Genomic DNA, 72,089 nt, shown 5'->3' with positions numbered 1-72,089 from the left:
ACTTGCGTTAAGCACGCCCATTTTGAGCAAGCGTGTCAGTACAAGAAGATTGATGAATTGTCCCATGTGTGGCCAAAAAATCAGTGAATTCACCTAGAGAATATTCCCCGCCCAAATCAGAGCGAAGGATTTTGATTTATGTGAAAAATTGGGTTTGAACCATAGCGTGGAAAGTGCGATAAACTGTGAAAAAATTAGATTTGTGTGTCAACAAATAGACCCATGTAAACCTGCTAAAATCATCAACAAATGAGACATAATACTAAGAACCACCTTTTGAAATGGAGAAGTAGAAACATAAGTACTTTTATTGAAAGGTAACGTAGACATTTTGACAAACTTACAACTGCTGCATTCTGAAATATCATTAACAAAAATGTTTCCCAAACATCCAAACTTAAGCAAAAGTTTTAAACGTTCACTAGATAAATGACCTAAACTAAAAGACTGCTGATCTAGAATGCCAAAGGTAAAAGTTTTAAACATCAAGACTGCTGATCTAAACTAAAAGAAGACATGGTAGTGGAAGTAGACTCGAAGGGAACATGCAAAGTCTCCAAAATATAAAGATCTCCAACCCTACACCCGGTCCCAATCTGCGTCTTTGACGTCCAATCCTGCACAACACCGCCAGAAGAGGAAAATAGAACATCAAACCCAGAGTCAGACAATTGACTAATTGAAAGAAGACTAAGAGATAATTGAAGAACATAAAACACATTTGGGATAAATATTAAAGAGGATGAGGTGAGAAGAATATAGCCAATAAAAGCAACATGCATGGGGATCCATTTGCAGTAGAAATACTAATATGAGAGTAAAGACAAGTTCAGAGTATGAGAAGAACCAGAATCATTGGTGAGACACACTGACTTAGTAAAGACAAGTTAAGAGCATGAGAAGAACCAGAATCATAAATCCATGTGGTAGGAACTAAGAAGGATACCCGTGGTATAAGAACCAGGCAAATCTGATTGAGTAGTAGCTAGAGCAGAAGCTTGTGAATGACCTCCCCGAGTTGCAGCCACAAATGTACGATACTCCTGATCTCGATCAAATAAACGAAATGGTGGAGTCCCCTCACTAGAAGGAGCTGCGAGAGCAGCAAGAGAGCGAGGATGCTGCTACGGGAGTTGAGATGAAGAGGCTTGCATTAGAGAAGGATTACATCCTTTCATCTGTTAAAGATTAGGGCATGCATTGTTCCAATGGCCCTTCTAATAGCAAAAGCTACACTCATCCATAGCATGTAAACTGGAGATGGAATTGGGAACTTAGAAGACTAAAGTTATTTTCTCATAGAATAAATTGACGTGAGATAGTTATACAACACACTAGACTAATTATACTATGGTCTTAGAGAATGAACTAGTTACACAATAGAATGACTAATAACCTAATTACAAATAAACCATAATCTAACACTCCCCCTCTAGTTGGTGCGAAGATATCAATCAAGCCCAACTTGAACACAATGGGGTGGAAACTCTTGCGACCAAGTCCTTTCGTGAATATATCAGCTAATTATCTTCGGATCTCACAAAAGGCATACATATCAAACCCTCGCTCAATTTCTCCTTGATGAAGTGCTTGTCAATCTCTGTATGCTTCGTTCTGTCATGTTGAACAGGATTATGAGCAATGTTTATAGCACCTTTGTTGTCACAGTAGAGTTTCATAGGACCATTATCAGAAATTCCCAAATCACGTAGCACTGTTTAGAGCCATAAGAGCTCACAAACTCCATGTGCCATAGCTCTATACTTAGCTTCTACACTAGACCTGACAACCACTGATTGTTTTTTACTTTGCCAAGTAATCAAATTGCCCCCAAGGAAAGTACAGTAGCCAGAAGTAGAGCGTTTATCATCCACAGAACCAGCCCAGTCAGCATCAGTGAATGCCTCCAACCGCCGATGACTATGATTAGAAAATAGAATTCCTCTCCCTGGAGCAGACTTGAGATACCTCAAGATACGGTAAACTACATCCAGATGTGAAGTAGGAGGATCATGCATAAATTGACTAACAACACCTACTACATAAGTAACATTCGGTCGGGTGTGCGCTAAGTATATCAGTCGACCCACAAGTCGCTGATACCTCTCCTTATCAGTGCGCTCCCCCACATCTCCACTAAGATGATGATTCGTCTCAATAGGAGAATCTGGAGGTCTACAGCCTAACATACCTGTTTCTTCCAAAAGATCAAATATATACTTCCATTGGGAGATAAAAATACCTCTATCAGACCTTGCCATTTCCATTCTAAGAAAATATAGTGGTCCCAAATCCTTAATCTCAAATTCTTGAGCCTGGACTTCAGATTGAGAATCTCATCCCCATCGTTGCCTGTCATTATCATATCATCAACGTAAACAATAAGGACAACAATCTTACCAGCACCTCCTTTGATGAACATAGTATGATCTGCATGGCTCTGTTTGTAACCAAATCTCAACATAACCTTTGAAAATTTGCCAAACCACGCTCGAGGTGATTGCTTCAACCCATAAAGAGCTTTCTTCAATCTACACACCTTTCCCTCAGTCTTTGAGGAAGAAAAACCCGGTGGTATATCCATATACACCTCCTCCTCTAACTCACCATGCAGGAATGCATTTTTCACATCAAACTGGTGAAGAGGCCAATTCAAATTTGCAGCACACGAAATCAGAGCCCGCACAGTGTTCATCTTTGCTACTGGAGCAAACGTCTTTTTGTAGTCAATGCCATAGGTTTGAGTAAAACCCTTGGCTACAAGTCTCGCCTTGTATCTCTCAACTGTACCATAAGCATTTTGCTTAACAGTGAAAACCCACTTGCATCCCACTAATCTTTTTCCTCCTGGAAGTGATACCAGCTCCCAAGTGCCATTCTTTGTCAAAGCTGTCATCTCTTCTACCATAGCTCATTTCCACTTAGGTACCATGAGTGCATCCTGCCAATTCTGTGGAATAGATATAGAAGAAAGAGACGAAACAAAGGCATGGTACGAAGGAGATAAACGATCATAAGATGCAAACTGGGAGACAGAATGCTGAGTACATGCCCTAACACCTTTCCGAAGAGCAATAGGAAGATTATCAGAATCAATAACAGGAGGTTCAATGGGAGAAGATTCATTACCAGATGAGTTAGTGGAAGGGTCCAGAACTGTAGCAAGCAATTGTGATCGACAAGGTGGCATCACATAGGGGGACCTTCCATTTTTCCGTCTAGTTCTCGTGTAAACCTTCACATTAGACCCTTGCAGCCGTTGTGGTGGTTCCTCAATGTCATCACCAATGTCACGTGTTGCTCTTTCGGCAGATACTGGTTCTTCTCCAGATTTTTCTTTCTCCTCCTCACCATGATTATAAAATGTAATCTCTTCCTCCCTCATCTCTTCTTGCCTATACTCCCCCTGAAGAGATGAAGTGATGGGAGAATAAAAAGACTCTGTTTCCCAAAATGTGACATCCATAGAGACAAGAAACTTCCTAAAGTGAGGGTTAAAACACTTATAGCCCTTCTGGGTAGGAGAGTACCCAATGAAAACACATTTATGGGCTTTAGGACCCAACTTTCCACCATAGGGGTGAGGGGCATGAACAAAACACACATAACCAAAGACTCTCGGAGGAAGAGTTGTGACGCGAAAACTACCAGGGAGACACTCAATTGGTGTTTTGAAGTGGAGAACACTGGATAGCATGCAATTGATAAGGTAGGTTGCGGTCAAAATCGCTTCTCCCCATAAATATTTGGGAACATTCATGGTGAATAAAAGAGAGTGAGCAACCTCAGCAAGATGACGATTTTTGCGTTCAGCAACTCCATTTTGTTGTGGAGTGTCAACACAAGTCGTTTGAAAAAGGATATGCCATTTTCATCCAAAAAAGCTCGAAAATTCCTATCGAGATACTCAGTGCCATTGTCACTACGGAGAATTTTGATATTTGCATCAAATTGGATGCGCACTATTGCATGAAAAGATTTAAAACAAGAAAAGACTTCACTTTTTGACTTAAGTAAATACACCCAAGTAACATGAGAATAACAGTCTATAAAAGTGATAAACTACTGATAACCCTTAAGAGAGGTAACAGGGGAAGAACCCCAAACATCAGAATAAATAACCATAAAAGGGGAAGCATTCCGTTTATTAATAGGTGCATAAAAAGAACGTTTATGTTTCCCAAGCTCACATGCTTCAAAAAAAAAACTGACTCCGATAACAATGCTTAATTAATTGAGGAAAAAGTTTCTCTAAAATCCCAAAAGAGGGATGACCTAATCTACGGTGCCACTAATGTAACATAGAAAGAGTTGAACTCGTATCTATTTGCTGAGCTAGACCACATGACATGGGTGAATGAGAGGGAGGAGCTGCAGACTCCAAAAATAGAGGCCACCGTGTGCTTTACCACTGCCAATCACCTTCCCCTTATCCAGTTCCTGAAAAACACAATGAGTAGGAAAAAATGTCATAGGATAATTTGCGGAACGAGTAAAACTACTAACAGACAGAAGATTAGTGGCAAAATTTCAAATATGTAGAACTGAAGAGAGGGGAATAGAGAGAGATAATCGAACGGAACTTTTTCCTGAAATAGCAGAAAAAGCCCCATCTGCTATTCTGATCTTATCCTTACTAGAACAAGTAGAGTAAGAATCAAACACAGAGGAACAACCTGTCATATGGTCTCTGAAGCACCCGAATCTATAATCCAAGAAATAGCATGAGAGGCAGTAAGTGCACTAGTTAAGATACCTGTGTGAGCAAGATAGATGGAAGCAGAAGTTATAGTAGATGGAGAATCAGCTCGAGCCATTAGGCACCTGAGAGCTTGCATCTCCCCCTGAGAAAAGTGTCTAGCAAAAGCCTTTTGTTTATCCTCCGACATTTCAATAGAAGAATAGCAATTCCAAATAAGCAATACCTGATCAAATCAGCAGCAAACAAGTGTAACCCAACCTAAAAACATAGATTCAAACACCCAAAACCAGATTGAAGCCTCTTACCAACTGTTTTGACTGCAGATACAATTTGGAACAGCAAAACGAGCTCGGTTGTGGCTGAATCAAATGGAAAACAGCTAAAAAAGCACTGTTGGGTGCCGGAATGGTTGAAAGAGATATGGGTCAGCACAACCGATGTCAGAAAAGGACTCACTGGAGTCAAGTCAGTAACAACGACGGCAGAAAGAGAATCGTCGGAGTCAGAAAAGGACTTGCCAGAGGCTGGGTAGTGTCCGGCGATGGTCGACGTGGCTGGGTGATGTCGGGCGAAGGCAACCCAGTCCAAACCAGAGTAAACAGACTTGACCCAGTTTAATCCGAGAGCAAATAGTGGTCGTCGGATGTCGTACGGTGGTCGCCGGAGATTGGCAATGGTCGAGGATGACCGGCGAGTGGCCTACGTACGTTGGTGGGGCTGTTAGAAGTCCAACAGTGGTGTATCGTTGCTACACTGAGAGAAACTAGGGGAACTAGGTCAAGTGGGTCTTCGTTGTAGACATGGCCGTGAGTGATCAACCACGGCAAGGCTGATCGATGACAAAGGAAAAGAGCCCTAGGTATCGTGGAGCTCTGATACCATGTAAACTGGAGATGGAATTGGGAACCCAGAAAACTAAGGTTATTTTTTCATACAATAAACTGATTACAACGTGAGATAGTTATACAACACACTAGACTAATTACACTATGGTCCTAGAGAATGAACTAGTTACACAATAGAACGACTAATAACCTAATTACAAATAAACCCATAATCTAACAAACTCGAGGCTTAGGCTTGCCTGTAACCTGAATGTGCGAAGGTGTAGAGGGCAAGAGTGGTGCTGAATGCGAAATAGGCGGAGCAGGTGGAGTGGCAAATACAGACTGAGAAGATGATGTAATAGATCCCACCTGGAATCAAGTTTCCTCAGCTATAAGTTCACGAACTCCACCATTAACTGAAGGTAAGGGATAACGATGGAGAATAGCCCCACGAAGGGGCTCAAACTGTCCACGGAGAGCCATGAGAAACTGGACAAGGCGCTGTCTCTCACGGTACTCGACACAAGAAGGAAGTGACTGAATTCGGCGGGTTCCATTTGAGCTAATTGATCCCAATACTGTGTCATCTGATTGTAAAACTCCTGAATAGATTTATCCTGCTGTGTGGCATGCCGAATGGACATCTCAAGTTCATACTGCTTTGCAAAGTTTGACTCAAGGTACAAATCCCGCAAGTACTCCCAAACGTCATTAGCCGTCTCATACTTGGAGAAGTTCAAACCAATGCTTGGTTTGACAGAATTATGAAACCACGTAAGCACTTTTGCTGTTTCCAGTTCCCATTAGGCAATAGCATCTGCATAGCCTTTCGATTGGGGATCAGGCTTTACTGTAGACCCAGTAACATAGCCCCACATACCCTTGCTAATTTTAACTACAAAGTTCTTCATAACACTCGCCCAATAGGAATAGTTACTCCTATTCAAACGAACACTAATTACTCTGTCTTCCGCCATAATAGAACAATAATATAAACCTACCCACAAAAACTCACTTTGGCACCAAATCAGAGAGTAACAGAGAACAAATCAGTTCTAACAGAGCTGCAACAGTCTCGAATAACAGTAAAACTAAATAAACGTAGTCCAAAATTACCTCAGATGATGATGATAAACAGTGTAGAATCAGAGAGATAGGGTTCTGAAAAGCCTTAGAATATTCTGACCCAGTTCCAATCGAGTGTAAACAGCCCTTACCCAGTCCAAACAAGTGCAACCAGATCTGACCCAGTCCTATCCGAGTGCAAACAGTGGTCGCCAGAGGTCAGAAAGGTATTCCGGCGGTCGGCGAGTGGTTGTTGGTGGTCTACGAGTGGTCAGAGATGACTGTCGGTGGTCGTCTGGTGTTGTAGGATGTTGTAGGTGCAGTAGGGTAGTTGTCGATGCAAACGGGTATCAACTGGAGAAGAGGATGCGTATCCGAGAGAAGAGAGAGGGAAAGATGCGATTGGAGATTACTGGAGGGGAAGATGTGATTAACTATTATCTAGGAAGTAGAAGACTTCCAAACGCTTTCGAGCTCTGCTTTTAGTTTCAAAGAAGCATGAAGGCGTCGCCAAATGTTTAATTGATTCAAAACTCAAATGAGCGATAACCTACGGGAGATGAATAAAGTGATAAATTCTTGAACTGGTTGGCTATTTACCCCTAGTCTTCGCAGATTAGTTCTATAAGGATGAGACTGAAATAGATTGTTCTTTGCAAGAAAGTGAAAGCCATGAATTTTTGCACTTAATAAAATATCAATTGTATGCATGAATGTTTTTGTGGCTATACACTCTTGTTATCACTTATCAGTCTTATTCTTTGGTGTTTTATGTATCTCCGCTAATCACAGTTGCTGACATTTATGTTGACTTGTAGGGTCAGAAGTCTTTGGCATTGGATACTGCAATCGGGATGTGGCAGTTGCTTTTTGCAGAAAAGCAGTGGCCATTGGTGGATCACTGGTGTCAGTTCTTGCAGGTAGTTTAATGAAACTTTTTTCCATTAAGTAGAGAGCTTAATTGCAAATACCATGTTATACTTTTCATAATTTGCGAGAAAGTTGGGCAATAGTGGCCAGTGTATTATAGAAACTTGCTATTTGTTTTCAGTTCCCCAACTATATAATGGTATTGGGGTCATAAAAAGTATTGATCTTGTGCACATTTTCCATCCATGAACTTCATGAAGGGTCGGGTTGTTGGGGAAGTTTGAGTAGGGAAAGGTTTCAGTTTTCCTCTCTCAAGTCGAGTTTTCTTTCTTCAGAAAACTGGCAAAGACAAGCTCCCCTTGATGTCCAAGTGTTGTGGGTGTTACCAATTGGGGCCTCACTAAGATTACAAAAGCAAGATATGTGCTGGATAATCTTAAAGGAAAGCCTTTCAATATATGGGAAATTAGCTACAGTTGAGTTGGAGAAGTTACGAATACTGGAGAAGCTAAAATATCTGTGAGGTGCAGAAGGTAACTGATTCCGTAGCCAAACATCAACAGATCCGCTCCTACATGAATTTTGACTCCCTTTGCCAGCGCAGTGAGGTGAAACCTGAATCACTGAGGCATCGCCACATGCTAGCATTGCCACAGCCTCAGGCCAAGGTACCTGGGGCTATCTCCAGGAAATGCTCAAGCACATTCGGGTCTCCCTTTTTCACATGATCTGCAACTTATTCTGTCTCAGAGAAAGAGAGATATCCCAGAAGATAACTTCAGGCTGTGACAAGACATATCATGGGCATGTAGTCTGTACCCTCTTGCCCACGTGCTAGAGCAGAGCGTCATTAGGCATCATAATCTTTATATTGAGTTCTCTAGCTCTGCTAACCGAATTTGACAGTTTGTCAGCCAAAAGAGGATGGCAACTTGTTCGTGTCCCGACCTCCATGACTCGATTACCCTATAAATAGGACGTATTCCTCAATTGCATGCAAAATGTTTTTCATCACTGCTGTTGGTTTTCTTTAAGTTCTTATTCTGCATACAGGACTACTCCAAGACTACGTATGCTCTCAGCTAGCCCGTCTCTGGTGATCAGCCATCATTAGACACTTCTATGCTTCCCCAACCAGCCTTCTTCTTGACACCCTCACCACAAGGATGCTTGTGACTATGCAGTTTGTACTTGATTATACTTGCCACCTTTTTACGTATATTTACAGATGCTAATAAGGTAATTAGGATATTGATAATAGTGGAAAACAGATGATGCATTGGTCAGCATTTCTTTCTGTTTGATGGTGGCTTACTCCATATTTTCTTGGTTGGTAGGGAACTTGTCATGATTTCGTGTTTGATTTTGTGTGGTATTAGGTTTGCTAACATGGTCACGTGGAGGTGCTAAAGTTTGGTTTAAAAATTTTAACTCCTTAGATACAGCACTCATTTATTTTTCTGTATTAGTGTTTAACCTATATGTCATGTTTTGTATTTTGTTGGAACTCAATCCAGGCCCGGCATAACAAAGCAATCTCTAGGGACACCTGGTCTCAACTACTGGAATTTGCAAGGGTAAGAAGCAATAACTTGCATGGCCAAACCTGATGTACACTTCAATGAATGTGGTGGCTTTTCTTATTGTTTTCATCTGCTCACATTCACAGGCTGTTGGATAATTTCCCTCCCTAGGTCACTGCCTCCATCCTGGTGCTCTTACATAGATTCATAAGTGACATGAAAAGAGTGCCTTGGGCACGCGCGTTTTTTGTTATGCATCTCTTATTTTTTTCCTGATCAGAATCTAATGTGTGATTATGTACGAGTACATAATGTTCTTTTTTATAATTAAGAATCATTATAAGCACCTTAATTTTTTTTTAACCATGGGTGGACTAGGTCAAGCAGACACAATCTCGGTGATGACACTAGGTCACTGCCTCCATCCTGGCGCTCTTACATAGATTCATAAGTGGCAAGAAAAGAGTGCCTTGGGCACGCATGTTTTTTTTTATGCATCTCTTATTTTTTTCCTGATCAGAATCTAATGTGTGATTATGTACAAGTACATAATGTTCTTTTTTATAATTAAGAATCATTGTAAGCACCTTAATTTTTTTTTAACCATGGGTGGACTAGGTCAAGTAGACACAATCACAGTGATGACACTAATAACTATGATGTTGACTGCTTTTACAGATGGTGGACCCAACACTATCAAACTATGATGCAGAAGGTGCTTGGCCATACCTCATTGACGAATTTGTTGAATACTTGAACGAGAATGGCATCATTCGAAAAGGTCAGCTGAATGATTGGAGCCAGAAGTACTGAGGGATTGGCTGTGGTGATGTATGTTATAGAATGTATGTGTGAGTATGATCCAGTAGTAGTTTGCCGCAGCCCCACGATTTGACTCCTCTCTTCTTCTTTAGGAAACACAAAAGAGGGACAACTTGAAATTTAGATCCTATGGTACTTTCTGTTGGCTGTTGGTATTTTATGTGTTCGGTGATGGGATTGTGATATGGTAAATGAGTTCGCTGATAAAATAAATGCCTGGCACATTGTTGAGCTTAACATTCCTTTTACATTCTTCACATTTTCATTTGAACGTTTTTCTTACTGCCAATTGGGTGAATGATGGCTAACACAGGTCTACCTACTTACCATGTCTCATCTGTTGAATATGCTTCAGATTTTCTTCACTTTTAGTTTGTGCAGGTGCAGCTAGGAGCTGACTGTTACTTGTGACCGGACAACATGTAGTAATATTCCTTGGTTCTTTTATTGACTAATAATATTCCGAAAATTAGTGACTAATCCTAATGCTATAATCAGCCAAAATTTGAAATAAAAATCTATATTATAAAATAGAGCGGTCTTTTGTCTACTCATACAAATATGAGCACCTTTCCAGCCGTCGGATCATACTTTCTATTAACTTTGTAGCCATCAGATCGAATGAATATAAAATGTCGACTCATACAAACAAAGCACCCTCTACAACCGTTCGATCATACTTCCTATTAACTTTGTACCCATCGGATCGAATGAATATTTCCTAATATAAAATTAGTGACTAATTATGGTAATCTATAACTAATGATATTCCGGAAAGGCATGATTGTATAATCCTAATGCTAATTGTATAATCAGCAAATTTTCAGGAAAGGCATGATTGTTTAATCAGTCAAAATTGTATAATCATAATCCTAATGCTATAATCCGGAAATTAAATCAATCATGTCTTTTTTTTTATTAACTAATCATAATCCTAATCTCAACTCTTTCTTTTATTGACTAATAATATTCTGGAAATTAGTGACTAATCCTAATGCTATAATCAGCCAAAATTTGAAATAAAAATCTATATTATAAAACAGAGCGGTCTTCCACCAAAATTGTGCAAAAATACACTTGCAAGGGAGCGGCGTTAACAAAAAATAGAGTGGCAAAAAATCATTTCCCTTTAAATTTTATTACTACCTAAATACGAGTAAGTTTTAATTTAAATTTTATTGACCAAATAAATTCCATAATTGATTCCATGATTTGGGCATCTAGATTATAAAAAGAGTACGTAATAAGGAAATTTTGATATGATCATCTATAATACAATTCATGACCGTGTGGGAACCACATAAATTCACTCCATAAATTTTAATCATTAATTTTTTCCTACATACACGAATTTTTGGTAATGATGGTTTTACATTCCACATTTTAATCCCCATGACTTGCAGGATTTCCAAACTGAAAACGAAAGCATTCCGTGATTTTTGGTGATTACGATTCGGTGATTTCCCCAAGCATTCTGTGATTAGGATTTCATGATTTTTGGTAAACGATTTTTTGGTAATTAGGAAGAGCTTATTAATTACTGTGATTACCTTATTACCGAAAAGGAATCCTTTGTTTCCGTGATTACCTTTTCACCTTGAAAAAAAATTGGAAGAGCTTATAAAGAAAACTCTTTACTAACAAATCTCCAAAAATTAAAAGATCTCCTTTATGCATTAAGTTGTTTACACTTTCTATGGTTTTTCCTTTGTTTATAGAGTTACAAATAATTTTCTTTTTATTTTCTTTTTATTTTCTTTTTGCAGATTCATAGGAGTGATGGCATGTAATACGAAATTTTCAAGTGAATTTTTCTGCAAATACTCCGATTTGTAGGAGGGACGGTGTTGTAAGTATTACCAATATTCCAATTCTTATATTTTTTTTGAAGTTTAATTTGTAAGTATTAATTTTGTTCCCTTTTTATCGACGTATATCTTCGTCTCCATATTACTTATCCTCCTCCTATCCCTTTTGTTTCAAACATTTCTCCCCATCCTTTCAATCGATGAATGGTTCGTGGCTATAGATTGATGCTGTGAAAGGGTCAGCGGTAAACCTTAGAAACTGAAACTGTACGTAGTCCACTAAGTTCAGGGTATGGATTATTTCAATTCCTAACATTTTATTTTTTCCTTAATGCAAGTCATTTAACTTATGGGTTTACCGATAAATCATGGTATAGGATATTCCATTAGAATGTAACTTATGGGTTTACCATGTTTCAAGGTCATCATCTTCCCTTTCTCCATGTTTTCTGTAACACTTTTTTTTTCCTTACTGTAGAGGAGGTTTCATCAAGTGAGAATGTAAGCAAGCTCTGGTTTCATTGGGCCAAGAAAAAAAAAGTAAGCTCCGGTAGCGAAATTGCTTTAATTTTCTGTTCGATATGCATTTTTCGCCCATAATTGGTAGGATCTTATCTCAATAATAGAACATTCTTTTTACTTTGGAAAAAGTTTTGGGATATATGTGAAGTAGGCAACCCCTTTGTATCATGGAAAAAACTTAAAAAGTACTCATTGATTATTTGGGTTATCAAATATATTGTAGTACATGCTTTTGATGCTGATGAAGATTGCTCTTTTCTCATTTTTTTGACAGGTAGGGTATTCCTAAGAGAGTTTGATTCAAAGTAATAAGCAAAAAGCCCTATGTGTCAGTTTTGTTTGCTTGGGTTTATTAGTAGCAAAAATCCTATTTGTTTGGTTTGATGTGTACAATTTGATGGGCCCGGCAGATTAGAGACTACCGACGAGTGATAGTTTGAGTTTGTTTCCAACATAGTTTTAATGTCATTGTCATTTGTGTTCTAACTCAAAGTTTGTAGCATTTTTTTTTGTTTTTATCATCTACTATTAATTGTTGTAAGAGTTGGCAACTACATAGATATTTAAACAAATTTTTGCCTGGTCAGAATTGTTTTACCATAGTTTTATGGTTTTGAATGGTGGCTCATGAAGCTTCTTTAGATTTTTATCAATTGCTCAAGAACCTCTCAAAGCACCAAAAGATCTACTTGGTCATTACCAAGTATAAATAGTTTTTTTTTTTTTAACCTTTATGAAACTTATTGTCAAGGAGGACTAGGGAGGAATGAGGTTGAATTTGTTGGATTGGACAAGTGCGTATGATGGTTCCCCTTTATTGAACAGGTCGGCCTATTTTGATAAGGCACATGCAATTAATTAGCCAAAATGAATTAATACATTTACGTTTGCTTTTGGTACATGCATGCACAAGGCTTTCAAAGACTGGGGATGAAGTGAAGCTATAAAAAAAAATGCTCTGGGTGTCCTCCTGGAAGCTTTCATTGGGAATGAAGATGAAGATGATTTTTATATACCAGTAGGTTTGATTGTTTTATTCTTATTACTCCTCTTTGTTTCATTAGTTGTTGGGCGAATGCTAAAAGTGTGGTGGTACCATGCTCCCTTGATTGAATGTTATGGTTGGGTTATTTGGGTTAATGAAAATACATACATTTGGTATACATTTGCATTTATACATTTTTTTTATCTCCACATGGATCTTTTTGTCTTCTATTTATATGATCAATGTGTGCTTCTTCACATGGATCTTTTTGTTTCTGAGGGTGGTGGCCACCACCCTCAAACTAATATTATTGATAGGGTGATAAACAATTGAACTTTGTGATGATGTGGGATTCTATTTTATTTGAAATTTGAATGCTTCCACATTGAGTTAAATGGAGATCTATAAACTCACCTTCCATTTCTATATGTCATACTAGCTCAATTAATTTTATTATAGCTCCACGCTGCACATGGTGTTTGATTACTGAAGGTTGTTTTCATCACGTGAAATTCATGGTTATTATGCGGTAGCTCCGAAAAGACTTCTAGCAAATGTGAAATCGGGAAGTTCAGAATAGTGGCAAACTCGCTGTTACATTGTGTCATGCCTTTAGGCACGGGTTCATTCAGGCTTGGGGGGAAATGGGGCGCAAAACAATACTTTATTTCAGAAATGATGTGGCGTTCTATAAATGCTTAGGTTATTATTTTTTGCGTAGTTGGATTCGTTGGGTAAGAGTTGGTATATTGCACGCACGGTACAAGATTTCGTGTTGATGTGGCGTCGTGCTTTAGATAGCGTTTATTTGTGTATGCACGGATTGTTGTGTAGTTCGAATTTTGCTAATGGGGTCTTGGCCTTCAAAAGGTCAGAGGGACAAAACTGAATAATTTGTTGAATACCAAATTCGAGCCGTGCCTGAAGGCACGGGCATGCACTAGTGCTACATACATTACCTCATTCCACTGCACCATCTACTACATTTTTTGTGAGATCTACTCTGGGTCCCACAAAAATATGCAAAAAAATATCCATAAATTTTGAAATAATATTTTTTATAGGGCCCAATAAAAAATCAGTTCCAACGAATGTAGGGAAGTATTTTTTCTAGATTCGTAGCAGCGAAACTGTTCAACTGTGCAGTTTCGTCCCTATGAATTCAGAAATAATACTTACCGATATCTATTAGAGTTGATTTTTTACAAGGCCCCATAAAATAATATTATAAAACTTATGAGCATTTTTTTGTATTATTTGTGGGACTCGAAGTGAGCCCCACAAAAGATATAGTGGCTAGTGTAGTGGAATGAGGTAGTGTGCGTAGCATCTCTTAAAAAAAACCGTACTCACAATGGCAAATTTAAGATAAGTCCAAATCATGATTCTACTCCGTTCGTCCATTTATTAAAATCTAGTATTTAATTTCATGTTATTTCTTTAATAAGTATTCATTTTGTAAAGTTAGTGGAGAAAAATATGTACTTTTTTCATTTTGTTCCTAAAAATAGATTCTTCCATATTACTCTATCCGTCCCGATTTGTTTATCTCCTATTTGACTTATACATGTCTCAAATTGCCTGTTCAATTTCAAAAAGCTCAAATAATGTAGATTTTCAAATCAAAAGATTAGATTTGATTTCCTTAATAAGTTGGAAATCCGAGACTGAACAAACAAATCGGTACGGATGGAGTATAAAATAGAGCGATTTCCATTAAAAATGTCTAAGTATATAAATGAGAGCAACCTCTACAACCGTTAGATCACTTTCTGTTAACTTTGTAGCCATCAGATTATCCATTTTTTAAAAGATACAGAGAATATTCTTTTAGTAAATTCATACCTTTCTATCCTCACTTTTTAGGCAATCTACACAGTTCTTTAAATAAAATGATAACTAACGCTTTGTGATGATTACAATTATCGCGCAGAGCAGTTGGATATAACGGATAATTTATTTAAGCTGAGATAATGTTACATTCTTATGTGCCTTTAGATAAAAGGAAGGTAAAAATTTATGTGAAAAGTATAATGATAATGCATCCTTAATAAGTTTAGTTTGAATTACGAAACTAAACACTTAAAAAATGAACGGAGAAAGTACAATTTTACAAGCACCATGAACCTATTGAACTTCTTCCAATAATGATGACCCCATTGCCATTAGCTAATCAATTTCCCGACTTCTTAAACAACTTTAAAAAGTAGTAAAAGTTTGTAGAACTTATTATAGTTAAACATAGATAGTGGTGAAGTATGACGGGACATTACTCGCGACAGACATGATGAATACCATATCTGCATTTTACACACATGCACGAAAAAAATACGAAGATACATTACGCCTTATTATGGGGAGGAGGGAGTAGGCTAGGCTTCTTTCGGGCCGGTCCTGCCTAGGTGGGTAATGATCCATTAAGTCCTACCTATTAATTCCAAAAAAAGTTTGTGGCCCAACAAGTCCTGTACATTAATTTCCTTTCAAAAACACCCTCCAGGCGCATTAAATGCGCAACTTGTCGCGCACAATAATTCTCTCCCTCTAGGCGCATTAAGGACCCGATTGGATGCCGTATGTGTTTTGGGTGTATTATTTATGAAGGGGTGATAAGATAGTAAGCGGTATTTAGTTAAGAAGAGATGACCCACATTGATGCGATATTTATAGAGGGTGTATTAAAAAGGAGACAGTTTGGATGATGTATTAGCGAAGGGTGATAAAATAATACTTGGTTTAGATGGAGGATAAATTGAGTGTATAAAAAAGGGTGTATGGTGTAAAAAGCTGTCAAATGACTCTTTTGCTCTTGCACAGTATTACAATAGATAATTCATTAGATTAAATATATTATTACAAAATCCAATAAAATTAAGTACTTTATAACAATTAAGCAATAATAATTTAGTTTACTAATAATTTAATTATTTTAATAATTTAAAAAATAAATACATTTTGTGTTTTTAAATTGTTTTATTATCTATTTTATTTATTGAATATTTAGTTTTGTACACAACAAAATAGGGGTAAAAAAAGACAAATAAAAAGGGTCAGATTTTAGTTTTGTACAAAAAAAATACAAATTAAAATAGGAGTACAATACTAAACCTACCGACCACCCTCCCCCCCTCTCTCTCAGTGACTACAAAACCCACCCACTTTCCCCATGGACGATCGACAAATTTCGAACGAGCAGATCCACACTGACAACGGGCAAATTTCGAATGGCAACGGTACTTCTCTCTCTCTACTGTAAATGATAACTCCGGTCATAATTTTTTTGCTCTCTCTATTTTCCATTTTTTCCGTTCTATGCATGCACGAAGAGGAGATGAAGAGGGGGGATTAGGGAGGGCAGAAATGGCAATATTTCACCTGTATTGCTCCGGATTAGTTATGGCTATCTCTGGAGGTAGCCATAAATTAGTACCCTCTGGCCTGTGTTAATGAAGAATGAGAGAAATGAATACAGGAGCCCTTAATCTTGCCAAACGGTGGAGTAAGAAACCAATACACCCGGATTGCGAAATACACTCGATGGATACAACATCCAATCGGGCCCTAAGTGTGCAATTTGTCACGCACTAGTTTTCCCCCCCGGTAAATCACATGCATTCAAAGTAATTCCAAGCGCATTAAAATGTCCCACACTCTCTCTCATGCATTTTAATACTAAAACTTAAGAATGTTGATTTTGTCATTCTTTTTTTTGTTAACGCTACTTTCTTGCAAGTATATTTTTGTACATAACCCCTAGGGCATCCTGTGAAAGTGCCTAAACCTCGGGGTTCCCTATAAAAATGCCTAAACTCCTAGGATACCCTATGAAAGTGCCTAAACCGCTAAAATCCTATAATAGGAAAGTGCACCCTAAAACTCTTATGAAAAGTGCCTAAACTTAAACCTTATGGCTCTATGAAAGCGCCTAAATCTAAGCCCTAGGGTATCTTAAAACCTAAAATCTTGAGGTACCCTAAAACCCTAAAATCTTAGGGTACCCAAGGGTATTAGGGAACCCATTAGGATACCACAAAACCCTAGCATACCCAAAAATCCTAGGGTTACACTTTCATTAATGGTAAATGTATTTTTATAAAAGTAGACCTAGTGGTAATTAATTATTACATCTCTCCTTAATGAAAATTAAGTGTCACTTTTCTGTATTTAGAGGTAAAAATCTCTTTTGAATTTTATGTTTTGAAATAAGAGAGAGAGAGAGGACGTCACTAAGAAAGAAATTGAGAGCCAGCCAGCTGGATATGCACATGTGCACGCAAGACGGCAAGAAGGGGCACAGCTCGTGTTTGGGTGCGTGTGCAGGGATGTGCGCGCAATCAGGATAATAATCATAATATGGTAAAAATACATTCCGAGGACCTACACAGCATTTGTCCTTGGAGAATAAGGCTCTCTCAAGCCATAAACTCAAAAAGAGGGACCGGCTGGACGCTATCTAAAAAGGGAGCCTTGTTGATAAGGACACACTACAGGTTTCAACGTGCAATTAGTCCACCTAAACTTTTCATAGTGGTTCCAGTCCTTATATGGACACGCGTTCCAAAAATATCCAGTTTGTGAGATACCAACACTATTTAACTTTTCATAGTGGTTCCAGTCCTTATCTTTTGTTGTAAAATACAACCATAAAATATTTTCGATGAGATAACATTATCTCTTTATTCAGTTTGTGAGATACCAACACTATTTAGCTAAGATACTGTTATCTCTTGCTTTATTTTTGTCGATACACTATATTTTTGGCAAAAAGAGTTATCTCTTACTTTATTTGTGAATTGAATTGGCTGAGATATTATTATCTCATCTGTTTTAACAAGAAAAAATAACAGATAACATGTTAAATATTGTGTAATGAAGTATTTGCATGTGTTTACATTATGATATTACTATCTCTTGCTTTATCCCTTGTTGTAAAATACAATCAGAAAATGTTTTTGATGAGATAACATTATTTCTCTATTAAGTTTATGAGATACCAACACTATTTATCTGAGATACTGTTATCTCTTGTTTCATTTTTGCTGATACACTATATTTCTGGCAGATAGAGTTATCTCTTAGTTTATTTGTGAATTGAATTGACTGAAATACTATTATCTCATCTGTTTTAACAAGAAAAATGACAGAAAACATGTTAAATATTGTGAAATGGAGTTTTCGAATGTGTTTACATTGTGATATTACTATCTCTTACTTTATCCCTAAGTTTATTTGTGAATTGAATTGGTTGAGATACTATTATCTCATCCGTTTTAACAGTATCTCAACCAATACATTTCAGCCAGTAAATTTCACAAAAATTAAAAGAGATAACGCTATCTCAAGAGGAATAACAACTGGAAGAGGAAGAAGAAGAAGAAGAAGAAGAAGAAAATGAGGAGGAAGAAGACGTAAAAGAGGTGAAGGAAAAGGATGTTAAACCAAAACATTTGCAGTACAGGTAACTACTTGGTGTGCCATATACAAATTGTAGCACCACATTTGTATTCTTTTTCAAGCTCGTTAATGCGAAAAAAATGATTTGATTTATCTAGAATTGCATGAACAAACCATTTACATTCATCTGCCTTAAAAGCACACTCACTGTCATTCTTGATTGGTCATTCTTCAAATACTTGAACCTAAATCCAACTTCAATTGCATACTTACACAAAGATAACATAAAATCCTTAACACCACCCCTAAATTCTTGACCAACGTGACTAATCAAATATGTCCAATCAGCAAAAAGTCTTTTGTCTCATGATGAGGACAAAACTTTTCAAGAGGATCCTCAACAATTTCAGAATGTGAACTACTAGTTACTCCACCATTTCCATTGCTACGACTACTTTCACCGATAATCACAAACAGAATACAATAACCTCATTGATACCAAACCATTCCACTTGTTAGAAATACTTCCAATAAGATCCTCAAATTGATAACCTTCTGTCTCCTTAACAACAAGACTATAGGATCCATATTTGCACAATAGAAGAATCCATTTCAACTTCAAAAACCAGTTCAGTCTGCAAACAGATAACATTATATCAGAATAAACAAATCAGATACACATATCTCAAAAAAGTAGTCTATCTATGAGAACAAAATAATAGATAATATTATCTCAACAAAAACAGTCTCAGTATCTACCAGAACAAAGAAATAGATATAATGCTATCTCAGCAAATAAACAAAAATAGAAAGAGATAACAGTATCTCAGAAAATACAGTTCACTGTGATACACATATCTCAGCAACGATAATTTCTGTATCTACCAGAATAAATCAATAGATAATGTTATCTCAACAAAAAACAATCTCAGTATCTACCAGAATAGAGCAATAGATAACGCTATCTCAGCAAATAAACTCTATAAACACAAAATAGAAGAACACAGCAAAAATCAAAATAAATACTGAGATAGAGAAGAACACAGCGACAGAGAAACATCAGCACAGAGATCACGAACAGAAAACACTCTGAAGACAAAAGATCGTGATCCTGATCTGCAGAGATCGTCACAAAGGGAAACGAGATAGTGATCGCAATACAGAATCGAATTTATGAGAGTGATCGTGATTTAGAACTAAGCTGTGATCGCAGGAAGAGAGAGAGAGAACTGAGCTGTAATTGCGGGAAGAGAGATAAACAGAGAGAGAGAGAGAGAGAGAGAGAGAGAGAGAGAGAGAGAGGCGCACCAGAAACGAGCTCGAGCTCATAATTGTGCTGCTCGAGATCCAGAAATGGTGCCCTATCCAGTAATGACGCGTTGGGTTGAAAGCAGCAGGGAACAAAATTAAAAAATAACACATTATATATACACACCAGTCAGGGCATTTTGGTCTAGAAACGGACTGTAGACCTAATAAATATTACAGTAATGGACCTTCACCACTATTACACATTGGGCTGGACTAAACACCCAAAAACACCTTCAAAACGGACTCTAGCCCAATTTACCGATCTAAAAAATATTCTAGATCTCTGTCGAAGCCCAGCCCAAATGTTGTTTGGGTTCTGAAATGTTTGTCAAACCCGGACTGGTGTTCCAATATTTTAGGGAAAATGATGTCAATGACGTGTTTTGATAATTACTATTTATTAAAAATATTTTATTTATTAATAAATGTTCTCAATATGCCCTTAACTGATATTAATTATCAAAACATATTTTGAGCCTGGGCCGTCATTTTTTCAATATTTTATTGCCCAAGTTGCACCCATAAATAAGGCTGACCCAGTTTGAGGGGGAGGGAGAGAGAGACAATAGTACGGACTACGGAGAGAGAGAGGGAGAGAGAATGGAGTCGCCGTTCAAGGAAGACATACTAAAGGGGAAAGTAGCACTGTTGACAGGAGGTGGTTCAGGAATTGGGTTCGAGATCTCCCAGCAGTTTGGGAAGCATGGTGCCTCTGTCGCCATCATGGGCCGACGCAAGCAAGTCCTTGACTCTGCCGTCTCCGCTCTTCGTTCCTTCTCTATTCCTGTAATTTTTTCCCCATTTCTTTCTTCCCCATATTTCCTTCCTTTTTTTTTGTGTTTTTTTTTTGCAATCGCGTTTATTTTTCTCATATCGAATTCTTGGCACCCTATACTTGTTTTGTTAATTCTGTTTCCACGAGATCGATTTCTTGTTTATCGCTCCTGAACCACATACAAACTGACATGGGCTATAGCACAGGTGGATTTAAGAAAAACAAAAAATTCCTATGTAAAATTTTGGGAAAATGACGGCCAAGGACATGTTTGATAATTAATACCCACCGAGGATATTTTCAGTATCAACAAATGTTCTCAGCATGTCCTTGGCGGATATTAATTATCAAAACACGTTCTGGGCCGTAATGTTTCCAAAATTTTAGCTTCATACATTTTAGCCCACTTTTATTTTCTTTTTGATACGTAGCCCAACTTATCTTATATGATTGATAATAAATTCTATCCACCGTCTGTGTAAAACCTCACTTTTTCTCGTCCTACCGAGCGTTTATTGTTGTAATCTGAACCGTTCATATTTTAAGACCCGTAATCTAGTATATCTATGCAAAAAATTAGCTTGATCGGAAGTCGATAGATATATCAAAATTTGAATTTTGGTTTATAAAATGGACAATTTGATTCTGTCAATAATTATAAAGATAAACTGTCCATTTTGCAAAACAAAATTCAATTTTTGATACTCCTATCGATGTCTGATCAAGTTCATTTTTTGTGTGGATACATTGCTATGTGGGGTTTACAAGATGAACGGTTCAGATTAACTATTAACACACTGTAGGATCGAAAAAAGCGGTGGTAGAAAACCCTACTTTTCCCCGGCGGTGGAAAGAATTTATTCTCTATATTATTATCTTTATTATTGAAAGAGAACTTGTTGAAGATATCGACCAAGATTCGATAATAAATAATTTATACTCTCTAATACAATGTAGGACAGAACTTCAGTAGGGTAGAACTTCAATAGTGTACGTTTTTTGTATTTTTCTTTTGTTTATATTGAACATTTACCTATTTTTGTACAAGTTTGCTAGACATTAATTATAATTCTTATATATATATATATATATATATATATATATATATATATTTATTTATTTATTTATGTGTTTATTAAATTTTTTTTTGGTAAAGTGAGATTTTATTACCAAAAAGGAAACAAGAAACACAAAAACTTAGGGGCATACCCCCATAAAAAACAAACAGTCCATCAAGAACTGGAGACAAAAAACAGAAACAAATACAAAGAACCAGGCCTAACTACTTCTAGCTACAAAATTTTCTCAGAGATGTTCCAAGCTCTACACAAAGCTCTATTCACAGAGCTACGGCCACAGTTCCTCCAAGAGAACACCCTATCCCGCACGTCCTTGACAATCTGCTCATAAACGAGACACGGAATGTATTGCTTGTTACTAAAAATAAAGTCATTCCTGGCCTTCCACACGTAATACACTGTACCAGCCAGTGCTAACTTATAGAGAGCAGAAGAGAATCCTTTCTTCTTGAGATGTTGAACAGCCCAAGTAATTTCATGCTCCCACTCCCCTGGACTTCTGGACATGCCAAACAAAAGGAGGATTTTGCCCCAAATACAAGCTGAGAACAAACAGTGAAAGAAGAGATGCTCATGGGACTCATGCACATTATGGCAAAAAACGCACTGAGGGTCCACTCTCATCCCCCAAGAAAGGAGCCTATCCTTTGTAGATAGCCTACCCCAGCAAACAAGCCACATGATAAAACCCCACCTTGGAATACCTTGCTTGAGCCAAACAACATGAGCCCATGGAACTTTAGGAAGAGGGTTCCTTAGGGCTTCCCAAGCAGTTTTAACTGAGAAGATACCATTAGGTGTAGGTACCCATGTCACAGAGTCTTCCACAGCTGTATAAGGCCTAAGAGTTGAAGGTGTACTCCTTATAATTTGCATGATTGCCCTATTCCTCTGCCTGGGCCAGTGCCAATCCCCATTTTGAATAATAGATGAGACTTTTGCTAGGAGGGAGCTACCAACATTGCGAACTATATTTTCACCAAAAAGATTGTAAAGAGGGCCTACAGCATGCCAATGATCCAACCAAAGAAAAGTAGTGTTCCCATTACCAATCACATACTTAATTAGGGGCTGTGCTTCCTCTCTGAGTTTAAAAAGCTTTCGGATGGTCCAAGAAGAATCATGAGGCAACCTCGTCTGCCAAAGACACTTTCTCTTTATAATGTATACATGCACCCATTTGACCCATAAAGAGTCAGATTTTTTACTTAAAGCCCACAAATGTCTGATCATGGTAGCTTTATTCCATACTGTGAGAGGTTTGAAACCCAGACCACCTTCATCTTTTGGAGTACACACCCACTCCCATTTAATTTTTGCCCCAGTCTGCCTAAGTTGGACCCCTGTCCACAAAAAAGCTCTGAGAAGACTTTCAATTTCCTTAAGCAGCTTCTTGGGGAGGATAAAGATAGAGCACCAGAACACTTGCATACTCCATAAAACTGAGCTAATAAGTTGAGAGCGACCCCCAAATGATAACAGCTTAGTGGTCCAACTATTAATCCTTTGTATGATTTTGTCTTTAAGTTGCATACAATCAGAGTAAGAAAGTCTAGAAGTGATGAGAGGGACCCCTAAGTACCTGACTGGAAGACAGCTGTGAGGAATAGGAAGGATTGCTGCCAAGACCTCTTTAAGATCATTGCTTACACTAGAATAAAAAACAGCACTTTTTTGGAGGTTAGGACTGAGGCCAGAGAAAGAGTGGAACTCATCCAAAGCATCTTTGACAATGGTAAGAGACCCCTGATCAGCTCCAGAAAGAACAAACAAATCATCTGCAAATGATAAGTGGTGAATCTGCAGTTCTTTGCACTTGGGGTGGTAGATAAAAGAGGGGGTAGTAGCTTTAGAATGGAGAATAGAATAGAATCCTTCCATAACTATTAGAAAACGATATGGTGAGATTGGATCCCCTTGTCTCAAACCTCTTTCACCTTTAAAAAACCCTTCAAGATTCCCATTGAGAGACACAGAAAACCAGGCAGTTGAAACACAATACATGACCCATTGAATAAACTGAGTTGGGAACTGCATAGCAACCATCATTTCAGACAAGAACCCCCATGATGCAGAATCATAGGCTTTCATGAGATCAATTTTGATGGCACACCGTGGGGGCCCCTCATCTCTATGGTAATTCCTGACTAATTCTTGCATAAGCAATATGTTATCAGCTATAGATCGTCCTTTGAGAAAAGCAGATTGACCATGATTAATAATAAGAGGCAGAATACCTTGCATCCTTTTTGCCAGAACTTTTGTAATGCATTTGTAAAGGACATTACAACATGCAATAGGCCTATACTCTTTCATGCTAATAGGAGCAGCAACCTTGGGAACCAGAGTTAAAACTGTGGCATTCCACCCTTTAGGCATCCCTCCAGTAACAAAAAAGGACTGAACAGCAAGAACCACATCTGGACCAACCACAGCCCAGTTTTTCTGAAAAAAAGCAGCATTATATCCATCTGGACCAGGAGCTTTATCACCTCCAATAGAAAACATGGCACTCTTAATTTCCTCAACAGAAGCAAGGCTAGTAAGGGCATCATGGTATTCCATAGGGACTTTGGCCACATCAAGTTCATTCAGCACATCTGTAGCTTCAATACGATTAGGAAATCTGGTACCTAACAGACGCATATAAAAAGAAACAACTTCCTGTTTGACATCCTCTGGGTCGTCTAACCTTACCCCATTACCATCATGAATGGATAAGATTTTATTACGTAATCTATTGGCAGCCATCTTCTTGTGAAAATACTGAGTGTTGTTATCCCCTAACTTCAACCAATGAACCCTTGATTTTTGTTTCTTAAAAGCTTCCTCAGCAGCACTAAGGGTACGATAAGCAAGCATGGCCTCATTCTCTTGAGCAACCAAATCTGTAGTTACATTACCCAAAGCAGCTTCCACCTGAATACTAGTTAACTTGGCCTTTGCATCAGCCACTTGAGCACTAATTTGACTGTAGCAAGTAGAGTTAAGCTTCTTGAGCAAACCCTTCAAAAAACTAAGTTTGAAAAACAGTCTTGTCATAGGATGAGATCCTTTATCCTGCCTCCAAGCTTCCTGAACCAAGTTTGAAAACTGGGGGTGGAACATCCAGAAGTTAAAGAACTTAAAAGATTTTTTTTTACGCTTGTAAGGGAGAATAGACACCAGAAGAGGGCAGTGGTCTGAAAGACCTGGAGCTGTAAATATAGCCTCAGACTCAGTGAAAACATCCTGCCAAACATGGTTAACCATAGCCCTATCAATCCTGCTTTTTGTATGACCCATGCCTCCACTCTTATTAGACCAAGAAAACCAAAACCCTTTGACTGAGAGGTCATCAATCTCAATATCTTCAATACAGGAGTTAAAATAATCTGCAGCTATGTAATCAAAATGATCAATACAACTCCTCTCATTCAACCTTCGAACAGCATTAAAATCTCCCAATAAAAGCCAAGGTTCAGTTCCCAGAGAATCATGAAGCCCTCTCAGCTCATTCCACAAAACAGTCCTCTCACTAGCATGATTTAAACCATAAACTAGAGTGACAATGAAAGAATGTAAGGAATTGACATGTTGGAGTCTACAAGTAATATGCTGTTCACTAGTGGAAATTAAATCTCCCTTGACTAAAGAAGAATTCCAAGTAAAAATAGCCCTGGCAACTAATCCAGAGCCTATATTATGAATATACTCCCAATTTGCAGGAAGACAATTTTGTAAAGTAACAAGAAGGTTTTGAGACCTGACCTTCGTTTCCACTATCCCACATAAGGACAATCGATTATCAAGAATAAATTTTCTAACCTCCAATTGTTTGGAAGGATCATTCAAGCCCCTGATATTCCATGCACCAATTTTGATCATCGCTTCTTATTTGGTTTTTTAGGCTTCTTCCTAACCCCAGGGGGTGCAAGACCCTCATCCAAGTCCTCAGCAACCAGGCCAAAACCCTGAGCTACCTGTCCTGTACCCAACTTTTTATCCGAACTTTCTCCATCAATAAGAGAAACTAGTTGAGGAGGAACCACAGATAGGCCCTTAACTGCAGTAGAAATAGGAACGAATTGAGAAGAGGGATCATTATTAGAGCACACAAGAGTCTCAGAAGTCTGATCACCATGTTGAATTATCACTGGCTCAGAAGAAGCACTGATCACATTCACCACCTCAATAGGTTCCACAAAACCTAAATTAACATCAGAGGTGAGATCAAAGTTTTCCAAAGCAGCAAATCTGTTACTTGGGCTCCCAAGCTGCCCACCATTCTGAAGAAGCACCTTAGGCCCTGAGTTAGGGCAGCCCACAGTAGCCACAACCTTCCCCTTGCGTGGCATCCAAACCTGCTGAGGAACCTGAGGGGGAGCCTGATAAGTGACTTCAGGCTGAGCATTCTTGGGACATCCAATCCCATTATGACCAAAAATCTTACAATCCAAGCACTGAAGAGGCTTCCAAGGATATTTTGCTTTAATTTCAACTTCCTTCCCATTATCAAGACGAAGCCAAAAAGAAGATGGAAGGAAGGCACCAACCTCTATTTCAACACATACCCTGGCATAACTAAGTCTTTTGCACTTTTCAGTCATTGAATCTGCATATAGAGGCCTCCCAATAGCGCTTGCAACATAGCTAAGACCAGGAGCAGTCCAGTATTCAAGGGGAATATTATAGAACTGGACCCAGATAGGAATCCTATTCAATTGATCCTTAACTAGACACATCTGAGGTTCCCACTTCTTCAGAATCATCAAACGACCACCAATATGCCAAGGACCAGAATCCAGGATACGCTTATATGCATCATCATTGTTAAACAAGAAAAAATAGAAGCCATCCTCATTGGAAAGGACATCAGTGACCCCAAATTTCTCCCAAATTTTGCAAACAATGGATTTAACAGTCATATAATTGTCTTTTCTATCTAGGAAATAGCCCACAAGACTAGACTGCCATTTTTTCGCACCAAGCTCCCCAATTGCAGGGGGAGGGGTTACAATAAGCTTCCCACCTTCCTCAGAAGGAGGAAAGAACTGAAGTTCCAAAACCCCATCCGTATTACCCTCATTAACCAGCAAATTCTTCCAATGACGAAATAGAAATAGGATCTGGAGATTTACCTTCAAGTATCACGTGAGAGGAAACAGAAGCCCTAGGCCCACTGTGAACCGCACCCGGCTCTGCTGCCCCAATTGAATCCTTAGGGTTAGGGCTACCACGCCCACCAGAGCCCAAAGGCGGAAAATCGACGACCGAAACAGGCGACTGGACTGCCATGGAAGGAGGAGAAGAGCTCACGTAGAGGAAACGAGAAAAGAAAACTAATACTTCTTAGAAAGTGCTACAACACACATCTCCATTGTTTATTAAATTTTGATTAGGCCAGGCAGATATATTCCTCGTTCCGGCCTTGGCTCCTGTAATAGTAGCTTCTACTTACCCTCCTATACTGGAGTACTAATTTTAGCATGACATAATATTGTTTACAGGCGGTTGGGTTTGAGGGGGATGTTCGCAAACAGGACGATGCAAGAAGGGTTGTGGAATCAACTGTTAAGCACTTTGGCAGGCTCGACATTCTTGTTAATGCTGCGGCAGGCAATTTTCTTGTGGCGTCTGAAGATTTGTCCCCTAATGGGTTTCGAACAGGTTCTGTTTCTATTAAGGTTCCCATGTGAGTTTAGCATATGCCCATTTGCGTCCCAAAGAGAATTGTTCATATCCAATCACGCCTCATTCATAATCAGCCTTAACTTCTACTGTGTTTCTTTTTTGTTCTCCTGGCATTCCTGTTTCACTGGAATATCTAGGGGGAAACACTGAGCCATTTTTCTGTTTTCCTGCCAAGAAAGGATAAAAGCTAAAGGAGGAGATTAGTGTGTGATTTGTCTTGAGAGTCTTGAGAAAGAGGGAGAGAGGAAGGGTGGGTTCTTCAATAGGAGACAGCTAATTAATCTCTTCAGGGAAGTTAAATAAAAGAAAAAAAGAAAAAGAAAAAAGAAACAGCTTTATGCGAAACTGCTTCACCTTTCAAAACTCTGGTCTCCGTTTTCTGAACCTGAAATACTTTTTACCTTTGTTCGTGTGTAATAACTTTCTGCAGTTATGGATATTGATTCTGTTGGCACATTCACAATGTGCCACGAAGCACTTGAATATCTTAAGCAAGGAGGACCAGGAAGGGGCTCATCTAGTGGTGGAACCATTCTGAATATCAGTGCTACTTTGCATTACACTGCAGCTTGGTATCAAATCCATGTCTCTGCGGCAAAGGTTTGTAATGTGTTTTGGTTGCTTTTAGAATATTTTGACGTCTATACATTTGTTATGTGCGTATGGGTGTGTCTGTGTGTGTTCCTTATAATTTTTCCCTCACATTCAGGCAGCCGTTGATGCCATAACAAGAAACTTGGCACTGGAGTGGGGTACTGATTATGATATCAGAGTCAATGGAATTGCACCTGGCCCCATAGGTGATACTGCTGGCATGAGTAAACTTGCTCCAGAGGAGATAAATAGCAACGCAAAAGACCGCATGCCTCTTTATAAACTTGGGGAGAAGTGGGATATTGCGATGGCTGCTGTCTACCTTGTATCTGATGCTGGTTGGTACACTTATGCTTGCCATAATTACCGAATACAACTCTTCTATGTTTGAACGTAGGACCATACTTTGGGGGGCTGAATTAACCTTGAACCTTTTGAATCCTTTTGTCCCGTTGCTGAACCTAGATAGAATGACGTGGAGGCTCATGTACCTGCAAATCGGAGGAGGGGGGGGGGGGGGGGGGGTGTTCCTCCGGGAAGAAGCTCCGACGAACAAGTTAGGAAGTGGAGGAGAAAGATGAAGTTTAGTCAGAAAGTATGTTAGGAGAGAGAAGAGAGTAGTAGTGAATGTAGTGAATGTTTTAGACCCTTGCCCAAGAAGGGGTACTCTTCTATTTATAGGCAAAGGTGTAGAGTGTTGAACAAGTCCGCAGTGCCTTGCACGCGCGTTGCTACGCTCAGGTGACGCAGTATGTCAGAGGCATTTAATGAACGCCGCCCTTCGAGGATTGCAGAGCCAGATTAGTCAATGTCAGAGGTGTCACATCGGGCAGAGACATCAAATCGGTTATCAGAGAGGGCACCACGCCTATCAACAGAAGCTTCCAGAATGTTCCTCAACAACCACGTTTGAGCGCCATATCCCGAGTGGAGTTATCTCCGAATGACTTCTATCCAACCGAGCGTAAGCTGAGTCCACAAAAGACCCACCGAGCGAGAGCATTTCTCCGAGCGATGGAAAGACTTGCCAAGCGAAGTAAGAGCCCAAACGTTTGGATGAACAATTGAGGCTCGGCAAGGTTCCCAGGGCCCGTCTTTCGTTCGGAAAACATATAGTGTGACGTGTCAGGATGCGACCCGACTTACAGAAAAACTGAGACAACTGAACGATGGGTTCTTAGTGTCACCCCTTCAAACTCTTTGAACCTTCGGATATTTCGGCCCACTACACATACTAATAGGGAACATTAAATTCTATACTCAAATTACTTTCCTATGCAACATTTTTTTGATAAGTTACTTTCACATGCAACAGTTCAACTTTCTTTTTGGTGGTTGTCTTAGAATTCATACTTCATGATTATTAGGCCATAGTTTAATGGTGAAGTTTCTTAAGCTACAGCTGAATCGAATGGTAGAAACTCCATTCCTTCCTTGCAACATCCTTCAGATGCAGCTATCTGTAACCACTCTATCATCATGCATTGCAGCTTGTTTTTTTATCTTTGCGATTGTGTAACATTTTCTTTCGGCTGTCTTGCTTCTGGTAATGAAGAATAATAGTCATTTCCTGTTTAGGTAATTTAGGAAAAATATTTTTTGCTGGGCATGAACACAACTTCGCAGATGCAGCATATCCATTGCTGCTCAACTCCTTAGCCTTTTCCGAGCATTACTCAGAATTTTTGTTGAATGTTTTCTTCATTTCATCATTCATAGAATAACAATGGGGTGAATAAAGGCACTATTTCATTTAGTTGGAGCATATTGTATTTCTGAATGTACAGTTTCTCCAGATAAGGTTGAAGCAACTTCGGAGGATGTAAATATTAAAGCCAGTGCCTTTTCTTTTTAATGGTGGACATAAAGATGTGTTACTGTTGCTATTTTGCAGCTTTCCTTTTTATTCTATATACAACTTTGGTAAACAAGCTTTAAAGTTTGCAAGTGGTGAGTGGAGTGGAGTGCAGTTGGTGCCGCCCTTATACTTCCATGAACATGAGCAGGGTTTGATTCCCGTAAGCACCCATTCCCCTTCCCAAGGGAAAAAAAAAAGCTTTAAAGATTTGAAACATCAGTGAGATTGCTGTGCCATTTTTGCCGTGATCAGTATAAGCTTGCTTTGTGGTGAAATGTCATGTTTGTGCATGCAGTATAGTGAGTGCCTTGAATCCATTTTTAGGCTCGGAAATCAATTATGCTGAGCAATTATCCAACAATGAGTTTGTTCTATGTGTTGATGCCAGCCTGCACTCCTTCCTTCTAGCAACCTAGCTTATGCACTGCATATTTTTGCTGTTTGGATCACCATATGGTATATAAGATGCTAATATAAAGTATCCAGGAATTTTTTTGATCTCTCTCTCTCTTAATGCTTTGAAAGGTTAAGTTCTACACATCTCTTCCACTATTGCAGAGGAAGCAATGAGGTATTATTATGAATGCCCATAAAAGTGATTGGTCCCGAGTCCTGACTAAACTAATCCCTCCACTTTCCTTTTCTTCTGCCTTGTCATTAGGATATTATATTGTTGCATCTTGTTTTTCTTTTTATCGTACTGATTCTTATGTAAAACTATTGTCAGGCAAGTACATTAATGGAACTACCATTCCTGTGGACGGAGGACTTTGGCTGAGTCGGCCTCGTCATCTACAAAAAGAGGCAGTGAAGCAACTTTCACGTGCTGTGGAAAGGAGATCAAGAGATGCTCCTGTCGGGCTTCCCACCAGCAAATTGTAACCTAGCCTGGAGTGAGCTAGACTGGCGAGGTCTCCCAAAATGAGAAGAGTGTTATACTCAGCTCACTGAGCCTAGTTCTATTATTCTCAGGAGAGAAACTTTAGTTGGTCCTGGATAAATATCCAGGGGGAATTAGTTACCTTTCGGATGAGTGAATTTGTTGTTATTATCCAGGGGAAATTAGTTACCTTTTGGATGATTGAATTTGCTATTTAAATCCATTAAAGCTACAGTTTAGCCCCCCTTCCAATAGGTTGATGGTGAAATAATTTGCAATTTTTAGTGGAACTATGGTATATAGTATATACCTTTGTATCCATAGCTATTGATGTATGAGCTACGGGAAATGTGTTTCTTAGTTTTCTGGGTCCTGAGCTAGCCTTTCTTCGCATACAGCATTCCATCGCTACATGTGCACAATTCTGTTGGCAGACTTCGTCTCTGGATAAGGAGATGCACGCAATCAATTTTTGGTTGAATCCATAGTAAAGAAAGAACTGACATTTCACTAATGTAATTAGATTATTTTCAATCAGCAGATCCATATACATTGTGAAACTTTTAGCATAACTGACGTTAACCGCTCTGGTGCTCATTTGCCAATCAACTTCCAGCTGCAGGCATTGTATCTGGTTGTGAACATTCATGCTTCTAATCCCAGGTGTGCGTCCCTTGACACTCACAATTTTCTGTTTGTTCTACATATGGTCTTGTGCTCCCATCCAAAAAATAAAATCTGGTTATGAGCAGTCTGGATCTTTTTCCATCATTGATAACTACTCTAGCATAGCCGAGGGTAACAGATGTGCGAATTAAACCATCGTGAGCTTTAGCTTTAGTTTTAGCAGGGAAGAACACCAAAAGGAGCTTTAGCATCTGTGCAGTGGAGCAGGATATACATCTAGCAGTTGATAATTCAAACGGTTCTTGGTAAGCAAACTGTCCCTCCTGAAAGAGTAAGGCGGCGGCTGCAGCAGCAACAATAGTTTAAGTGGTGGTGTTACCAAGGGCTGGAGGTGATAGAGATAATGGTGGTGGTGTGGCAGTGGAGAGGTCGGGGGGTAACATTAGTCACTTTCATTTAAAGGGACACGTAAGTGATTTCAAACTAACTTAATTTACTCAATTACCATAACCAATTTTGAATGTTGAACTGTGTTATCAAATCAACACTACCATATTTTCATGCTAACATCTCCCAGCTCTATTTTTTTGAACGGCAACATCTCCCTGCTCTCAATTCCCTTTGGTGTTTTCTTGTTTTCTAGGCTTAATTATTTGGGCTTGTCCCTTGTAATCTAGGCTTCTAGGCCCCTTAGGTGTTTTGGGCTGTGTCACTCATGATTTAACTTAATTGTTGGGCTTGTCCAATGTATCTGGACTTTAGGCCTTTCAGGGATGTCCTTGATTGACATCTTGCTAATCAAGGAATTGGGTCTCGGATTGGACACTATGTTATCACTATCCTTGTCCTCTTAATCTTCGTAACAATTTCAAAGGTCAATAAAAAATAAAATTCGCCGTTCATAAAAAAAAACGAAATTAACGCCATCAGTGGAACCTATAATCAAGACCAAAACAAACCAGAATGCACATGAGATGAGGTGATGTCCTAGAACCAAGTCCGAGTATCCAACACAGATGCTAACCAAGTCTGAGTATCCAACACAGATGCTCAAGTCACTTGTCAGCGTGAGTTTAACAATCAAGGAGCTAAAACAAAGTTCTCATAGTTCTGAGTTCAATGTAAAATCTTAACTGTACACAAGTTAATCCCATGTGTGTGTGTGTGTGTGAGAGAGAGAACCAATGAGAAAACCAATGAGCGCTCATAGTTCCTATCTCAATGAGAAAACCAATGTGTAGCACAAGTTCATCCTGGTGGGTACCTTTTCCTTTCCTAACGCTACCAACCTTTTGGTAACTTCAGAATTCAGATACATAATTCCAACCAACCACCTGCTGAGCTTCTAATACCCCTAGTTGTAATACATAAGTTTAAAACAGAAAGTAACCTTAGCTATAAAGTGGACAACTATCCCCCAATGTCCATTCTTTCCATACCCTTCTGCACAATTTACATCAACAGATCAACTAAAACACGTGACGTTTAAAGAGGAAAATTGTAACAAAAATGTTGACCAGATCACGACCCATTCAAAGGTCGACGCAACCCAGAATATACGGCCTTTCGAAAGAGAGGGTGTGCATCTCCTGACAATGCCTCTGCATCTAACTTCTCCATGTACAGCCATATCTGTCCAAAAAAAAATCATCATAAAGCAATTAGAACGAGTGAAAGAAAGACTAAATTAGTCCATAAATGGAATTAGTGAATAGTTGACTGTTGAGACAGATAACGAAAATGTTAAAAAGAGGGTTGAACTAAATTGACATGGAATGTTGTGGTTAAAAAGAATATGTATTTGTCAATGTTTTGAAGTATAAAAAGAGCCCTTGATAGAGTAGCATGACGGAAAAGTAAAATCCCCTAAGCTATTTACATTTGGGCCAAAATAAAAATACTGCACAACTTCTTCAGCATAAAACAAGATTTCATGAACTTCCAGGACATTATGAACACCACTACTTTCTTAAACCAGTGTAAGGACCACCAACTAAACTCAAATAACAAGCTGAACGTGGATTTTCTCCTCTTCTTATTTACCTTTTGAGAGTAAGCTCATTGCAATACTACCAAGTACCAAGAGGCCTCACTCGTCAAAAAAAAAAAAAAAAAAGAATGTAGAACAACCACTTGGGTAAATCGTTGAAAAAGCCAAATTCGTCATTCAAGTACTAGTTTAAGACGTATCTGCAACTTCGAAGAAATAAAATGACAAAGATGGAATTCAATAAAAATGCGATGGCTACATTGGCTAGAAGTAGAACCACAAACATGGAAAAAGTACGAAGGAAAGAAATGTTGAATTTTATAAACCAAACTTACCTCGGAAGCATATTGCCTTGTAAGGGCCTTCACGCAACCAAGAGTTGATAAACACCATTGCTCTTTTTCACCAACCTTATAGCCATTGCCAGCACTTCCCCCATTTGAATGGCTACCAATTCAACCATAACCAACAAGTAAAAGAAAATAATCAGCACACTGCATGCAAGGAAGTAACTACTCAGAACTTGAATTTACAAAAGGAAAGGTAGTGAGGGAGAAGAGGACCTTTTCTCAGGTTTTGCATTTTCTTTGTCCAGCTCCATGGCAGATGTGTCTTCAAGGTCAATCGCCATTTCATCTGCTTGACTAGGCTGCTGCAATGCTCCATCTCTAAAGGCATCATCTAGACGTTCCGTCATGACAGTTGAGAAGTTCTTAAACAAGGAAAGGAACAGTGCCTGCACATGTGAACTATATAGTCAATAAAAGCTACAGACTTATGGAATGATGCTAGTCAAATTCGTAGTTTGCAAAAACCTGCAAATCAGAATTACCAACCTCACCGCAAGAGTCAGAACAGGACCAATCAGGTATAGTTTCATGCAGAAAATCCTTCATTTTATTGCCTTTTCCCAATTAACAAGGAAAAAGTCGGTACTAACTAAACCTCCAGTTAACGGAAACACGAATAGCAACAGATCAAACCTCTGGTGGATGGATGATTCAAAAAAAGAAGGTAAAACTAACAGTAAAGGAGGGGACAAATATCAGACCCAGTGGCCAAGCTGCCCGATAAATAGCCTTGAGGCCCAGGACTCACAACATGCAACTCAACGGCATCATGATGGTAAAGTTCATTTCATTCTCTCCACATAAACACATGCATACGAAATGATAGGGAAGACCTTCCAGAAAAATGTACCCAAACAACAAATAATGGATTCAGATATTACGACCATCATGAAATTTTCATCAACAGCATGACCTTGCGACAAACAGCAGTTGAATAGCTTTTTCCGCAGGAGAGATGTATAGCAAGAGTGAATTCGTAGCGGGTACCTCATTTTCATCAAGGGCTCGAGCAAGGAGAGCCTCCTTCGCCTCTAAAGATTCACGAGCCGATACCTCCTCCTCTTTTGTTTTTTCAGCTCTAGCTTTCAAGCGCTTCAATCTCACAGGGTTTTCCCCCAGAACAGGTTCACCATCCATTAGAGTCAGCTGTGACTCAGCGCCCTCCAACTCTGCTTTAGCTTTAGTTGCGGCTTCCTCAGCTGACACAACACCTTTCTTGAGGGTAGAGATCTCTTTTCTTAGATCACAAATACGATTATAGGTCTTATTAACAGCATTCCTAAGAATCTGTCAAAAGAAAAAGGTGGCAAATAATGTCTCCAACTTGACAAAAAGGAATACATGTAGACACTACTTAGGAAGCTTGAAACGTGGCAGAAACACCATGTATCTATCCCAAAAAGTTTTAGGAAAGCATAATTGTGCAGTTCGAGTGGAATATTACCCAAACCATATTGGCATAGCAAATCATTTGATGAATGATTATTAGACAGCAAAATGTGGTGTTGTGTTAGAGATTGCATGCAAGTACCAGGCACTATGATAATCTTTTTATCAGCTATAGAAAAAAATTAACAGTTATATTATCGATCTCTTATGGGACGAAACTACAAAAACGAGGAACCTGCATGCAATGGAAAGTTTCTCAATGGAGCGGGCCTCCGCATAAACAGGAGCTGTGCAGCAGATGAAAATAATCAAAACAGCACAATAGGAGGTGTATGACACAAAACCCAACTGATTGGCACATCAGGTTTAGTTTGATTTATTCACATGGTAAGTAAATTGATAGGCACGTCAGGTTTAGTTTGGTTTGATGTACATGGTAAGCAATAGGAGTGTTGTCAAAACGTTGGAGATTTAAGCTAGTTGTTCGAACTTGTAAAGTGTCAGTGATAATGCTCTCTTTTCTTCTGATTAAAAAAAAATGCTCCCTTTTCCACACTAGAGGGCAGGAAAAGTAGTAGCTGTAGGAGAATCAGAATCAGTTAACTTCTGTATATTAAATTTTGCAGGGACTAGATTTTTTTACAAACTTCAACAGGAGCATATACATCTTTTGCAGCTTCAGGTATTCTTTGATCAGGATAACCTTTTTTCCCTCATTTTAGACAGTAATTTGCTATCACAAAAAATATCCAAAGTTCATCCCAGAATATCATATCAAACTCACGCCATATATGTAAAGAGAGTAGTATAGTGGGAAAGATAAATTAATAGAGGAAAATGTTGCAGTTCTTTACCTCCCACAGACGGTCAGAGGTATGAAACAGCTCAAAGTTCACGGGAGAGAAGACCCATCTCACAATGGCCATATTAGATATAAGACGATAACCCATCATTCTATCAATGGTTATAGCTGTCAATTGAGCACTGTTCTTCCAGTAAGAGCTTACTTCATCTATCAGCATTACTTGCTTATCTTGATCTGGGCATATCCTCGCAATCACTTGACCATACCTCTCCAAGACAGTGATCAAATGAGTAAAGCTTTTTGAACCTATGTCAAGAAGGGTCTGAACAATCACACTGAGTGTAATTTCAAAACCATGAGCAGGAATTACACTTTCTTCCATCCACGAAATAATTTCACGGACAGTTTGCCTTCCTTTCACCATGCCACTGAGTTCTGAAGAAAGTGCATGTTCAGTTCCATCTCTACCACCTTCACCGCCATATTTGAAGTTTGGTACACCCTTCGGAGGAAGCAACTCCTCCAAAGCAGGGGCATTCTCAATGCTCTATATTGACAACATTCCATAGAAACATAAAATCAGAGTAAGTACTTGTTCAAACTACAATGGATAAGTATACTACTTTCGCATTAGGAAAACCTAAATTCTGCTTCTTGATTTTCCCCATTAATCCATGCATTCTCTCATTTCTAACATGAGAGCAAACAAGGCTGGTATGTCCACCAAGGTAGGTAGGGGAAGTTATATAAACCTAATTACCCAATCTCCACGACCAAACATGAAAGCATCTAATGACAACACAAGCTCACTTGAGGCACAAATCATGGCTTCATACGGGAAAGGACCATATAGCATGTAACATATACAACAGGAATCGAATAACCTGTGCTTCAGAAAAGGGCATCAAAAATCAACTGAGAAAACATGGATGAATTGTTAGAATTCTCTCTTTGAGGACAGAAAAATTAAAAACCGAAGGGAGACAAGGCCCTTGCCAGCGTCCATTATCCGAAAGGAACAAAACACTCACTGTTGTGCCATGAACACCAAAAGAATAACGTTGTGTCAGAAACTTCCATTCACAGGTGTGGTCTGTTATGGAAGATAGCTTAGCCATGTGTCAGAGAGCACGTAGAGAGTACCCATAAAACAATTACCATCCTCTCTAACAGCTTAAGATCTTAAATGAGCGGGTGGCCAACAATTTTAAAAGATCTGACAGCATAAACCTGTCATATTCTGATCCGATTGACAAGACTAATAAGCCATCTAGTGCAAATATTAGAAGGTAGAGGATGTTATACTACCTGCTTAACTTTGTCCCAATATGACAAACGGACTTCTCTCTCCAAAACCTCTTGAACAAAAACACGCTGCGGGGCCCATTTTGGAAGGTCTAAGACAAAAGCCCATTCCTCCCATGGCCAAACAAATTGAAAGTTAGATCTGCAAAATCAACAAGGCGCCACAAATGTTTTTAAACATGAAATTTGGCACTAGACATGATCCAAAAACATAAACTGACGGCCAACATCTTCAGCAAACAAAGTGTCCTAGGTGCACCCTACTCAAGGATGAAGGCATGGAACGGCAAGTTCCTCAATTGAGATCACAAAATGACAAACAAAATCTCCTGGCCACCCATTGAAATTCTCTAAAGATCCCAACACTTTTCCCTCCAAACTATACCACATCCAATGTGTACAAAACCCAGTACGTTCTCATAGTTTTAGACAATCCCGAAATAGTAGGCATATTTCATATATCGATTTTACGGTGTATTAAAGGAGCTCTAAAAATGTCTCCAAACCATCCCAACATTCTCTAACTAAATTCACTAACAGTCCAGAAATAATAGAACCCATCCTAGGAAGAGTAGAATCATCTCTACACCTGAGATGGGCTATCTATCACATCCTTAGATTCGTCAATTTTGATGCAATAAAACAATTAAAGAGAGCCAAAGGAGGAATAACCCAAGTACCCATGGCATCTGCACGAATCCTCTCCAATGCAAAGTGCCTTCCGGCAACGCCGTGAAGTACTATACCAACATATTTTGGGCGATTCTCTATTAAGCATGACAGACAGATAAACGTGATTTATAACTGAATTCTGAATATACTTAGTGGAAAGTAGCTTCAAACTTTCACTAATAAAAAAGGAGTCAGATTTATACACAGATTTGTAAGGACCACGTTTGTTTTGGGATTTTGGACTTTGGACTCTCTCTCTGCGCACGGTCCCCAATAAATTTTCTCTCAATTATTACTCTCATTTCTCTCTCTATCTCTCTCCACTAACCAAACCGAGCCTTATGTCCCAATCAATTGGGGTCGGCTACATGAATCCTTTCTTCATTGAGCTCTGTCAAGGGCAACTTGTTCACTCAAACCCATTATACTCATATCTTTGCGCACAACAGCATCTAATGTCAACTTAGATCCGCCCCTCCCCATAGCGTTGCTACCCAAAGCTACCCTATCCGTTCTCTTAATTACTGCATATCTCCAGGTCTATGGCAGGCATGCCCAAACCACCTTAGCCTATTTTCTCTTAACTTCTCCTCTATAGGTGCTACACAAGTACCATCTCACGAACCGTTTCATTTCTAATCCTGTCTCGTCTAGTCTTACCACACATCCACCTCAACATTCTCATTTCTGCTTCACTCATCTTGCTCACCTGTTGTTTCTTAATAGGCCAACATTCTGTACTGTAGAGCATCGCTGGTCTTATGGCAGTTCTATAGAATTTTCCCTTCAATTTTGTAGGTACCCTCTTGTCACATAGTATACCAGTAGCGTTCCTCCACTTGAGCAACCCCACTTGGATCCTATGGGTCACATCATCGGCAATCTCTCCATCTTTACTAATAATTGAGCTCAAATACCTAAAATGGTCACTCTTCGGTATCTCCTAGTCTTGGGGGTGACTTGGTTGACAAAGTTGTTCAACAAAATTATTATGACAAGGAAGATGTCCGAAGAATGGAGAAGGAGCACCTTAGTATCTATCTATAAGAATAAAGGGGATATTCAAAGCTGCAATAACTACAGGTATTAAGTTGATGAGTCATACGATGAAGTTGTGGGAAAGAGGAGCTAGTGTAAGTTCTCTTGATGATCGTGAGTCCGTGACTAGGAATCGGGGTACACGGAATCAACTGATGAGGGTTGCAGATCAAATAAGGAAACATGTGATTAATGGTTAGCCGACAACAAGTTTCAGTAATGAGGATCCAAAATCATAAATTAGCCAAGCACGTGTCTTAAAATCAATAATACTACATCAAAAGGAAGCAGGAGTAAAAACAAGTCACCACCGCAATCCCATAAGTGATAAATCTCTCTCGCACGCATGTTCAAACAATTTTGAAGTTGCCTGAAAGAATCTCGCAAGTGAGGAAGCTTTTGAGGTACCACAGTAAATCAAACATCATGAACTAGACAGGTTTAACTACCTCTATTTAATGAGCAAAAACTCAACATGGCAACATCTACAAGTAGCGAGCATGAATTTAAACCAAAAACAAGAAAATATAGCTTCACCTGATTATCAGAACAAAAATGCATAGTATGGCACCAAAACTTCAGAAGTCAAGACTTACAGATGGTGAGAGAACCAAAGGATAAGGCGTGTGCGGCATTCCATGTCTAAATCATCTATTTTATCAAACAGAGCACGAACGGCACCAGCTACAACAGCCGGAAAGGCCCCTGGAAGAGACTACGAAAGAATCCTCACGCAGTCAGAAGTTTTGCAAATGCAAGAGGCTTGGTTTTTTTAAATTTTTCACAACCGAACATAAGAACAATGTTCAAAACTAAATTGTTGAGGTCCATATTTTACAGAAAAACTTTTCCAGATCAAAGTTTTGGAAAAAAGGAAAGAAAGTAACATTTTTAGTCAGCAGGACAGGTTCCATACCTTACAAAGGTCAATAATAACCAAAGTGTAGTACATAGGCTTGAATGGGGGATGGGGCAAAAAGAGAAGCTGCAGGGATAGAAAAGGTGCATTTCTTGTCAATAGAATTAGCACCCTAATTTAATAAAAACTTAGCCAATCAACTTCATCTAAGAAACAGGAATGCCAACAACTGTTTTACCTGAGAGAATATGGTTTCTGCCATGAGATATTCATATCGAAAAGTCACAGGTAGACCAACCATGTAGGAAGCGCATTCCTTTCGACTAGCTTTGCATGAACCAAGCATTAACAGAAAAAAAGAAATGAGTTCACAATGTCAGGCGCTAAGGGTACATAGTTTAAAAAAACAAAATGCATTCAACTGTAAATTACTAAAGATAGGAATCAAGTAGATCAATCCTTGGAAAACCAACAATCAGGAAAAGAAATAAGAATATGGTATATTGATGTCAATGACGTGCAGGATAAAGCAGTAAAATAAACTGTGCAGCACGTCAGCATCTTGCACTCCAATTGCGCACAAGATCATCCAGAATAATTCAGTACCAAATGAACAGAGCGTGGATGTAATTTGTAGCTCATTTGCCACGTAAGTTGAAATTAAAAGAACATGCATTTCGCCCAATAGGCTCCCAAAATTAAAAGAACAGGCATTTCGCCCACTAGGCTCCCAATCTAAGGACGTACGCTTCTAAGGACACAGAATGAATGCATCAGATAAAGCCTCATACTTTTTAGCCACTCTTTCAAACATGGCCTGTTATGCTTTATTCATCTAGCACTTGACAGGTTTGAGGGGCACACACATCAATCGCTTAGACATATGTGAAACACAATAGAAGTAGGGAAAAATAACTTCCGACCCAGTAATAGATATGCAATTTAGATTACACATACTTGAGCTTCCTACTTAAGTTTAACAATTGTGTTACATGATGCCTGCCATTTTATGAAATATAGTGTATTTAATCACTCACTTCATCGGATGCAATAGTTGCGTGATGACATATTGATGGCTGCTACGGTTCAATTCTTACTACTCTTGAACATAACGAGTAAGTATATCTCACTAGTGTGAAAGTGTCCATGGTGTGCCGTGCCCTATGAGTTTTGAAAATTGGTGAGCAGTCACATCCATGTGTATCACATGACCGTTGTAATTAGCTAGTATTTCAATAGTAACATTCTTCTATCGGGTGATATTAGTTTCTATATACGTGAGATGTGGTTCCAACTTTTTTTGTTTTTCTGTCTAAACAAAGAGAAGTTTCTCACTAAACCTTCATTCTACAATATCTGCTTCTCTTTGACCTCCAATTGAACGGATATTGTGTTCAAACCAAAATAAAAGAAATGGAACAATATCCAAAACGAATCTCAAGTTTAAATCTACCAAACTAGGATGAGGCCCAGCAGTGTTTTCTTGAACTAAGGTTCCTTAGTACTTACTTCCTTGCTAATCATTCTTTTCCAAAAATTACAACCTCTTTTCTAGGGAAATGTGTTCAAACCAAAAGGAATTAATGTGTAAAAGGTTCCCAACTAGATTTTCCATTTGAATCTCCCAAGCCACGACAATGCCTGGCTTATTTGAAGCGTCGCCTGCGGAAGCTTAAACTAGGCTCAAGCTTGTCCCAAGAACGAATGAGGCCAGGCTTGAGCATCGAAATTGCAAGTTGGCTAAGCTCTTGTTCCCTAAACACAAAGGGAATATTTACAAGAAAAGTTGTAGCCAAACAAGAAAAATCTTTTGTTCACTCTCCAAAGTCCACTTCTTTTCTATCACATGTACTAGACGGACAACATGCATTTGTCTTTTTCTGCAAACAGTACCTAGGAGGAAAAGAACTTGGCTTTATGAAGTGTGGCCCACACACGGTCTCAAGCTATCCACATTAAACTAACTGTTAGATGATGGATCTATTTGTATCTAGTGTAATTATGTGTATTATCATGTAATTAGTTTAAGTATCTAGGACCGTAGTGCAATTATTATACAGCTTGTATATATATATTTTACGTTGAATGAAATTAACCCTAATGAGTTTTCTTCCTATTATGATTACCCTAAAACTGAACATGGTATCAGAGCGATAGAACCTGGCGACCTACGACGTTCTTCTCGTCGCTGCGTGAACAGTACTTTCGGGGGAACAGTGTTTCATGAACAGTACTCGCGTGAACAGTGCTTTTGTGAACAGTACTTCGATCAGTCGGGGCTTGCCGTCACCGTCGATCAGATCTGTTCTCGCCGATCAAATCTATTTTTTTCCTTTTTCAACATTGTTTCAGTCAGACCCGAAGGTATTCAGTTGATTTTTTTTGAGGTTCTAGGGTTTTTGAAACCTTTATTTATTATTTTTGGAGTTCTAAAGTTGCTGGGAACATTGTTATTGTTTATTTGGCATTATTGTTCTGCTTTCAAGATGTCAGAAGAGAAAAAAACAGGCTTCCGCTAGTGGCAAGGATGAGTTGAGTCGTGTAGGGACTCTAGATAACTCTCCACTGGATATTTGTCCCATCAAACTGGATGGCACAAATTATTTACTTTGGTCTCGTACTTTTACATTAGCCATTGAAGCTAAAGGGATGTCTGAGTTCATTGAAGGCCCTGTTACTGAGCCTACTACTGATGTTGAACTCAAGACGTTTAAGTCTCATCGATCTTTAGCCATGACTTGGTTGTTTCATTCTATGAAGGCTGATATTCATAGTCCTTTCTTGCTTCTTAACACTCCATATCAGATTTGGACTATTGCCAAACAGACTTATTCTTAGCAGGGCAATGGTGCTCAGTGTTTTGAGTTGCGAAAGCGACTTCGTACTATGGATCCTGACAATCTTCCTATTGCTATTCGAAAAGGTGTTAGATCTTGTACGCAACCTCCTATTTCACAGTTTGTTTCTTATGACCGTTTGTCTCCTTCGTACCATGCATTTGTCTCTCTCTTTTCTCTATATCTATTCCACAGAATTGGCAGGATGCATTCAAGATACCTAAGTGGAAAGGAGCTATGGTAGAAGAGATGACAGCTTTGAAAAAGAATGACACCTGGGATCTAGTGTCACTTCCAGGAGGGAAGAAACCAGTGGGCTGCAAGTGGGTGTTCACTATTAAGCAAAAGGCTGATGGTACAGTTGAGAGATACAAGGCAAGGCTTGTTGCCAGAGGTTTTACTCAAACTTATGGTATTGACTATGAGGAGACGTTTGCTCCGGTAGCGAAGATGAATTCTGTGCGAGCTCTCCTCTCGTGTGCTGCCCACTTGAATTGACCTCTTCAACAGTTTGATGTGAAAATGCATTTCTCCATGGTGATTTAGAGGAGGAAGTTTATATGGATATTCCACCAGGTTTCTCTTCTCCTGCCAGTGAAGGAAAGGTGTGTAGATTAAAGAAGGCACTTTATGGGGCTGAAGCAGTCACCTAGAGCCTGGTTTGGCAGGTTTTCTAAGGCTATGCTGAGTTTTGGTTACAAGCAGAGCCATGCAGATCATACGATGTTTATCCGGCGAAGTAATGGTAAGATTGCTGTCCTTATTGTTTATGTTGATGACACAATAATGACAGGCAATGATGTGAGTGAGATTCATAACCTTAAGTCTCGTCTAGCTCAAGAGTTTGAGATTAAGGACTTGGGATCATTGAGATACTTCCTTGGAATGGAAGTAGCGAGGTCTGATAGAGGTATCTTTATTTCCCAACGCAAGTATATCCTTGATTTTTTGGAAGAAACAGGCATGTTGGGCTGTAGACCTGCAGATTCTCCTATTGAGGCGAATCATCATCTTAGTGGAGATGTGGGGGAGCGTACTGATAAAGAGAGGTATCAGCGACTTGTGGGTCGACTAATATACTTGGCCCACACTCGACCAAATATTACTTATGCAATAGGTGTTGTTAGTCAGTTTATGCATGATTCTCGTACTTCACATCTAGATGCAGTTTATCGTATTTTGAGGTATCTAAAATCAGCTCCAGGAAAAGGAATTTTGTTCTCTAATCATGGCCATTTGCGATTGGAGGCATTCACTGATGCTGACTGGGCTGGTTCTGTGGATGATAGGCGCTCTACTTCTGGCTATTGCACTTTCCTTGGGGGTAATCTGATTACCTGGCGAAGTAAGAAGCAATCGGTAGTCGCCAGGTCTAGCGCAGAAGCTGAATATAGAGCTATGGCTAATGGTGTTTGTGAGCTCTTGTGGCTCCAAACTTTGTTACTTGATTTGGGGTTTGTTGATAGTGTTCCGATGAAACTTTACTTCGACAATAAAGCTGCCATTAACATTGCTCATAATCCCGTTCAGCATGACAGAACGAAGTACATAGAGATTGATCGATACTTCATCAAGGAAAAGTTGAACGAGGGTTTGATATGTATGCCGTTTGTGAGATCTGGAGATCAGTTAGCTGATATATTCACAAAAGGGCTGGGTAGCAAGAGTTTTCATCCTATTGTGTTCAAGTTGAGCTTGATTGATATCTTCGCACCAACTTGAGGGGGAGTGTTAGATGATGGATCTATTTGTATCTAGTGTAATTATGCGTCTTATCATGTAATTAGTTTAAGTATCTAGGACCGTAGTGCAATTATTATACAGCTTGTATATATATATTTTACGTTGAATAAAATTAACCCTAATGGGTTTTCTCCCTATTATGATTACCCTAAAACTGAACATATTGGGATTTGTTCCACATCGGTTAAATATCTCCTCTAAAACTAGTATATGAGCTTGGGCAGCCTCTCCACTCTTTGCCAATTGGTTTGGAGTTGGATGCTTTAACATGGTATCAAAGCTAGAGTTTCGGAGGCTTTTCCCATTTGTTTGTGCCATAGTTGCACTTTATTTCATTGTGATTCGTGTGTTCCGAATCCTTTGTTGACCTCTCCACGTGCGAGTCAGGGGTCGCACGTGCGGGGGAGTATTGGGATTTGTTCCACATCGGTTAAATATTTCCTCCAAAACTAGTATATGAGCTTGGGCAGCCTCTCCACTCTTTGCCAATTGGTTTGGAGTTGGATGCTTTAACACTAACACTAACAATAATTTCAAAAAAAAAAACTAACAGTAACCATGAAAGTTAAGGGTACGAGTACAAACCAGCCATTCAGGTACAAAAGCACATCCAGTAAATACTCTTCAACAACAAAGCGATCTATAGGTTGTATATCCTGTCATAAGCACCGGGGATGAAGAAGTAGTAGTAGTAGTAGTAGTAGAAGAAGAGGCAGAAGGAAAAGAGTTAGTTGATGAATATTTGTCACAATTAAAGAGCAAGAAAGACAACATAACTGATAAAAATAACAAAAATCATGCAAAATGGTCCACAACATCATAGAAATACTAAAGACTTGGGAGAACATAGAAGCCTCGCATCGCATCATGGTTAACAAGTCAGCACTGACTGCCAATAGGAATATTGAAGACGTCAAACCAAAATATTTCTTTTTCAACAGCACTAACCAATACAATTCTGCATAAACAAATTTAGCACGTCAAACATATTGCTTCTGATTTCCTTAACTGATAAGTGTAGAAGGGTTGAGCCTCACTTTGGCGCCTTCTACAGATTAATTTACTAATCAACATTATTGCCATAACTAAGAGAATTAGCGTACATGATTGCATTTGTTAATACCATGATTGCATTCATTTACCTTACTCATTAGGCTAGTCTTGCAAGGAGTATTTCGAAAAGCCAGGAGCGAATCTCCCAAGATGGGCAAGTTAATATCTTAACATGCAAGTAAAATGGAGGTAGTTTACAAGTAAAAACAAAATGCAAAAAAAAGAGCACGACAACATTGGGCAAGTTAATATCATAAACTTGTAAACTACCTCCATTTTACTTGTAGGAAAGATGTCAAGCCTGCGTATCCTTCGAGGATATTTCAATTCAGCCTCATGCTTCTGCTTGCCACAAGCTACAGCAGAGAGTACTGCAGGTGGATCGGGTGGCTTAGGACAGCTGATCTGCGCCAAATCATGAGACTTTCCGGCTACCAGCTGAGCTTCAAATGAAAGGTGAGGCCTGGGAACTGGAAGAAAAGGTAAAAATGAACTTGAAAAAAGGTAGAAAATAAACAGGCAACAATCGCTAAATATCTAGGTTTAATGGTGAACTTAATGGTCAAAACTCATAGTACTTGCACATAAAGTACGGTGCAATGGAGACAGATACAAGGATATAAAATTAAACAGCTCATAATTACAAGTATGAGCTGAAAGCTAACAATTTTTACACATTTGCTGTGCCATCGCACCACACAAAAGAACAAGATAAAACTCCGGAACAACAGCAAGCTTTCTTTTAAGAAAACTAGTCTATCTAAATCAACCACAAGCTTGATGCTTGCGAGCAAAGGAGGTTGAAAGCTCTCTGTACTTTGTAGTATGTTACAGCAAAGAGTCATTTCCACACAGCAATTAATAGGCTGCTTTATTAGATGAGTTAACTTCAGAAACGATTGGCAGAACCACGTAAAAAAAAACACGATCACATTGACGGAAAGACCAATGAAGAGATAAAAGCTGACAGAATCAAGGGAAAGCACAAAAATACCACTGTCAAGTTTCCACCCTCTGTTGGATAGATCCTGGATCCAACCCCATAAATCTTCCAAGAAATCCTTCAAAAAAAAAAAGGACAGAAATTAAAATCAGAGAATCTGCAGCACATAATATACTATAACAACACAACTGTAATTCGTTAACTGTTTTTGCATAAACTTGCCAGCCATCAAAAGTATGATCCACTTAAACTCAGAATGGCAACACTCTTCACTGCCTTCCCAAAAGAAGGATAATAAAGTTCATGCAAAACACAATGGCTAAGAATAAGGCAGAATAGGAGAGTTTTCAAGCCACCAATCCAAAAGAAATACCTAGATTTACCCTCTACCTCTTGGTCTTGATAATATCTGGTTTCTTACCAAAACATGGATAACCAAACATACAGCATCAAGAATTAAAGGAAAGTTACAAGGACTTCAACCTTTTCATCAAGCGCGTTCTCAGTGTCATCAGCGTCCTTGAAAACAGAGAAACCACTATCAGAAACACGTCTTCTAAGGCTGAAATAACCTTGTACGCCAGACATAACACTCTGAATGTCATCAGGAACTTGCTGCAAAGAAAACCACTGTCACCAAACACAGAGATTTCAAGAGATTTTCTATTACTATAATTATTTATCCAAACAAGGCGGCAGTGACTTAACATGCACTCAAACGCTAGTTCAAAAAGGTAAATTCACTCAAACATATCACAAGGACAGGAGCTCACAAGCATACAATATCGAAGTTCAGATCAAGGTAGAACCAACTGAGCTCAGAGTACATCCAACTACCAACTGAAGCATATCCACCATGATGTAGTATAGGATGTTAATAGCAGGAGAATCACCATAACAAAGAATAAACACTTTTCTACGATATACTGAATCCGCAGACTACTAGAATTGTAGGAGCACAGAAAAGATACTCCATTTATAGGAAAACTTCAGTATGTAAATAACTGATTTGTCCTCACGCTTACACCATTGTTCATAGTACCTGGAACTACAGAAACCTAATTCTACGAGGAAACAAATAACAAAAGGCAATACTTGCTAATCATTTCTAAATCAAAGAAATTGGAAACATTATCAAAAACAAAAAGATTTGAGTTAGGCTCATCCGTAAACTAGAATCAAAACAGTTGACCAGTTGAAACCTACCTCAAATTGGAATTGTTTAGACAAAGTAATTAACAACTTAATAATTCCCTAGAATGGAAAATTCAAGGTTTCTACGGCCCACGCGACGTCAAAGGCCCGAAAAAATGACATTGGCAATCGCAAAGCAATGAGTCTTAAATGTTGGCCAGTTTCAATCGACCATGGGCCTTTAGAAGTTGATCCACAAACGTTGAGTCGTTCCTGTACTACTCATTTGATCTTTAAGGTCAAAACCTGTCCAAATACCAGCAAGCAATCAGATCTGCATCACTCTGCCATAAGGATCTGGTAGTTTACTTATCTATCTACTACTTTCTGTTATGCTTATTAAGCCTTTATAAAACAATTATGAAAGCACTCGTTTAGATCAACGGGGAGAGAGAGAGAGAGATTAGGAGAAGGTGGGAGGGTGAATAACATAGATGGTAGAATGGCAACGACATGGTTTCAAGCATGTTTCTTGTTTCTAAAGATGTGGCTCAATGTTGACCTTTCAACTGTTTCATCACAAGGTAGCAAATTTGTTCGGGTAACAGATAGGATCTTCATCCCTCCAAAAGGCAGTGTAAAACTACCTTAAGTTTATTAAGGTAAAACCTCCTTGATATCATTAATCCAAGGATGACAATGTATTTGTGGAATTTGTAGACAATACTTCACCTCTCCGTAAGCATCATGTTTTAACACCATTGCAGGATAAGTGGGTTATGAAACCTAATCAAGTCACGGATAATCCACAAGAAAATTCCACTACCTACTCTATAACGACCCGCTTCTGCCTTGTACAATATTGTCCGCTTTGGCCGCCAAGCTCCATGGACTTCCCAATAGGTCACCCCTCCCAACATTGCTTCAGGGCGAGCACGCTTAAATGTGAAGTTCCAATAAGCTTTGACACCCTCACAGCTTTAAAAGGGCCTTGTACAAGAAAGGGGCATGATCTATTATATATAGCACTGAACTTTGCATCTACTGAGCGATGTGGCACCTATGACCACCCATCCAATTGTCTACCAGGACTCTCCTCTGGAGCCCGGCCCCAACCTGGCTATGGGGTGTCACATGCTCACCTAAGACAAACATTGTAGGTACAAGCAAGGTCCAGGTCCCCTTTAAGATGAGGAAGTGTGTCCTACTGATGCAGGACATAAGGCTGCAATTACAATCGCAAGAAATGTGTGATTGATTGGATATCTATATGATTGAGTGGTAATAGATGGAAGGGTCTTAGAATTTTCCTTTTCTATTTTAGTAGCATGTTCTAGCATAATTTTAGACAGATTTGGACTTTTGATTGTTTTCCTTTTTGGTAGTAGTTTAAGTATTCTTGTAAGGCATAAGGCCAAGACTTAATTTTCCATCTTCAATAATATTTCTCTTGAGAGTCATTTCTCATTCTGGTGGATTCCAGTCCCGTAGACTCGGTAATTAAAGAACTCGCTTCCAACCTGCGTCACCTACCAACCGCTGTTGCGGCCGATGCTTCAATGGTGGTTTGAGGGTTGAGGGGCTCCCATAACTCCATCCGAATCTACAGATAACTTACAAAAGGATCTGGGATCACCAGATGATATCAAAGGTTCATATGCCTGACAATCCGCTAAGTAGCCTGATTGCCATCCAGTATGCTGCCAAAACCATACCATGGCCGCTTCGTATATTAGAGCCCTACGTAAACGTCTTGTTTGGTCTACTTTTATGAGAGAGAGATAAATTGCCAGATGAGATTAAACCAAGCACTTAAAACAAAGGAGAGAATGACACTAATCATTTTACAAATCCTAAACTCTATCACAATTGAAGCTCTATTGAAAAATGGAAAGATAACAATCCCGCTAACTTCAATAGAAAAATAATTGTGGACAAAACTTAGAGATACTTTTCTTTGACAAGTAATCAAAAGCAACTATGAATATGTCCACCTCAATGAGCATCCTCTGCCCAGCTCCTTTCTTAGAACACTAGTAGTCCACCAGTGCCCATGATGAATTTTCATTATGTAGAAAAAGCAATAGATACCCACTTAGCAACAATAACAAATCGATAAAAAATAGAAACCTCAACAAGTTCAGCTCCTCCCCAAGGGAGACAGGATAGAACACAAGTTATGTAGAAGTCAGCGCATGCTTGCCAAGCAGGATTTCCTTTCTCCTCGTCCACTGTTGTTGCTGCAGATGATAAAAGTGCCTCATAGGCAAACACTAGAGAATTTGGTTGGACGACTTTGCTGCACATCTGTAGAAAACAAAAGGACAACATTAACAATTGAGAACAGGAAAGCAACAGGCTGCAACCTGATTGCTGAGGGTTACTACGTCTTTGGTGTAAGAAAATAAAAAAATAATAACTTATATCCTTCATACAGATGACTCCAAACAAACCATCGCAATAATGCCTCCTAAAATTAACCATTAGGGCCTCAATGCGCATGAGTAGGCCAAAACCATATGGCAGTCACAAGAGGGCCTTTAATTGTCAATAACTAGAACTGGGTAGGTGGTTACTCGAAATTCTTATAGGGTGATGAGCAAAAAATGAAGAATAAATATGTGCAATGTATACAGAGAACGGAGGTGAAACATCCTGGTATAAGTGAACGACCAATTTCCAGTTAATTACAAAAGAAAAGAACAAAAAAGGTGGGCCAAATGGTAGTATAAGCAACCATATGAAAAGCTACAATCGTTTTCTTCCGAATTAACCATCTTGATCATATGGGTCATAATGGAAGTATGACCAACCATTACAAACAAAAGAACAAGTAACAAAAATTATACTATAATTTGAGTCGTCCAAATCCCACCATCTTGATCAAATCAGACTTTTGGAGATTTTATCCTTTACTGCCTCCAATTTTGCATCTCTACATTTCCTTTCAACATGGGATTAAAAAAAAAAGTACTACAGGAGAGTCCTTTATTCTCCAATTCTAATCCAGTATTACTGTTCACAAACAACTAAATATGCCTCCAATGTAGCTAATTCATGTTGACAATTGACAAAGCACTTCCAGAGTGGAAGTACTGTAAACGTACCATAGCGGTGAGAAACCGCATCCATATACGAATGCTGTTGCAATTGCCAGAATCCAGAGCATCCTGAAAAGATACAAGAAATGACCCTGAAGCAAGTAACGACATAACCAAATGTTTGAACAGTAATACATGTTCAATTACCAGTTTACTTTAGCCTCTTATAACAGTGCTCTAATTACAGCCTTAGCCAGAGAGAAATAAAATTAGCTGACAATACAAACCCCATCAAAGGAACAAACTCAACTCACATTGACGGAAAGAAACCAATCAGTGCCAAAGGTGCATAGCCTAAAAGAGGCAACTTATCTCTCTTCCTAGTCTTACAGAAGGCAGGCTGACAGCACAACTTGTTTACAATAAATCCATGAAAAACAGGATGATTCTTCATTGCATGAGATATATTCATACCACCACAAGCTCCAAAACATGCATGCCCAAAGCTTTCATATAATTCAGCAAGATAGTCTAGAAACTAAAATTTTGAATACCCTATGGCCACGAACCCAGCTGAGCCCAGCTCAAATGTAGCCTTTCTTCGCAAGTTCACAAACAATGTGAAATGAAGATTTATTAAATCTCAGCTATGGTTACTACTTGTTAGTTACATTTTCCTCACCCCCATGGCAGCAAAGGATCATTCAATTCCTTCTATTACAACTCCAAAACAGATTTAATACAGAACTCTCTTGATTCATTAAACATTGATGCACTACTTGGAAGACACTTACAAAATTAATAGATGAATTAACCATGAGATACATTCAGACTGAGCAGTTATGGCAAGAGAAAAGAGAATAACAAAGAAAAAAGGGCCTTTTAACTCGTAATAAAAATTGTTGGACGAGCATTGCTGCAAAATGAATCAGTATTAGCATTACTAACAATTTCAGATGTACTTGCCTCCATAAACTTTAACAGCAAAATCTTGCAAACACAAATCATGAAATAGAAGAATGTCTTTGTACACTTTCAATATTGATGGCTGTCTCACCTGCAAATTAGTGTAAGTATTCTCCACTACTTTTCTGGCGAAGTCCTCATTCTCTAAATTTAACAAACCAACCTACAGAGACAGACGAATTAGCTATATTCCATAAAGTTTCTCAGAGGAGCAGAAAAAATTAGTTCAAAAAATTATTATACAAAAGAAGAAAGCAACTCCATAGCATAATAAAGAAGATAGGACTGGGAATACTTTTTTGCATGAGATAAGAAAGAACATCACAGGTGATAGGTGATAACGGACAATAAATACTACAAAGGATGAGGAAACCTTTCCAATAGGAGAAAAAGAAAGAGCATACAACTCAAAAGCATAGTGGACTAACACTATTGTAATTCTAGTTACGCTTACCACATTTAACATCTTACATGTCTAACATTTCTCTCTGTGTGTTTGTGTGTGTATATCGTAGTATGAAGCCAAGTAATTAATTGAAATGCAGAAATGCCTATAAATGAAGCCACAATTCAAGCTTAAGCATGTTGAATTCAAGAAACATAAAAATGCACAAGTCTTTTACAATGTATCCTTCCTGTGCCTGTATTCATCTGTGCATTAAATTCTCCACTTGTCTACAGTTATGATATATGCAGACATTGATGCAGACAGAGAAATCACCGGCAACAATAAAATGTGGAAAACATCGATTAAGGGGAATAACATAGAGCAGATTCACCCACCAGCGTTGCATACAAAGGAATCTTGTGCGGCAGTTGTTCAGCACACTGAAGCAGGAACTGCCAATACAAATAGAATGAAGCAAATACATCAGCATGCAAATCTAAGGAACAAAAAAAATTAGAGACAAAAAAGACCTTCAAATAGCATGGATTATTTTGAAAAGCAACCAGTTTTATAAACCTAGGCATTACAACATTGCAATTTTTTAATGAAGAGAAACAATAGCTGTGTGTGTGCTGTGGTGTGGTCCTAGGATCCCTGTGTTTCTGCACCATTTGAAAATAGTAGCAAATACAACCGGAAATTTGCCTAAAATATAAACCTTAAGAAGCCATTTGGTGTTCCCGTGTTTTGAAGTCCTGTCGTGATTTTTATCTACTAAGTAGCCAATTACAAGTGAAGGTTTAAAATAAAGTTTACCTATAGGCTTTGTTTGGATCAAGGATTTGTGGAAGGAAGACAATAAATGAAGGAAACAGGGGGAAGGGAAACTCCCCACTTTTTCTTTTCCATCTATGACTCCTTTGATCCGAAATTAACAATAGAGTAAGCATAAGTAAAAATATTCACAACATGCAACTTTTGAGTTATTTGCAATGGTCGGGTTCGGGTACGGGGTAACTACAGAAGTATGGAATTAATAGAAGAAGAGGCGGATGGGTTTTAACAATGGATAGTGAATGTGTTGAAAGTGATGTTTAAAAACAAATTTGTTATTTTCTTCAAAGAGCAAGCATTGCCTAAAAAATTACATTATGGAGAAACAAAAAAAGTGTTCCACTTGGACTACCGACAATTCAGGTCCTCAACCCTAAACCAGCGCAATTGTCTTATGTTAGACTACAAAGGGAACACAGGCAAGCAACAACGAGAGCCCTGTGCAAATTGCAAGGTTTAGGCCAAGGTGCAGGTGAAATTTAGGAGCAGTTACGCATTTTTGGCAAATGTGCAGTCCATGCAACATTTTTTCATGTGCCATCATGCAAAAAGAAACATGTTGAAATATCAAGAAGATGAAAGGCGTCTATGAACCCAGAACCGAAACTTACGGTGCCTGATACTTGTACACATCCAGTCAAATTACAGGAATATCATTGGAAATCCAGGTATCAACCATCCAAATTATGTAACCATTCATGGTACAAAAACAAAGTAAAGAAACAAACATAAACGGTTCTGGGTAAGATTGCATTTACTAGGGCACACACATCAATGTAATTGCTCCTTCACCAAAAACACCGTGAGAAATTCACAAACAATTGTGTCCGGAAAACCCCAGCAGCAAGCAAACTAACTGCCTCAGTGCTTCTTGGCTAACCATACAACGGATGTCTAAGGGCAAATCTTTTGTGAAAAAATATACTCCTAAACCTTCTGTCCATAATACGAGTATAAATTCCAAAGTCTATCTCAAAGTGCTATATAGCACGTCATAAAAAAAAATGAACTTGTGGAAGGAAAACCTACAGTCAAAATATCCATTCCCGAGTGCTCCAACTCTCGCCGAACCACTCCGAAACATGTCTCCTGCAAATGCAAAATAAAATTGATGCTTCAATGAACTGCTTGTGGTCTGCACAGTATAGGTTGTTAAGCATTCCACAAATTACGCCAGGCCAAACAACTGCTCTACTAGTATCTTTAACTAGAGCCAACGTAGAGATATACAAACGGGAAAAAAAAAAAACTAGGGTTTGGAAGAGTGGAAAGAGCATAGTGACAGAAAACTGACAATGTGATCTTTGGAATCGGTAATTCCGCCATACTCAGGGCATTTCTCTCCGATTCGAAGAACTAAACTCTTCCAACTGCTCATTTTTTGGGGAGAAGCCCACTAGCCAGCTGCGACGGTAAGAGAGTCAGAAAGAAAGAAAGAAAGCCAGGGAGAACTACAGAGAGGGCGGGCGGGGTCGAAAGGAACGGAGAATAGATTCTTCAAAGGGTTTCTCCACGTATATGGAAACTGATGGATCCACACCAAAACCCGCTATGTGTCGGCCCAACCCAGCTCGGTCCTGGCTCAGTTTTGAGTGCTCTAGAAAAGGACAAGTAATGCCCCGGCCCTCTTTTTCATATGCATTTGCATTTGTATTTGTATTTGTATTGTTCCCATCGCAACATGTGTAGAAAAAACGAACTGAGGCATATGAACTAGATAAATGCTGTGTGTTTGGGTTAACAAGGTTATGATGATATATTGTTTCTAAAATCTTCCCCTCACACATTAATAGTGAGTGATTTTTAAGTACAAAAATATATATAGCGAGTGATTTCTTTTTGTGGTAAAATAAGGGCTCTCTTCAAGTTAGCCGAAAATTAGTTGAGTACAAATGTGGGGTTGGTTCAATGGTTAAAAACTCAAAAAAATCGAGTTCTCATAATCGCTTATTTAGGAGCTAAACATACTCTAACACCATTCACATGTGGCGGAACCATATTTTCGGTCCCAACACAGGTATTGTTGAATCTCCTACAAATAATGATATAATGTGATAGAATAATACTGTCTCGAGGGATCGCGGGATCACAGGTAGTCAGTTACCATATATACGCTTTCATTTTTAGCAATGTTCTCAATCAAAGACCTAATATTAGCTTTAGCCATGGGTCACTTCGACTCACCTCATGCATCTGCTTTCGAGTAAGGACTCACCCATGTTTGGAGCAAATTTCATATGTTGTTGCTTGTTTAGAGTAATGTTACGGACAGAATTTCCAAACAAAACTCTGGATACAGTCATGTCCAAATTAGTTGAATGCACATCGGTCCACATACATCGAAAAACTCTGAATACAATTGTGTCTGGAGTTGTGTTTTTAAAGTTTTATTCCTAGATTTTTTTTTGTAATTGTAAGAGAATCCGTAGTGTAATAACCAAAAGTCAATAATCAAAAGTTGTCACATCATTTTTTGGTTATCTATTTAAGGGGTTGCTAAGATTAGTAATGTAGAGATCCACAATGGTACAATCAAAATTGAATAATCAAAACTTGTCACGTTGAATGCTAGGGCGTTCCCTTTAAGCGACGCGTTGTGCCTGCCTTCGGGTGCTTCGAAAAATGAGTAAGGAGCGCCACACCGGCACCCAGGTGTGGTGATAAGTGAGCAAGGGTTCTCGCGCGTACCTGGACGAGCGCGGGTAAAGAAGCTAGCCCAGGACTATAGGATTCGTTTAGCAACTTGAAATATAGGGACATTGATAAGTGCCGAAATATTGATATTTTGGCTCTTCAAACTACACTTGTTAGTTATTTATATTTGTTTTTTGATATTGATTTTGCTTTTATTTTGTTTATAGGTTGCTCGAAGCTCATTACCTAAGATTTTGAATAAAAACGTGGTTTGAAAGAGAATTGCGAAGTCAAAATACGGAATTACTCAAAGCTGAAGTGTCAACTAATTAATACGCGAAGTTTGAAGGGCCTTTATGCGATTAGTTCATTAAAACCCTATTTAAACAACTGAAACTCACTGCCTTCGGTAGTCAGCTTCTGGGGTTCTCGGCCGTGAAGAATTGGGACGACAGCAACAGCGCCAAAATTTGATTGGGTCGTTTCCGTACCAAAAATAATTAATAAAACGAAACAATTACTACTACTCAAATGAATAGTGATAAGTATTCCGAGTATTGCTCCACATGGATTATAGGGCTGAGTTGCAGTTATTTCAATTAATTTCTTTATTAATCCGAGAAAAAGATTGATTGATTGTTGGTTTCTTAAAACTATTGAACTGAAATTAAAGACAATAGAAAAGCAGGAAAAGAATTGATGGGAAAAAGTTCTAGGGTTTCGAATCCACTCTTCCCCTCGTAACCTAAATATGTTTCGATTACAGGTCAACTATTCGAATCAATCCGGATACCGTAGGATTGTAAGCCTTAGTGATATCTTCTAAAAATAATTTATGAATCACCAATCGGCATGGACTATCTCCGCCTAGCACGAATCGTCTTATCAGCACGACTCGTCTTACGTAGTATAATCCATCTAACCAGTTATTACAAAATAATTAAAACCGTTGTACAAACGTGCATAAAACTTAGGAAATTATACACGAGATTTGATGGAAAGAATTAATCTTATAAATAAATAATTGTTCATACAACCATGATCCGAATAATAAAACCTACTCCCTCCGTCACATAATGTTTGTCTGGTCTGCAAAACGGAGACGTAAAAATAATACAATTTTTGTAAGAAAAGTTAGAAAAAAACTCAACAATTTACTAGATCTTGACGAGTTCTTTTAACTTATGAAAAAAATTTGAATTTTTTCTTGAAAGAAATATATTATTTTATAGTCCTCGTTTCGCGGACCGGTCAAATATTATGGGACAGAGGAAGTAAATCAAAACATATAAATTGTTACTTAGAGTTCGAGCTTCATTTACACCCTAGAAGAGGGTTTAGCTGGCCATTGGAAAGTGAGACTTGGATGATGGTTTAATTCTCTCTTCCATTTAATCTATAATGGGTAAGACTAGGGGGCTAGTTGACACCATGCTTAGGAGGAGGATTAGTATAGCTTGTCTTTAGGAGACTAAGTGGGTAGGGGAGAAAGTTAGGGAGATAGAGGACACAGGTTATAAGCTTTACTATACGGGTAAGGATAGACATAGAAATGGGGTAGGTATCGTAGTAGATAAACACTTGAAAGATTCGGTAGTTACGGTAACAAGAAAAGGAGATCGGATTATTTTAGTTAAGCTTATGATCGGAGAGAGTATAGTTAATATTATTAGTGCTTACGCACCCCAAGTAGGCTTGGATGATCTTATTAAAGAGCAATTCTAGGAGCAAATGGATGACGTGGTTCAAGAGATACCTTTTGGGGAGAAGCTATTTATAGGAGGCGATTTCAATGGTCATGTGAAAATGCATAAGCAAGGGTATGAGAAGGTACATGGTGGCTTTGGATTTGGTGACCTTAATGAAGGTGGTAGGAGGATTTTAGATTTTGCGGTAGCTTTTGACCTTATAGTTGGGAATATTCTCTATAGGAAGCGAGATGAACATTTAATTACCTGTAAAAGTGGAGCCAATAGAAACCAAATCGACTATTTTCTTGCTCGAGGGGTAGACTGCTTGACATGTAAGGATTGTAAGGTTATTCCCGGAGAATGTCTAGTAGCACAACATAGACTTTTGGTGTTAGATATTTGTCTCAAGGGAAATAATAGAAGGAGAAAGGAAACTAGATGCCCACGGACTAAATGGTGGGGCCTAAGAGGGGAGAAATTAGAGGTATTCAAGGAAAGAATATCTCAAAAAGTACGGTAGGGAGTGGAAGGCGATAGTGACAATATGTGGAATCCGATAGCTGACGGTATTAGAAGAATATCAAAAGAAGTTCTTGGCGAGTCGAAGGGAAAATGTTTAATTTCTAAAGAGACATGGTGGTGGAATGACGAGGTTTAAACCATGGTAAAAGCAAAGAATGAGTGCTTTAAAAAGTGGCAAAAGGATCGAAATGTGAAAAATTTTCAGGGCTATAAGCAAGCTAGCAAGGAAGCTAAGAAAGCCATTAGGGATGCTAAGTTGAAAGCCTATGAGAATTTCTACGCTAGACTCGATAGTAAAGATGGAGAAAAGATTATTTATAAACTTGCTAAGTCACGAGACGTTTCTCAAGTTAAGTGTATAAAAGATATTGATTCGGTGGTGTTGGTGAAAGATGAGGCGATCAAGGATAGATGGAAGTCGTATTTCGATAAGTTGTTAAACGAGAAACAAGAAGGAGGCTTTGGTGGGGAGGAAGTGTATGTACCTGGTAAGAATATAGAATATGAGTTTTATCGAAGAATACAAAAGTTCGAAGTGGTTAAAGTTTTGAAAAGAATGAAATCGGGTAAGGCCCTAGGACCAGATGGTATCCCTATTGAAGTATAGAAAAGTCTAAGTGACTTAGGGGTGACTTGGTTGACGAAGTTGTTCAACAAGATTATTATGACTAGGAAGATGCCCGACGAATGGAGAATGAGCACTTTAGTACCTATCTATAAGAATAAAGGGGATATTCAAAGCTGCAACAACTATTGAGGATGGTAACTACGGTGTCAGAGAAACAGTTTGGGTTCATGCTAGGAAGATCAACCATAGAAGCTATCTACCTATTAAGGAGATTGGTAGAAAAATATAGAGTAAAGAAGAAGGATCTCCAAATGGTTTTCATAGACTTAGAAAAGGCTTATGATAGGTTGCTTAGGGACATCATATGGTGGGTTCTGGAGAGAAAAGGAGTGACCAATGGGTATATCGAGGTGATTAAAAACATGTATGAAGGTACCGTCACTACCATTAGATCACCAGTAGGGGAAACAAGTGAATTTCCTATCACCGTAGGATTGCATCAAAGGTCAGCCCTGAGCCCATACCTCTTTGCCTTAGTTATGGATGAATTGATTAGACAATTTCAAGAGGATATTCCATGGTGTATGATGTTTGCAGATGACATTGTACTTGTAGATGAAACTGCTAGAGGTGTTAATACGAAACTAGAAATTTGAAGAGAAGCATTAGAGTCGAAGGGTTTTCGGATAAGTAGGAGTAAAACTGAATATATGGGGTGCAAGTTTAGTGGTACCAGTAGTGCGCATGAAAGAGTGATGATCCAAGACCAAGAGATACCAAAGAGTGATCATTTTAGGTATTTAGGCTCAATTATTAGTAGATATGGAGAGATTACTGATGATGTAACCCATAGAATCCAAGTGGGGTGGCTCAAGTGGAGAAGCGCTACTGGTGTACTATGTGACAAGAGGCTACCTACAAAATTGAAAGAAAAATTCTATGGAACTGCCATAAGATCAGCGATGTTTTTTATGGGACAGAATGTTGGCCTATTAAGAAACAACATGTGAGCAAAATGAGTGTAGCAGAAATGAGAATGTTGAGGTGGATGTATGGTAAGACTAGACGAGACAAGATTAGAAATGAAACAGTTCGTGAGATGGTAGGTGTAGCACCTATAGAGGAGAAGTTGAGGGAAAATAGGCTAAGGTGGTTTGGGCATATCTACCGTAGACCAGAAGATGCAGTAGTTAAGAGAGCGGATAGGATAGCTCTAAGTAGCAATGTTACGGGAAGGGGTAGACCTAAATTGACATTAGATGTTGTAGGGCGCAAAGATATGAGTATAATAGGTCTGTGTGAATAAGTGGCACTTGACAGAATCTAATGGAGGAAACGAATTCATGTAGCTGACCCCAAGTGATTGAAATGTAAGGCTCGGTTTGGTTTGGTTAAAACTTGTCACGTTGCATTTTCAACTTGTAAAAATCTAAAAATTGTGACATAGAAAACAATATTTTTAAAATAGTTTTCAAACTAATAAAAACTGTTTATTAGAAAAAGAGAAAATAGTTTTTTGAAAACTAAAAAACAATTTTTGGGAAAAAGTTTAAAAAATGAAGTTTTTGAATAAAAAAATAGTTTTAATAAAAAAACTGTTTTTGCAAAAGAAAAAAAAACAATTTTGAGAAAAACAGATCTTGAAAAAAAAAACTGTTTTTAAAAGTATTTTTCTCATAAACATGTTGAAAATGAAAGCGAAAAAAAGTTTTTGTGTAATAATGTGTACTTGATTGAGAAAATATGGGAGCAAGTAAATTTGGTTATTGGCAAAATGTTACTAGTTTCAATTATCCAATGGCCAAAATTTGATGGGCTGCCAAGAGGTTGCTAAGTTTGGTTATTCCAATGTGAGCTCTTTTATGAGCAAATATTGCTAACATTAGCAACTTTTTGGTTTTGATTATACAATTGTAGATGCTCTAAGGAAGACCAATGACTAGAGTATGCGGACAATTTTGTTTGGTTTGAATTTTAAAGGGGGACTGAAATGAAACCAAAGCAACAATTAGGGGATCAAAAGTTAAATAAACCGCTTGTGAGTGAGCGAGTGACAGTTTTAAAAGTGTGAACTTTTTGTTATTCGCTCGGTTTGGAAGTTGTGGTAAGTGAGAGAAAAGAAAGAAAAGTTAATCTTGTTGGGTTCATATTTTAATTCATTTCATTTTTCTCTCCATACGTTTCTCAATACATTTTATTTTCTCTCTTTTTTCACTCATTACATAAAAAATAATTTTCAAAAATATAAACCAAACAAGGTGAAAAATTTTCCCTCCAATTATCTAGATTCTTGAGAAAATAAAAGAATTTACGTTTTATGAATAGTAAAATTTTCCTCCTCTTTCACTCCCACCAATTTCCCTTTCATTTTCTTTTCCTCATTTCCCATCACTTTTCTTCAATTCCAAACAAAGCTGAAGAGAGAGGAGTGAGTGAGCGCTGGGAAAGCATAGTCGAACGTCTTGAACCTCTCCTCAACGATAAGACAATCCCCACCAACGCCCAATCATCACCGATATCCCCCCTTCTCTTTCTCAATCTTAACGTCCACAAATACACCCCATCCCCCGCCTTCTCAATCCTAAATACTAGTACATCCTTCTTTGTTAATTCCCCACCAAGACTCCATCCATCTCTCTCTCTCTCTCTACAGAATTATCAAGAGACTAAACAAGAGCAATGGCCTCTGCAGCGGCACGGACGTCCCTGTCTCTCATTCCCACTGCTTCTTCGCCCCCCTCTCGCGCCCAATCGCCGTCTCTCCCTACCACCAGCCTATTCTTCTGCTCCCCTCTCCGCCGCGTGGGTTTATCCGCTGCGGCCGCGGACCCTTTCCTCACCCTCCACGTCGGCTCCAACTTCCGATCCATCGACAAGGGCCGTGGAAAAGCCTCCAGATGGGTGGTCTGCATGGCCAAGAAGAGCGTTGGAGACCTCACCGCCTCCGACTTGAAGGGTAAGAAGGTCTTTGTCAGGGCCGATTTGAATGTCCCTTTGGACGATACCCAGAAGATCACCGATGATACCAGAATTCGAGCTGCTGTCCCTACTATCAAGCATTTGATGGCCAATGGGGCTAAAGTTATTCTTTCCAGCCACTTGGTGAGTTTTCCTTGCCTAATTGGAAAATAAGTTTGACTGTTTGACTTGTAAAGTTGTAGTCTTGCTGTATCTCATCTTCAATTACCATTCTCTGAAATTTTCCAATTATGAACTCAGTTTCATTGGAGTCAACCGATGGATTTTCTAGGCAATTTTCCGAAGCAAGGTTGATGGATTTCCTCTTTTCTTTTTCTTTTTTCTTTTGGTACTGATTTGTTTCACTGCTGGTAAATACTTCATCTTTTATGTGTCTCATGGAGTTCTACATTTTCTGTTTCTCATAACAAATTCGGTCATATCTCATTATTTTTTATTTACGAGCGTGTACTTATTACTTAAACTACTTAGTATATGATGTTTAGAGAAACGCCATACAGAGAAGAGGACGTTCTCTCATATCTCATAATTCTATAATTGCCTTTAGAATACTCTGGTGGACATAACAAAGGCTGTTGGTACTTGGGTTCATGGCACTTTTCCAGGAAGGAGGCTTCTTTCCACTTGTCTTTATTGCAGTGCCACTTGTTTATGGCAGCTTTAGATTCACACTGAGCGTAGCTTCTTTGGATGCATAATTTTTTTATTTATTTAGCTTTATGTAGTTTTGAGCTTGTAACAAGGCTTAAGATATCTGGTTTTGAACTAGTTGAGCTTAGCTAATTCAGTCCCTTGAATTCTCAGGGACGACCAAAAGGTGTTACTCCAAAATTCAGTTTGGCCCCTCTTGTGCCCAGGTTATCTGAACTCCTTGGTATTCAGGTACACCCTCCTTTTACTGTCAAAATGCAAGTAAAATACGTTACTTTTAATAGAGTATCTGGTGGTCATTAAACGTGGGTTGTTCCTGCTACCATTCTATGTCAATGGGAACAGGTTGTGAAGGCTGATGACTGTATCGGTCCGGAGGTTGAAAAATTGGTGGCTTCCCTTCCTGAAGGCGGTGTTCTTCTACTTGAGAATGTGAGGTTCTACAAGGAGGAAGAAAAGAATGAACCCGAGTTTGCAAAGAAGCTAGCCTCATTGGCGGATCTCTATGTCAATGACGCTTTTGGCACTGCACACAGGGCTCATGCCTCCACCGAAGGGGTCACAAAATTCTTGAAGCCATCTGTTGCCGGCTTCCTTCTTCAGAAGGTTGGAATAACTCAGTTTGCTCTTGTCCTTGATGTTTCACCTGTGGCCACTATGCAGAACATCATTTTGTAGAATGTAACTGGAACATATGCAGATGTAGATACACTGCTTATATAAATGTATGTTTTCACCTGAATAATCTATACATGGTTGGGCAGATGACAAGAGATTATTCTCATGCATCTGCCACACCTGTGGATGTTGGGTCCTTCTCCAAGGCATCCTACTCTTTCCATAGAGAGCTTAACAGATCAATACGCCACTAATTATGTCTCCCCTCACCTAGCTTTTTTATTTCTGCATATCAGGAACTGGACTACCTCGTTGGGGCTGTTTCAAGCCCAAAGAGACCATTTGCTGCCATTGTGGGTGGTTCAAAAGTTTCATCCAAGATTGGTGTGATTGAGTCGCTTTTGGAGAAGTGTGATATCCTGCTTCTTGGAGGAGGAATGATCTTCACTTTCTACAAGGCACAAGGTCTTTCGGTTGGGTCATCTCTAGTGGAGGAAGACAAGCTTGGTCTTGCAACTTCTCTCCTTGAGAAGGCCAAGGCGAAAGGAGTATCTATTATGTTACCAACTGACGTGGTAATTGCTGACAAGTTTGCTCCAAATGCAAACAGCAAGGTTTGTTCCTTAATCTCCTGTCAGAAAATTGATTTTTGCTGAAGATAACATTCAGCTCAGATTCTTTTTGTTTGAAGGAAACTGATATAGGATCATGATCTCAGTGATTTTATTTGAGCACACTAAATAGTATGAAATTGTTTTTAATGTGTCATTGCAGATTGTACCAGCATCTGCCATCCCAGACGGCTGGATGGGTTTGGATATTGGTCCAGATTCTATTAAGACGTTCAATGATGCTTTGGAGACCACCAAAACTGTTATCTGGAATGGACCAATGGGAGTGTTTGAGTTTGACAAGTTTGCACAAGGAACAGAGGTGTGTTAGAATTTTATCTATAATGGGTTTTATTTATACAACTGTTTGCAGCACATGCATATTTCTGCTTTCTGCACGTGCACATAGTGATAGTTGTGTGAGGAGTTCAAATGCCTATCGGGGAATAGAATGAGTTTGAAGTGTTTTAAATTTATGCGCGGTTCCAGTGAGCCTACTCTGAATATGAACATAATACGTGGGCCAAGAGTTGGCCTAATCAAACGTTACGCAGCTTATCATTGTGATACGCTGTACAATAAGTGAATCAGAAGGGAGAATAGTAATCATCTGATTTACTCCTCTTTCCAATGTGTATATATGCATTTGAATGAACATATGGTGAATTGAGGTTGTCACTGCTGTTACAGGCTGTTGCAAAGAAGTTAGCTGAACTCAGTGGGAAAGGAGTGACAACAATCATTGGAGGTGGCGACTCTGTTGCAGCTGTAGAGAAAGTAGGAGTTGCTGAGGTGATGAGCCACATTTCAACAGGTGGTGGTGCCAGTTTGGAGTTGTTGGAAGGGAAACAACTTCCTGGTGTCCTCGCCCTTGAAGAAGCCACTCCAGTTCCTGTGTAAAAGTAGTTTTTTGTGTTTTTATCCCCACCCATCCCCTGTATTGGCATTCAATTAAAGCTTGTCAATGAGAAAAGTTTGTGGACATCATACGAGTTTGTGTTGTAGATTTTCACCGTCACCGCTAATCAAGCTATTTTAGCTTTGTATTACCTTCCCCGTGGTTGCATTACTAGAACACACGTTCTAAGGGCAATAAGCCTTTTCCAAGTCCTCAATAAATTCGGCTATAAATTTCGGGGGATTTTTCCCTCGAATATTTGCTTTCTACTGCTTGGATACTATTATCCTTTCTTCCTCTCCATCAAAATGTTATGACTCTCTTCCCGTCCCTCCAACCAAATGTTGTGGTGTGGTGTGACGGGCAATACTCTCTAGTGGAGGTGGAGGTACCATATCTGCACTTTCATTTTATGCGCCAAAATGCGAGCAATGACATCCCTTCTTGTATATCTCCAGCTGCAAAAAAGCAAGGATAGAAAGGTAGCACGTTACTGTAAGTAAGGGCCCAAGTATGCTTGTTTATTACATCAAATCATAGGCAGATAAGTTTATTCGGGAATGTGCTGTTAAATAATTCGTTTGACCAGATTATAACAATTTATATTTTATATGAGCAAATAAGAAAAGTAGACGTGGAATGATCTTTTTATTTTCGTTTTGGTTTAATGGTAAATTACAAAAAAGAAAAGAAAAGAAGAAGCAGCAAAACCAGCAATGCGAACTAAACATGGCCTGGAGGTTTGTTGCAGGCAGCAACGCTTTTGTTTTTGGAGTTATTAATCCTTCGGTATTGGAAAACTTGGTAGCTAGGGAGGGATTGTGATTTGATTCAGATTTGGCCTTTGAATGTAATGATAACGTACGTCAATTGACCTATTAATTGTTAGCCTAATTGTGACCTATTAATTATTGGCCTAATCATATGGCTCAATAGTTATTATTCAGATTAATATAACTAGTGGTCATTACCTTATATACTACCCAATATTTTCATACAAAACTGATGTGGGATGAGGGGATATCACATTGAAGATGTAAAGTTGAAAGGAGATTCTCTAACAACTTATCAAGACCATCCTTCATGAGTGTAATGTATTTCGGATATCGCAAATATGATAGCAGATTTATGAGAGTTATAGAGTATATTTTGGACATGCAAGCATAGCTTTTGTACATGGGATGCCTATCCTCCATCATGGCTGGTGTTTTTCTCATCCTTTTCTCTACCACCGTTGTGCCTTGTTTGGATTCAAACTTCAAAAAAAAAAAAAAAAAAAAAACTCAAAAAATACTCATTATTCATATTTTCAATCATTACTCTTATTTCTCTCTCCTTTCTCCAATCATTATTCTCATTTCTCTCTCTATTTCTCTCCACTCATTACCCTTATATCCAATCATTATCCTAATTTCTCTCCAATCATTACCCCAAAAACCAAACAATTTTTTTTTTCAAAAAGAGAACCAAACACAGCTGTAAGTAGAACTGTGATACTCAATGGTAAAGGTGATTCTTTTAAAATGATGAAGGTTAAGTGATACTGAGTAATAGTTCAGGGGTGTCTACAAACTTGCTCCATCCCCACGCCCCACCCGGCCCTCATTTTATTTTTTAGGGAGATTAGGAGTATTTTAACTTAATAATTAAGCAAGATTATTTTTCACCTTTATTCAATTTTTTTATTTATTAATTTTATGTCAAATATATTTTTGAAGATTATTGATTTGCACTAACAAGAGGAATTTTAAAAGGTAAAGAACTATGAACCACTCTGAAACTTTTTTGAATAATTTTTTTTTTAAAAAGTCTGCTTGTTATGAATTATTTTAGTCTTAATAAATTTTTTAAATATTTTGACAATCAATTTTTAGTTTTTAAATTCCTCCAACCAAGATGAATATTTAAACAGTGAGAAAAAATAATTTGACTTAATTATTAAGCCACAGTTTATATTAAAGGTGGCAAATGTGCGGATTTGGGCGAGTTGAAACGGATCGCGGATCAAATATGGATCAAATAGTAAATGTGTTGAAGTGGGTCCAGTCAAACCCTGACCTATTTTCCTTCCCCCGCACCCCCCCCCCCCCCCCCCCCCCCGCCCCCACCAATTCCTTTTCCCTTTTCTTCTCCCCCTTCCCTTTTTCCCCCTTCCTTTTGATTTGTCTCAAATGTGGGCACACGCCCCTGGAATTCTATTTATGTATAAAATCGGGTGCATCCTTTTTTTTTTGAAAAAAGCGCTGCGAAACGCTACAATTCAGAGTCGCCACTCGGGTTTTAGTGGTGAAGCACTCAAGGAACCGAGCGTGAAACGTTTTCTACGTTTTAATTTGAAAAAGAAAGGCTTTATAGACTGGATCGTCGTCACCTTTGATATCTGAGGTTCGGGAGCCAAGTTACCAGAGGAGAAGGGTTTTATGGCACTCCTCTCGCCCAATCCGGAGATCTCTACTCGGGCATTTTGAAAAACATTTGCATTTTTCTCTCATTAATCATTTTTTTAGCCAATTAGGGCGAGGGAACAGTTAAAGGAGATTAAAACTGTAACAAATTGCATTTTATGTGGCAAAATGTGATGAATGATTTGCTTTATTGAAATAAGTAAGATAGATTGAGAACAAGCACCTGTGAGTGTTTTGAACAAACTGAAACACACTGATCCAAAATGATGTACACAGGAGGAAACCTGCCATTGCGTGCAGAAATGACCTGTGTACTCCACTCCAAGACTGGCGTGCGCCCGTAAGTCCAAACCCACAGCTTCTATTCTCAAACCTTCTGGCTCTGGAAAGGACCAGTGCACACCCAGAACAAATCACGTAGTTTATATAACAGGATATATACAGATACAGACAGTAGGAATGGATCTAAGGAAATAAAATGAAAAGGACACCCCATAAATAATGTGGAGAAATAAATATAGGCCAAGGCCTAAATGCCATGCAAGGGCCCAGTCATTAGGTTGGATATTACTGCCCTACGCCTATCACGAGGCTCCGTACGCCAGTTATACCTCTTTGTTTAGTGCTTGACTTTGCATATTCTGAGCTCTAAAATATGACCAAAAAGATCCCAGAGGCATTCCAAAGCAGATATAAATAAATATTAAATGCTACAACTACACAGTTCTAAAATACAGAAAGTTGTAAACTGGTTTTTAGCATGCAATAAGGTGATGAAAATAGAAATAAAATGGAAAATAGCTGATCAGTGATCCCCACGCCAGTATTGCACATACAGCCATGACTGGTTTACGACTTAGACTTACTAGTGTGCGCCATTGATAGCCTTGCACGATCCTTGAAACCTTGCCAGCTTTAGGGCTAGGACTAGTATTGATTACTAGCCTTGACCCTGCCAGCCCCCCTCAGGGGTCAGAACAGATTACAGAATAAATGTGGTATACCTTTGGATCGAGTTTGATGGGGTATTTGAGCTTTGAACTTGGGTTTGATGGATGGGTGGATGGTGAGTGAAAGAGGGTGCTGTGATATGTGGAAAAGGGTTCCTTGCTTACTGTTTCAAGAGATGAAGAGAAGACGAAGCAAAGAACTTGGAAAAATAAGAGAGAGAAATGCTTGAACTCTTAATGGTGAGTAATCTCTTGCATATAAATGCAATGGGGGGTATTTATAGGTTGAAGAGTGAATGAGAAGGGGGTGGTAACCAGCATAGGATGGCTAGTTGAGTTAGAGAGGGGAGTTTCCATGCATTAAATGCATGAGACTTGCTTGAAAGGAGTTGTAGGAGAGAGGGGGACATCCCTACACGGTTGCAATCATCAGGAGACCGTTTAGCGTACTAGGATGACTGCAAAAGTCTTATGCACGTGATTGAATAGTGACATTTGACTGGCGTACGTCATCCTTATACTTGCGTGCGCTAGTGGTTACTGAGTTAACGGTCGATGATTGACACGTGACAGTTTACCAGCGCACGCCGGCACAGCACCAGCATATGCCAGTAGCGTCTTACTGAGGCTATTTAGTTCTGGCTTGAACGGTTTGAAATGGGGTTTGAAAGGATTTGAATAAGGTTCAGGTCACTCAAAGCTCAAACACATTAATAATCTTAGGATGTTCTTGACCTTAATCATCATTAGGGAATAAAAGACCGTAAGTAAACTAATCTGGATGGTCCAGAATAGAGTGTCTACATCAATAAGAGGAATCTGAAAAAGTATAAAATTATGATTAAAATTTATTTATTTTTGAATAAAAACGAAAATAAGCCAAAAAGACAGAATTTTTAACTTAATTCATCTTTATTCAAAATTATGATTTGCGAGGGACTTTCGTGGGTTGGTGATGGATATAATCAATTAAAAGTGGCACAAACTTCTAAAAAAGATAATTATATTGGGACGAATGAAGTAAATTTTTGTGAATTTTTTTAGTGCCAGCGTGAATAACCTTTGACTAGTAGTGCATATAAGCACAACTGGTATTAGCAACAGTAACAAAGAAAGTCTTTCAGGCCCATTAAGTTTGGGCCCATTCCGAGCTCGTTCAAATTTTGCCAAATCAGGTAATCCGAAATTAAACATCGTTTGGGCTTCCGAGGTTTCATCTGGTCCAATTGAATATGGAATTGGGCCTCCATATGTTCTACAGACATGTCGGATGGACGATCTGTTCGAGAGATGAAATCAAGAGAAGTTTATTTTCTTTTTATTTTTTTTTCTGAAATAAGCATGAACCAAACAGTTCCTTGAAATATAAACGTGTTTATTGGAGCAGTAATTTTTTCGAAGACGAGGTTGTGATAAAGTGAGCTGAGGGGGGTATGTTTTGTTCGAACCTGCGCGGTCTTGTTTTCGTGGAGTAGTTACCAACACGTCTTTTGCAATTACGGGCTTTGGGTTTTTCCATTCAACCCATATTAAATTCATTTTTAATTCACCTAAATATGGGTGGGTTAGGTTAGTTTATATTTCACCTATCGTAACACAAATGCAGTAACGCACGTTTACCTAGTCTCCAAAATTAGAAGAAAGAAAAACCATGGTTCATAAACAAATCAAATGGTGCACACAAAACATCACATTAATTTTTAACAGTCCACATTAAAAATCAATTATGACCGATAATAAATAATTCTTATCGATCATAATTAAAAATCATATGTCAATTTATTGTCAAAATCGATAGTCCATATGCACTCTGCAGGTGGTGGAGCACCCTGCACTGCAGTATTTCCAATCTAGAATCCACCCCCTTATCGCGCGCTCTCTTTCTTTCGCATATAAATTCGACCGGTCCTCCTCCTCCATTTGCCTCTTTATTGGAGTATCACTCTTCCAGAACGAGAATTATCCAATTCATCTCTACTTGTGTGATCTCATATCTTATCTTTCATCGCAGTAAGTTCAAATTCCCCCGTGTTCATGCACATCATGCATGTAGATAATTGATTGATCTGCTGATGATTTTCTTTGTGTTTTTGTTTCGATGATTGTTAGTTTGGAAGGAGTCGATATGGCGACAAAGAGGAGTGTAGGTGATCTGAAGGGAAAGAAGGTGTTTGTGAGGGTTGATCTGAATGTTCCTTTGGATGACAATTTCAATATCACCGATGATACCAGAATCTGAGCAGCTGTCCCAACCATCAAGTACTTGATGGGTCATGGTGCCACAGTCATCCTCTCTTCTCATCTAGTAACACCCATCTACTTCTTTTGATATTGGGTTCATCATCGGTTTCTTGTTATCTATCTATTCATTCTAATATCCAGGTCAAAGTCTTGACCCCATGTGGTTATTGTGGTTATCGCCATGTGCGGATACCCTTCATGGTTTAAAACTGACCATATAACCTACCTATGGTTTTGAAAATATGCGGATAGACCCAATGCTTCCATCCATATTAACGGACACAACATTAAAAGACCGATAGACTCTCATCATGTCCCTTGATTCTTTTTTCTTTTTTAAATCTAATCACACCATCACTGTACCAAAAATTGAATCCAAACCGTTGATGTTGTAAATTTTGATGAGTACTACATCTATGCCGAAATTTAAGTCAATCTAAAAATGAAAATGAAAAGCTCATGGTCGAATCGATTTTGTTATGAAATTCAAATTTCAAATTTGAATTTACTAAAAATTAGATCACTGGGTTATTGATGCCTGATCGAGATGATTTTTTACAGAGATACTCTATTCTTTACTTAATACATTATGAAAGACCCAGATCATATTCTAGAGGCGTGTGAGATATACCTCTGTTAATATGGATGAAAAACATGACGACAGGGGGTCTATCCACACATTTTCAAAACCACAAGTAGGTTATGTGGTCAGTTTTGAACTATGAGGGGGGTATTCACACATGGTGGACTTTGCCTTAATATCTATCTATATATCTATTCTGATAGAAAGGGAGAACACATTTTTTAGATTGTGTATACTCTTACTATTTCAATAACAAAAGTGCTTCTCTCCAAAATCAGTTAATGCATCAATTATAACTTGGCATGGGCGGTTACACCTGGGCAAAAGAGAAATTGATTAAAAACCATCAAATCATAACAACTACCCCACTATGCACAACAAACCTAAAAATGTGCACCCGCATAGTGTGTGCCAACCTTCTTGTTATATTAAAGGGGGACTTTTTACAAGAGATACATATTTTCTCGTTTTTACAATTCGACGAATTCGTGTTCTTCTAAAATCTTTTTTTTTGATAAATAATGAATTTATTGGAAAGACATCAAGGGATGCCACCCATGCACAAATTAGAGCCCAGAACAAAAGGCCAAAAAGCTACTGTTCTAGTTTTTCTAACTCATTGCAGCGATCACTTCATATTCAAGGCATTTATTGATGAAGTACTCATATTTGTTATTGATGTAATACTCCCTCCATTCCGATTGTTTGTCCGACCTCGAAATTCCAACTTTTTAAGGGGACCAAATGATTGCTACTAAAATGTATTTTCCAAAAATACCCTTCATCATTCTGAATTTACAGAAATTTTGTGTAATTTGCAATCTTCTAGACACAGTAAGTCTAGGAGAAATGTCGTACAGTACGAGTATTTTCAAAAAATAGGTGCTAAAAATCAGTGGAGCAAATTGTTTTTACTCCATTAAACCAATTGGCGGGCAAAACTTGAATTCAATTTTAAACTTTCCCTCATTTTAAAGACTTCCTTATCTGACAGAGATTTTCCCACTATAAACTCAACTCTCCCCTAAAAAGTCATTCTCTTTCTTACTCCTCTCAAAGAAATGGCTTCCCACTGCAACTCAAATTACCCAATAAAAATCCTTCTCTTTCCATGGTACTCCTTTGTTTCTTCTAACACGTTTTCTTCCCTTTCCTAATTGCACCCTCTCCACCTATTCCATATCCCAATCCTTTTTTCTGGCATTGTAGATAGGAACTCTTTTGTTAGAATCTGGTGTATATTTTGGCTCTATGAGTCTATGTATCTAATCTGTTGAATGCAATGAAAAGTTTCCAGTTTGTTTAATTACAGTAGAAAGTTTGATTTTTTATTACTCCGTACTTGAATTCCAACTTACTCCAAAAGACAAAGAGAAAGGGCAAAAAAGGAAATGTACATTCTCTGAAGTCTGATCCAATAATTTTTAAAACTAGACAGTCAATTTGGGACAAGCAAAAGTCAAAAAGTGGACAAACAAATCGGGACAGAGGGATTAGTTTCTTTGGTGGCTCATGGCAGATTTGAAACTAATTTGGCGGAGTATATTTTGCACTGCCTAATTTATTTTAGAAAATGGTCTTTACTTATTGGATTTTATCCATAGCTGAGTTGTCACTTGACATTTTTTTGTTGATCAAGGAACATTATTTTCTTGTTTAGTTCAACGTCATGATATCTTGGTAGTAGCTTGTGATTTGTCAAGTTAGAATCCTTTTTGCTCATATCCCTACACAGACCATTTTTGCTCATATCCCTTATGTTTTATATTTGGACTGTTAGAGGTTCATAGGAGTGCTTGGGTTCTGGCTTTTTTCTGTAGTGTTGGAAACCATCTTAAAAGGGAATGTTTGGAGTAGTTTGTGTTTTCAGGAATGTTGTTTGTTGACTATTTTGTTGGATGGATTTGTGTTTCAATTGCATGGATTTGTGTTTCAGTTGCCGAGTGGACAGACTACTGATGTGTGAGTCCTAACATTGTTACCAAGCCTATAAATCTATCTCCCGGGAGATTGAACTTATGAGGATAGGAAATAGGGCTTCTTGGACTGGATTTTGTCCTAGTTGGTAGCTTTATT

General features: G+C 38.6%; 4 protein-coding genes across 7 annotated transcripts in view; 3 read left to right on the top strand and 1 right to left on the bottom strand.

The window, feature by feature from the left end:
* The window catches only part of LOC131321832 (uncharacterized), a 17,679-nt gene extending 7,633 nt beyond the window's left edge, over positions 1-10,046 (top strand). For 3 of the 4 annotated variants that reach the window (XM_058352785.1, XM_058352786.1, XM_058352788.1), the window contains 3 exons: positions 7,413-7,514; positions 8,982-9,041; positions 9,666-10,046. In XM_058352785.1, coding sequence (XP_058208768.1) covers positions 7,413-7,514; positions 8,982-9,041; positions 9,666-9,800 — 297 coding nt within the window. In that variant the 3' untranslated portion in view covers positions 9,801-10,046. The remainder of the gene's footprint in view (positions 1-7,412; positions 7,515-8,981; positions 9,042-9,665) is intronic. The other variant, XM_058352789.1, reaches the window with a different exon arrangement.
* Positions 10,047-20,332: 10,286 nt separating this feature from the next.
* LOC131321831 (peroxisomal 2,4-dienoyl-CoA reductase [(3E)-enoyl-CoA-producing]) lies at positions 20,333-31,048 on the top strand. The gene is made up of 5 exons (XM_058352784.1): positions 20,333-20,615; positions 27,173-27,332; positions 27,787-27,956; positions 28,066-28,288; positions 30,536-31,048. The coding sequence occupies exons 1-5, from the start codon at positions 20,430-20,432 to the stop codon at positions 30,688-30,690; spliced, it is 894 nt and encodes a 297-aa protein (XP_058208767.1). The 5' UTR covers positions 20,333-20,429; the 3' UTR covers positions 30,691-31,048.
* Positions 31,049-32,500: 1,452 nt separating this feature from the next.
* Positions 32,501-54,218, bottom strand: LOC131321830 (nuclear cap-binding protein subunit 1). Its single transcript, XM_058352783.1, has 19 exons — positions 53,957-54,218; positions 53,692-53,751; positions 52,224-52,280; positions 51,532-51,603; positions 50,541-50,603; positions 49,564-49,740; positions 46,783-46,914; positions 46,351-46,417; positions 45,627-45,826; positions 44,889-44,959; positions 39,962-40,046; positions 39,781-39,849; positions 39,461-39,579; positions 37,158-37,296; positions 35,899-36,396; positions 34,643-34,942; positions 33,869-34,041; positions 33,641-33,752; positions 32,501-32,947 (listed from the first exon to the last, which is right to left on the bottom strand). The coding sequence occupies exons 1-19, from the start codon at positions 54,038-54,040 to the stop codon at positions 32,837-32,839; spliced, it is 2,589 nt and encodes an 862-aa protein (XP_058208766.1). The 5' UTR covers positions 54,041-54,218; the 3' UTR covers positions 32,501-32,836.
* A 6,245-nt stretch (positions 54,219-60,463) lies between these two features.
* On the top strand, positions 60,464-64,103 carry LOC131321828 (phosphoglycerate kinase, chloroplastic). The gene is made up of 6 exons (XM_058352782.1): positions 60,464-61,179; positions 61,861-61,938; positions 62,053-62,313; positions 62,622-62,939; positions 63,100-63,258; positions 63,627-64,103. The coding sequence occupies exons 1-6, from the start codon at positions 60,757-60,759 to the stop codon at positions 63,834-63,836; spliced, it is 1,449 nt and encodes a 482-aa protein (XP_058208765.1). The 5' UTR covers positions 60,464-60,756; the 3' UTR covers positions 63,837-64,103.
* The last annotated feature ends 7,986 nt before the right edge of the window (positions 64,104-72,089 follow it).

Source organism: Rhododendron vialii, chromosome 4a (assembly GCF_030253575.1).
Source record: "Rhododendron vialii isolate Sample 1 chromosome 4a, ASM3025357v1".
Classification (NCBI taxonomy): domain Eukaryota; kingdom Viridiplantae; phylum Streptophyta; class Magnoliopsida; order Ericales; family Ericaceae; genus Rhododendron; species Rhododendron vialii.
Note: the sequence above shows the minus strand (reverse complement) of the source record. Positions and strands in the feature narration are given on the sequence as shown.

Coding starts and splice junctions, on each gene's coding strand:
- LOC131321831 (XM_058352784.1), top strand. CDS start 20,430: ATGGAGTCGCCGTTCAAGGAAGACATACTAAAGGGGAAAGTAGCACTG. Junction 20,616..27,172: donor TTCGTTCCTTCTCTATTCCT/GTAATTTTTTCC, acceptor TATTGTTTACAG/GCGGTTGGGTTTGAGGGGGA. Junction 27,957..28,065: donor TCCATGTCTCTGCGGCAAAG/GTTTGTAATGTG, acceptor CCTCACATTCAG/GCAGCCGTTGATGCCATAAC.
- LOC131321830 (XM_058352783.1), bottom strand. CDS start 54,040: ATGAGCAGTTGGAAGAGTTTAGTTCTTCGAATCGGAGAGAAATGCCCT. Junction 50,604..51,531: donor ATACTTACACTAATTTGCAG/GTGAGACAGCCA, acceptor GTATCTTTTCAG/GATGCTCTGGATTCTGGCAA. Junction 39,580..39,780: donor TTATTATTGACCTTTGTAAG/GTATGGAACCTG, acceptor ATTCTTTCGTAG/TCTCTTCCAGGGGCCTTTCC.
- LOC131321828 (XM_058352782.1), top strand. CDS start 60,757: ATGGCCTCTGCAGCGGCACGGACGTCCCTGTCTCTCATTCCCACTGCT. Junction 61,180..61,860: donor TTATTCTTTCCAGCCACTTG/GTGAGTTTTCCT, acceptor TTGAATTCTCAG/GGACGACCAAAAGGTGTTAC. Junction 62,940..63,099: donor CTCCAAATGCAAACAGCAAG/GTTTGTTCCTTA, acceptor GTGTCATTGCAG/ATTGTACCAGCATCTGCCAT.